This window comes from Protopterus annectens, chromosome 10.part0 (assembly GCF_019279795.1).
Source record: "Protopterus annectens isolate FY-2018-M chromosome 10.part0, PAN1.0, whole genome shotgun sequence".
NCBI lineage: Eukaryota > Metazoa > Chordata > Ceratodontiformes > Protopteridae > Protopterus > Protopterus annectens.
The window spans coordinates 505,456,641-505,528,729 of NC_056744.1; positions in this window are offsets into that span (position 1 = coordinate 505,456,641).

Below are 72,089 nucleotides of genomic sequence, written 5' to 3' on the forward strand. Positions count from 1 at the left end.
AGTTACGGCAGGAGGAGCATCTGGAGGTAACAACATCCAGAGCAAAATCATTTCATTTTTTCTAGAAATGAGAACAGAGAAGTAAGTTGGCTAGACATATTTTAGTTAGAGGAGACACTTTGTTGCAAGTTAGGATGACTGAGATAGGAGAAAGATGCTTATTGGACTGTTCACATGTTGTGCTCTCCTAGCTTCTCCCTGAAGTGCAGTCTTGTAGTGTGAGATGGAAATGGAAATCATGGTTCTAGCAAGAACATAATATTCAAGCTGAAGGTTGTACAATCATGAGGGAAATTTTGAATAATAATAATAAAAAGGATGTTGCAGAGAGCATATCCATCGGCACAGCGGTGAGATGCAATTAAAAGTGATCTCAAGGGCCATCTTTTGAGTAAGGAAGGTTATTGGAGAAGGTGGGAGAAGAAACAGATCAAAAATGAGAGTACAATCTGAGTAGTTTACAGAAATAAGAGGATGGGTAAAGGAGGAAAAGATCTAGCAGTGGCAGGCTGTTGCAGTTAGCAGTTTTGAAAGATAAAATAAAAGAGTATGAAGCCACACTTGTGGAGAAGAGATGGATACGTGAGCAAGATTTCTAGTGGGTCAAAGAAGAAAGAGATGGTAAACAGATATTATATAAGGTGAAGGTTTTTCAAAGTAATAGGATTATTACATCCATGCAAGATGATGATGATGATGATGCCATTTTATGATCGGGAACCTACCATGGAACTTTTGTGGGGATTTTTTAATGGGCTGTACAAGGCCAAGTTTACATTAGAGATCGCTGAAGCCATGGTCTTTAAATGCCTTAAATAGTTAGTCCCTATTTTATCTGATTCTGACAGAGCTGTCTTAGACAGGGATATTTCAGTGGTGGAAGATCTTAATGCCATAGGTAGCTTAAAAACTGAGAAATCCCCTGGCCACATTAGTTTGGTAGAGTTTTATATACAGAATAAAATTCTTCTTTGGTCAATGCTAGCTGAAGTTTTTAACAGGGGAATTAGGTAGGGTATACTTCCCGACTCCTTTTCTAAGGCATTAGGCTTGTTACAAAAGGAGGCCAAAGCAATCATCACCCAGATATTATACCCAGATTACAGGCCCATATTGTTAATCAACATGGTTGCTAAGATCCTTGCCACTGTATCAGATAAAAGAGAAAATGCCTGTCTACCTAAAGAAATATCTTCAAGTCAAAGAAGCTTTGTGAAGGGAAGGGCAGCAGAAGTTAACTGGTGGAAACGGAAGAGATGTTTAGCAAAGGTCGATAGTTGTGGGTGGGGTAAAGTAGGTATAATATTTTTTATATTAAAAAGCATTTGATTTGCTTGAGTGATCTTTCTGTTTTAAGTGTTAGAAAATGTGAGTGTAGGGAATAGGTTTTTATAATAGATTATGGCTTTATAGAGGAATGCAAGGGAGCAAATGGTAGTTAATGGAACCTTGCCCAAAGATATCATGATCACTAGAGGCTATCGATAGGGGTGCCAATTGTCTCCCATCCTTTTTACTTTGGCAACGAGAGTCTCGTCCGATGCATTGAACATTTATGGCAGATACATGATGAGAATGGAAATCCTTTTGTATGTTTGCAGAAGGCTGTATTCTCATCACAAGTAGATTAGACTTGCTCCTGTCCTGGATCATAGATACTTTTGAGCAGTTTAAATAAGTCTCTGTCCTAGAATACAGCTGGAGTAAGACACTGCAAGCTAGAGCATGGGTGGAGAAACATGGTGAATTGGCAGGGAGCACATTGTTAGGGACTGGGAAGGAACATAGTCAGCCACGTTACAAGGCATTTCTGACAGATTTGTGTGCGGGGATAAAGCCAGTAGGATTGCTCAGGCTAGATTCCAGTTAGCAAGAAAATTTGGAAGGTAATGTATGCTGGACTTTAAACTTTATGCCTTAGCATCAGTGGTCAGCATCCTTATTCAGAAGAGTGTGATGGAAACCTAATTTCAGAACCTGGAGAAGATGAAAATAACTGTATGTATGAGTTTATGTCTTGAGTTTATACATTAAGCAAGGACAGAGAAAAATAGCTCTTGTACTCACTTTCCTCACTTATCTAGAGGAAAATTGTTTTTTATTCAGGCATGTCCAAGGCTCAACTCCTAGTGTTCTCTCCCATCTATCTGATGAATCTGGGCATCTTGAGGCAATGTAGAAATTGCCTTATGTACACAGACAACCCTCTCCTCCTACAGCCCAACACTACAACCTGTGAGAGATGCACTTATCTAGCCAAACTGGAGGTAAAGCTCTCTCCAACCAAGACTGAACTTGACAGTCATGAGGAGAAGGTAAACATTTGCACCACACCACACTCATCACATCGTCTCACTAAATCTACACCACCAAAATCCACGCATAGTAACACAAAAGCATTTGCAGAGGCTCTCAATAATAATCTGTCTAAGCAACAGAGACCTCCAAAGCAGAAACACAAGCAAACTCCATCCCCCAACACAACCCAAATGACACATAGCCCACAGACTCAGTGTGCCACTCAACCACAGCCAATAAGGCAAAACAACGTACCCAACACACTAGTCATAGCTGACTCTATAGTCAGGTGCACTGATGTCCCACTCACCAGGCTAAACAAGGAGAAGGTTACTCTCAGCTACAGACTTCGTAATTGTCTATGTTGGTGTAAATGACCTGAGATGTACCTCCCTGGACTACATGAAAAGAGACATGGAAGAGCTCTCCGATCTTGTAGCCCAAGCAGGTATGACCCTAGCCCTGAGTAGCATTCTGCCATCACCCAGAATGATACTGCAGTACAAAGACAAAATTATTGATTTCAACAATTGGCTAAGCTTCAAGTGTCATTCTAAGGGGATCCTGTATCTGTCTGCTTGGGATGGCATGGTCGACAGACCACGGTGCTTTGCTACAGATGGCCTGCACCGGTCACCCCTGGGATTCCCGTTACTGGCTAAGGCTCTTGCTGCCCCTATAGTGCCTTTTTTAAGCAAGGTTCAAATATCAAATTCACCACCATAACAGAAACAGGCAAGCAAAAACTGTGGGTAAAGCTACTCAATGCTAGAAGTCTAAATCTCAAAATGCACTTACTCGAGGCACTCCTTAAAATGGAAAACATTGATATCTGTGCAGTGACTAAGACCTGGTTCAAGGCTCCAGAGAGCACCCCTGCACTACCAGGCTATAACTCATACCAAACTTTTTGGTCATGTAACCTGGACCGAAACACCAAAGGCAGAGGTGTGTCCATATTCATTAAGGATATCCACATCTCCAGGCTAGTCGCTCAGCATAATGCATCCGAGGTTATCCAAGTGCAGCTAACTCAGGGCAAAACTGCAATCCAAATTTTAGCTTGTTACAGATCCCCCATCATGCCCCAGGATTCCCACTCCTCTTTTCTTGATGTACTGGAAAATATTAGGGTTTAACCAAACACCCTAATAATGGGCGACTTCAACTACCCCACCATTAACTGGGAAAACTATTCGTGTACCAACTCCTTAGCTCAACGATTTCTGGAATTCATAAATTCCAATTCCCTGGATCAACTTATCCACACCCCCAGCAGGGGCAACAATATCCTAGACCTAGTCATTACCAACATGAGTGACCGGTGTTCCACACCTGAAGTCAACTCCTAGTTGGTCCGATCCGACCATAAGCTAATCACCCTTGATATCCACATCCCACCCCCACCCACCATTAAGGAAACCACAGTAAAAAAATTTCTCCAAAGCCAACTTCATGCTTCTTAAGACAGAAGTGGTGAACTTCATGACACCCATGCAGATGGAAAATACAGTTACAACTGCTGAATCCTACACAAATGCACTCTATAAGCACTTATACGAGTGCATGGATCGTGCTATCCCAAACAGAAACAAGACACTATCCTCCAAAAAAAGGAAGCCAATCTGGTGGTCCCCTGCCATAAAAAAAAAAAAAAACTGTACAACAGAAGGAAGAAACTGTTGCAAAAGAGAGTAAAATCCCATGAGTGGAGGAGCTCCCTGGTCAGCCTCAGTAAGAAGCTGAGATCCCTTATAAGATCCTCCAAAGCTAGCTACGAAAACAAAATCACCACTAATTCCAAGGACAACCACAAAGCATTCTATAGCTAAGTCAAGAATCTTGATGGCAACATGCAGCTCTGCTCTGAGTTACAGCACAAAGGCAAGAAAATTACAGAACCAATTGATATTGCCAACATCCTGGCAGATAGGTTCAGTCCTAACTTTACCCCCCTCTCGCCCCCTAAAGGGCCCATATCTATACAGGAAGAATGCAGAGTCCCTGTAAACACAACTACACAGGTAAAAGCTGCACTCTCAAAGGCCAAAAACACAGCATCCATGGGACTAGACAACATCCCAGGCTGCGTTTTATACGAACTTCAGAATGAACTGGCTCCCCACTTAAGCACCATGTTCAATAATAACCTTGCATCAAGCTTTGTCCCCATTGAATGGCACAGAGCAACAGTTATCTCACTCCACAAATGGAGAGCCATCACTGATCCCGGGAAATATCTACCTATTAGCCTGATGAGCCTGGTCTGCAAGGCCATGGAACGTATCATCATGGAACTCATAAACAAAGACATTGGTAACCTTCAAACTCTGGATCCCAACCAGTTCGGGTTTGTGAAAGGCAGATCATGCCTCCTGAACCTGATCAACTTCTTTGAGGCAGTCTTTAAAGCTGTAGATGATGGTAATGTGGCTCACACAGCCTATCCTGACCTCGCCAAGGCTTTCAACACCATCCCCCATTCTGGAATTATAGCTAAACTCACTAAACTAGTTATAAATCCCTACATCACAAGATGGGTTGCCAACTGGCACCATGACAGAACCCACAGTGTAAAAATTGCAGACTCCAAATCTGACCTCAAAGTAGTGACAAGTAGAGTACCACAGGGTTCCATCCTGGGACCTCTCCTGTTTGGTATCTACTTCACTGAAGTACAGGCTAACACATAAGGCCTCTGGCTAACGAAGTTTGCAGATGACTGCAAACTAGGAGCCATAGTTAAGTCCCCAAATGATGTGGACATTCTACAGAAGGACCTTGCTGAGACAGATGCCTGGTGTCAGAGCCATGGCCTCAAGCTCAATGCCAAAAGTGCAGTGTCATCCCCTTTGGTAAAAACTCTGTACCCATGAACTACCACATAGGCAGCAATCTACTTAACACCGAATGCGTGATAAGAGACCTTGGGACCCAGGTGGACAGTAGTCTCTCCTTTGATAGTCACATCATCACAATAGTCAAGAAGTCCTTCTACGTGGCACACCTCATCATAAAAGGGTTCTTACCCAGGAAAAAAGAGGTCATTGTTCTTCTCTACACGACTCTCATTAGTCCCATTATAGAGTACAACACCCCTTTTGGAATGTACCTCACAATACATCTACAGCAGCTGGAAAGGCCACAGAAGTACCTCACAAAGAGGATTACTGCCCTCAAACAAATGCCCTACACTGACCGCCTCAAAAAACTCCAGCTTTACTCCATAGCATATCGCCTACTCCGAAGTGATCTCTGCCTAACATATAAAGCTATGTCAAACCCAGAGCTATTGGACATGCTACACCTAAAAAATCCCACTCCCTCTGAGCTACATGCTCTAGGTACCTACACCTTGTCACCACAATAAACAGAACATGCTGGAGGGATAGATTTCTGTCCCAGAGACTTCCCATTCTCTGGAACAGGCTACCCATCTATGTCAAGCAAAGCTCTTCATTAGCACTCTTCAAGAAAAATCTTGGTGAGTGGATGAAAAATAGGAAATACAGCCCAGGGATCACTTCTGTGTCTCTCCTCAACAATAGCACAGAAGAATAACTTTCTTGGGTGGCGTAAGCCAGGGAACCTTGTTGGCTAGGCTTACGTAGGCCCTTGGGCCGATAGCCTAGTATCTACCTATGAACCTATGAACCTAAGAGTATGGCTTTCTTTTTAAGTGAGTATTATAGCACAGTCATAACATACAAATACAGATCTGTCCCATTTATTTAAGTGGAGAGTGAAAGGCATTAGCAGGGTTGAGGATCTATTTTTTTAAGGACCCAGATAGTTTCTATATATTTATGGACTGGCCCAGTTTTCCATCCAGATATAGCCTACTGACAGCTGCATGGTTTCGGTTTCAACAGCTGAAACAGGTGATCAGGCAATGGTACAGAGTTGTAAACATGGAAGAGAATGACAGTGGAGGAATTACACCAACGATGGCAGCCCATGGAGGTAAACAGAAGTCAAAGGCAAAAAGTGTCATGTCTCAGTTTATACAAAATATTGGACAAGCAGAGGGATTAAATGGCTTTGGCCAAATTATGCAAGAGATGAGAAGATATTGAGAGGGTACTCCTTACTGAGGAAGGCTGAGGGAATGCCATTAGCATGCACCACACCCTACAAACTGTACCCAGTGTATGAGATCATCACATGTGACAGCAGCAAAGGAGGGACAGGAACCTTGGCAAATACAGAAAATATTTACCCTTGCAGAGGGGTGGTATTTGAGATGTCATGTCCTAGAAGCTGGGAATATTCATATGTTTTGGACATGCTCTAACATTACCTCTTGTTGGGTGGCTAGAATACAGGAGTTGTAGAATATCTTTGGGAAGGAGATTCCAAAGACATGGTCATTTTGTTTGCTTGGCTTTGGTGGAGAGGACAGAGGATAGAAGATAGGTGAAGAAGTGATTCTGATGTTTCATGGAAGATGGGTCAACTGGCATGTGCGTGGCAAAGTCAAATAAGTTGAAGGAGGGAATATTTAGCAAGAAATATTGCCCAAACCTACTACAGATTATAAGTGCCCATGACACCAGAAAGAGAAAGCAAAAACTCAAAGTTAGGTGGAATAAGGTTAGACAGTATTATAAAATAGATGGATAGTGACAGAGGGTAGATAAAGGAGGCTCAGTCTCTTTGTTAAAAGCAACATCACCATTACAGAGGGAAGATGTTAAGGGGTTGGAGGGTGGGCAGGTTGGGGATTAAGTCTTATTGTTTTTAATTTTGTTGTTTTCTATTTGTTTTGCGAGAGCTGTTTCAATTTGATATAAGTTATTGTTTCTGTAGTGGCACAGTTATCCAAGAGTCTCCTTGTTTGTATTGTATATGGCAGATTATATGATCAGTTAATAAAATCTATAAACAATAAAAAAGTTGTACTGAGTATGAGCCAATTACAGGCATCTCACTTTGCATAACATTGAGGTAATCTGTTAGAGAAAAAAGGCAGAGATGCACGTTGACATCATAATCTGGCAGTTAATATAGAGGATTAAGGCTAAGAGCTGTTACATGGTTGATTTCTGTAGTCCATGATTTGAGTTCCTCAGCCACCATCTACCTATTGTGTGATTCTGAGCAAGTCACCTAACAAGACAATGTTCTTGGGCAATTCTGAAAGTGAAATGCATGCCTAGTAACTACCTATGAACCTATAACGAAATAAGATCAGCTAAGCACAATAGATATGTATTGAAAAGAAAAGGACATAAGATGGAACCCTATTGTATTCCAGAGTCCAGGGGTTAAGCTGCAGGAGATTTAACTCTTGAAACAACCCTGTGATAACATCTAGAAAGGGAAGAGTTGAAAAACTGCAAGATGGCTTCAGAAAGACAACAGTCACAGCTCAATAATTCAAGGGGAATCCCATGTTCATTAACATCAGAGGTTACTATGAAACTGAAGTGGACCAAAACTGAATAAAACCTTTGATCTTGTATCACAAGTATAACAACATAGTGAGGGACATCTCAATAGTCTGATATGTCAGGAAAAACAGACCTAACACTGGTTTAAAGGATAAAGCCTTTAGGCCCATGTCATAAGTAAGTCACAGAAGATCCCAGAGAGGGTCATGTGATTACTGTAATTAGTCTACAAACCAGACTGAAATTGATAGTATGAGATGGGTTTCTTAAGATAAACATCCGTGTGCAAATTAATAACCTTCTGAAAACCAGACCAAGGAATGGCAGGCTTGATGTAGAATTAAATGATGGAATGTCAGCATCCACTGTAAACTTTTTAAGAATTACATTCACTAAGACATCCAAGATGGAAAGTCATGTGATTGTTAAAAGAACTTGACAGTGTTACACGAAACCATACTGTAGACTAGAGGATAATAGTCAAGAACATAAGTTACATAGTGCATGGTACTTAAAACTAACAAAACAAATATGATGTAATAAGGGAGACTAAACCCTTTGCAAAACATCTCAGGAACATCAGACCGACTACTCTTCTCAAGTGGTCTTGTACTTCTGTCCAACAAATAGAAGCAAAAAGTACTATTACTAGGGTACTAAGGTGGGGCAAGGAGGGTGATTATTACCTGGCATGCAAACTGTCAAGTGGTGCAATCATAAGGTGCCAATGGTGCCTCAATGCAGAAATGGCATTCATTTATGAAGGTGTGAGAATATTGCATGTTCATAAATGAGTGCCAGATTTTCTTTTCTTGGGTTAATACAGCCCCAGTCAAGGGAACTGCTGCCAGTTGAACTGCCAGTTGAACTAGCTATTGCTCTGGAAACAAGCTTGTCCATGAAGAACAAAACAGTGACTCTGAAAATCTTAATTGCCCCCATAGTGGTAAGACAAGCTCTGTTATTCTGCCTGTCCTCACATCAAAAGTGCACAGTGGTAAAGTAACCACAGTAGACGTACACCAGGACATAAAAGCAGCATTCTTCTGGCAGATTTCCAGCCGCTATGGCTGAAGATGAGCATAAAGCATCAACTTATCTTCTGGGTCTAGAGTGTCAACAGCGGAAGTGTGAAACCTCCAGTTATGAGTCATACAACTGTGAAAAATGCATGCTTGGCAGAGAAGTACTGTGAAGCTCAACATTTACTATGATAGAATGAAAGCACTTTTACCAGTTAATTTAACCCTCCCTTGAATCCCTGATATGGGGTTGCACCTCCACATCCGAGATATATCCTAAATTTTAGATCATGCAAACATGTAGAAGGAGAAAGAGTTAATGTTATGTAATAATGTTTCCCATTTGTCATGCTTGCATGAGCTCCAAGTTAACAGAACAATGGTGAAATAGTGGTGTCCACTAACTGTGACTTGAAATCACTGTCAGCACTCAAGGACACTCAGTAAGTAGGACATGGCAATTTGTTATTCATTGAGTGAGTGATCTGGTGTTTTGCTTTCAGTGGGGGCATAAACATCAGTCAAGTTCATGGTGGTTTAAAGTCTGAATTCAGGAAACTCTAAGGGTAGCAATGAAAAGAAATAAAAATATACAAATGTAAGGGGCTTGAGCAAGAGAACAACAATATACAAAACACAACAAAAGTAGTTAATTTACAAAAGAAAAACAGTAAAGCACAGATAAAGGACTTATGTATAGGCATATTTCTATATTTAAGTCAAAGTCAAGACCAATATGGAAGCATTGTATTAGAGTCAAATTAATTAACCAATAGCACAGTGCACCAATAAAAAGTAATATAGAAGGAGAACATAGCATGTATTATTTTATGTACAGTCAAATTACCTGGTCAAAGACACTATACTATTCTAAAGTATATGAGAAGGACTTGAACAAGGTCACAGTGCAATGTTAATGCAAATGGGAAGGATCCATTTAGGGCTATAACGTTATATAAAACACAAAGAAAGAAGGTAGGCCATTGTCAGGGGCAGATCAGTGCACTAAATGTAGTGAAATGATATGGTTATAGACACAATGCTGTATAAAATACAAGAAAGAATGCAATCAAGGACACAACCATAAGTAAATAATGTGCTCTGTAAAACAGAAAAAGTGCTAAGACTGAGAGCATAGGCCATGCAGAGAGTAATGTACTGATATAGGGAAAAAAAAACAAAAACAAGATTCAGCAGGTAGACACAAGGGAAGTATCCTACTATTACATTAGGGAAGCAACCTTGGATAAACAGGTGTGCTCTGCAATACAGAAAGAGTACTGTACTAAAATATAAGGGTTAGACTAGAGGCATAGGCCAAGCATCGTGTTGTATATTAATCCACAACAAATAAAAAGGTTCAGAGGTAAACATGGAAAGTGTAGTACACTGCTACATATAAGAATAAACTGATTAAGGGTAAAAGCCATGGGTAATGCAGTGTACCAAAATACAAGAAAGAACAAAACCAAAGCAAATGCCAAAGTGACAGTAATGTGATGTAAGCAAGAGGGGACAAAAGTGAGGAGACCATCTGTATAGTATTTACTTAGAAAATATTTCATCAAATATGCTATACTGAAGAACAAGGAAGAGCCAAATCACTTTCACAAAATATAAACTGGTCATTTCCCAGTTGCCTAGCAAAACACTTAAATGCAAAAAAAAAAGCCACACTACTACATTAAAAGCAAAAATTATTTCTTGTTTGAAGCTGATGTATTGCAATAAAATCTACCAGAAAACTATTTGCCCTTGGATTTGGAATGCATTTCAGTACAGATGTAAAAATTATTGTGATCAAAAAACTGTAGCATACCATAAAGAAAATAACATTTTAATAACATTTTCAAGGCCATGTAGTAGGCTGTAGAATTCAAATAAATTATTCTGTCTAGCAGACAGAATTATACTGAAATTCAAGACCAACGTCATGCCTGATGACACAGATGTACACTGCAGTAAAATTGAAAGAAAACAAAACAGTTCAGGCCACAGCAAGAAATTAAATTAAAATTTTTAAAGAATATACAATGTTCAAGGCAAAAACTGCCTGATGTTGCATTGCTTGTTATGCTGAGCTATTTTTATTGCACAAGTAATCATATGTCTTGTTTTATTTGTCTCCATGCTGCCTCTACCTAAATGCGTATGTGCGCATACGAGTACACTTACCATGTACATGTTATGTAGGATGGTGCACTGTATAGACAGGTACAGCAGCTGCCTTTAACCATTTTTGTCTTTATCATTCTTTTTTCATCTATCATAGCTAATACGGACGAGCGTGCAGCACATAACATAATAAACCCTCATCCTTCTGCAGCCAGTATTACCTAGCCTGTAATACTTAGTTCTTTGGTGATATCACTACTAAACAGAAGCTATACATCATTTTTCTCCAGTTTCCTGGCTGTAGTACGTAGTACTCTGCGATATCACTACCAAATGGAAGCTATGCATTATTTTTTCTCCAGTTTCTTGGCTCGTGTATACATTTCTCTGATAACACAATTGCACATAGCTAAATACGGAGGGGAATGCAGAGATCAATGATATAGACCACCCTTACCTTTTACAGCCAGCATTACCTAGCGTGTAGTACTTACATTACTTGCAACATTGGTGCTCGCAAGAAACCGTGCTTAGTTACTAGATTTGTGTTCCATTCTTTACTTTATTGTGGATAATGCTGCTGATGAATTGCTCCTGTATTGCCAGTATACATTATGTCTTATTATTGCTTGAAGAAATGCTGCTGTTGTGAGATATATTGTAAAACATTAGCACTGCTATTATTGCTTGCAGAAATGCTGTTGTTGTAAGATATATTGTAAAACATTAGCACTGCTATTATTGCTTGTAGAAATGCTGTTGTTGTGAGATATATTGCAAAATGATATCACTGTCTAAGAAATAAGATATTGTATTTATTGAGCACATCCTAGAGAAATAGTTGCAATAGTGGGAACGGTTCTGTGGTGTAGTTCATACTGAATTGTGCTTCTCCTCTAACCCTTTTCACGTGTGCACTGACATTTCCCATTTTTATCTTTCCAGCCCTGCCACTACTCCACGGCCTTTCAGCCCTGAGTGTTAACCCTGGGATTTCAGAAACTTTGCTGACCTAACAGCTGAACCAGCTGCTCTTTACCTACAAAGAGCCTCTTCAAGCAGAAGATGTATATGATAGTTGTTTGGTTAACTTAACCTAATAGCTTTTCTTCCAAGATTCTAAACACTACACCTAATGATTACCAGCTTGCAGTAGGGGATGTCAGCATCCCATCTTAGTCTGACTTTGATACCTCCCTGGGTGTATTATACTTTTTCTATCCACCCTTTTCCCTTCCACCCCTCCCCTAGGTCGACTATTTTTTTGTCCCGTCTACATCTTCTCTCAGTCATTCTCTCACAGCCTTCTCTTACCCTCTACCTACCTCTTCCTGCCATACTCTTCCTTGTTCTTTGCCTGATGTCTACCTGCTTTGCACACACTGCATATTCTGTCATCCTCCTTTAGCCATCCACCCCTACTCTTCCCCACAGCTGCCTAGCTCTTTGCTCTGGGTCTCTTTCACCTTCACTTATTTCCTCCCTCTGTACTCTACTTACCTGTCTCTAGGTCGTAATTGTTGTCCCCAGACCATCGGTCTGTCTTTCTAGTTTCAAACATTTTTCTTCATGACTTCTTTTCTCTGCCACTAAAACTCTCTCATTTTTACACTAATCCTGTTTTTCCCCATACTTAGACTATATCCTTGATTTTTCTCTATGAGTGACTGTTTCTCACTGCACTGTTTCCCATTCTGAGTTGGCCTTGCTCTGTTCACCCTTGCTATGCTCGGGCTCACTCCACTCCCGTATCCTACCCCCATTCCCACACACCCCCACTTCAATTACATTTATTCGCACCTCATCTCTGCCCATCGTTGCATACCACCCAATCAGTAACCTCCCACTAAGCATCACTTAATCACTTCACTTACCACCACCTCTTATTACTGTTTTACTTCCCTCACTCACACACCTCCATATCTTTGCTCCCTTATCAAACCATATCAAACACAACCCATACTAGTAACACCTGCTAGCATATAATACTAGTAACTACTTTCCTAGCTGTTACTACTATCTAAAGTCTCACCACCCCAACCTCTCCAGAATGCCACTTAAATATGACCTGACACCCTTCCTCCTCTTACTACCCTTAACTCTCCTACTACATCTTACCTCCTTACAATATGTCACAATCCAATACATACCCTCATCTACAGCCTCCATACATATAGTAACACACAAAACCTTCTCAAACATTTCTCCTCACATATATCCTACAGACAACATACTCTGCCTTAAACAATAACTTCTGCCCACTAATGATAAAGCTATCACAAACTATACCCCCTTACTTAGCCACAATACTAACAAGGAAAAAGAAGCCTGCAATTATCCTGCTCAAATACTCCAAACTAATCTTAAGGGGAAATATCCATCCCAACCCTGGTCCATCTACCCCATCTCCCAACCCACACCACCTCTATAAGTCTCTAAACCTAACTACTATTAACCTGCAGAGCATTAGAAATAAAATCCCCAACTTCCACGCCTGGATAATACACAATAAACCCAGCGTAATTGCCACTACAGAAACATGGCTAAAGCCATATATCAAAAGCACAGAATTTCTCCCTCCAGGGTATGCCTGCCTACACAAGGACAGACTCCCAAAAAAGGTGGTGGAGTAACTCTAATCTACCCAAACACTTTCAATATTATCCCCTACAGCTCACAAATACCTAACTTTTCTACAGCTGAAGTCGTAATAACCTTCCTAAAAATCAATGACAACAAACCTATATGCATCATTGCCCTGTATATAGCCCCTGGTAATAATATCCTAGCCTGGAGTTCCAATAACATAACTACAGAAACAATAATTCTGTGTGATGTTAACATAAATTGGCTTAATTTCTCACACCACCACCCCCCCACCAATATCAACTTATATAAATGCAGCCAGCTCATAGATGACATTACCAGACCTAGCAAAAATATCAACCATGGTACAATATTAGATTGGATCATGGTCTCTGAACCCAATAAAATAGCCACTGCAGGAACCAACCCAAATAGCATCAGTGACCACTTGCCAGCACTCGTAATACACAGAATGACAAAATAATTTCACAAACATCAATACAAATATACTAGAGACATCTCATTTCTCTCCTTGTAACATTTAACTGCACCCTACAAAACATTAATTGGGAACCCCTTAAAACACTCCCTCTAGACAATGCAGTACAACATTTCACTTCTTCATTCCTTAATATTCTGAATACCCAAGCACCCCTCCTGTTAAAATGCATAAAATCCTTGCATTCCCCATGGCTCACTAGAGCCACTAAAATGAACATGGTCACCAGGGACAAAGCCTGGAAGCTTTTGCAAAAGCACAAAAAACCCTATGATCTCATAACCTACAGACACCTCTGCAACCAAGTAAAGCACCAAATCATTAGGGATAAGAAAGAATACTATCATACCTTACAAAATCAACATAAGCTTAACCCTAAACATTTCTGCAGCTCTATTAACAGACTTCTACACCCAGGATAAGAGACTAACCCCTGTCCAGACCCTGACAAAAACCCTTTAGAAATTGTCACACTTTTCAACACATATTTTATTGATGTTATAGCCAATCTCGCTACCACCTTCCCTCCAACTACATCTAACCAACCCAAGCCATCAGCCAATAATAGCTCCCCTGACCATTCTCCCAACTTCTCTCTAGCACCAATTCCCATAGCCATAGTAAAGAAAATGCTTCTGAAATTAAAACCTTGCACAAATGCCCCTGAAAACCTGCACCCAGAATTTCTACAAAAAGCTGCAGATTCCATTGCATACCCCATCAGAATACTTCTTAACAGATACATACAAGAGTCGTATGTTCCTTCCATCTGGAAAAAGGCATTTATTCTCCCACTCCATAAAGATGGAAACTTAGATATCTCCAACTTTCAGCCCATTGCCATTCTTTCTCCCATCTCAAAAATCCACAGCCAGCTCCTTAGCTACCTACGTGACAGCAACATACTATCTCCAACCCAACATGGCTTTAGACCAGGACACAGTACCACTATAGCTCTTAACTCCTTCTGCGACACTACCAGTTGGGCTCGTGACACCAGAAAACTTGCCTCTTCTTTATTTCTCGACCTGTCCAAAGCCTTTAATACTATCTCTCATCCACTCCTTCTTAGAAAACTATCCAACACAGGTATCTCTCCTTCTACTTTACACTGGTTTTCCAACTACCTATCCAACAGGCAACAAGCTACAAAATTGGCTAAACTCCTTCTCTCCTTTCCTTACCACTTCCACAGGTGTTCGCCAAGGGTCCATCTTAGGCCCTCTACTTTTCAGCATTTTCATTAATGACTTCCATTCTACTCTTGCTCAAGCAACAGTTATCCAATATGCAGATGACTCTACTATCATCTGTACTGCCAACTCCCCACACAAACTCCAACAACTCACCCAAGCAGCACTCAACACCACTGAATCATGGATGGCTAACAACCATTTAGCATTAAATCTGAAAAAAACTAAACTCATGCTATTTACCCCCAAGAAATCCTGCACCATAAGCAAAGACACTTTCACTGTCCTCTCCCATGACAACACTTCCATAAAGGTTGTCACACATACCAAGCTACTAGGTGTTACTATAGATGAATACCTAACTTTCGACATGCGCATCCACAACAACATTAAAAAAGCACACCAGAAATTGGGCATGCTATATCGACACAAAACATTCCTCAATTATTCTCTCAGACTAGCCTTTGCCTCCTCCTTTCTGCTCCCCTCTCTTCTCTATGGAGCTCATCTTTTCACCAATATTCAGGCCAGTCTTAAATCCAAACTACACTCATGATACAATAAAATAGCAAGATTTGTAACCAATAGTAAGCCCTTATCTCACCACTGTTCCTCTCTTAGACTTCAGAACTGGCTAGAACTACCTCACCATCTGACATATATTCAACTAACTACTGCCCATAAACTAATACACAACCTTTCCAGTTGCCCAGCCCTTTCTAACCTATTTACTCCATACCATCCTAGCAGGCCCTTCTGATTAGAAAACCAGATGCTCCTACAGGTAGATAAACCCAACCTCTCCGCTGGACAATGGCTCCACTCCATTTCCACTGCTAAACTGTGGAACTCTCTCCCTCCCTCCCTTAGATCAACTAGTAACTAGTAATACATGTATCTTTAAAAAATCTTTGAAACATCATCTCTCCTCCCACTAGCAATGCCCCTGTGCTAACACTTCACAACCCATAACCTGACTTCTGTCTCTTCCCTTCCTCTTCTCCCACCTTTCCTTCCTCTCCTCCCACCTCTCCTTCCTTCCCCCCCTCCACCTCCAGTACCTTCAACTTTACTATGCCCACATGAGGATGAAATAAACAGCCATGTGCTTGTTAGCAAATGACATAGCCTATAACTCTGGGGGTTGGAAAATATATATATACTTTTAAAGAATGAACTTTATGAAGAGTTCTACTTTTAATGTTGTGTATGCTTCATTAGCCTGAGGCAATTTTGTCCTGCCTACACCATCCAGAAAACAATATAGCAGGTGTTTTAACTTTGGCAGTGCTGTGTGGGGCATCAGAGGAGCAGCATGATTTTATCAAAAGTTAATTTGGTTTGGATCAGAGTGATCAGCTATTTTCACATAATGCATTCATTACTGCAAGACTGGCTGCTGTAGAATGTGGCCTTGTTCATTTTTTATATTTCAGTGAATGCTGCTGCAAATATTTTCAGTGTGTGTGTGTTTTGTGTGGAGGAGTTTTATTTATGTGGCTACACTGGGCTTGTGGGACACAGGCAGACACGAGAAAGACAGTTCCTTGATTACCTATTTTCTTTAGGCCGCAATATCAAGAACTTATCTTAGTATACCTATGTGTGTGTGCATGTAATTACACTTGCCACGCAAGTGTAAACTGTAAATTAATGCACTTTTCCCTTTTGAAAAGTAAAAATGTTACTAATAAGCAAAATTTATGTTCTGTGATTTAGGACACTCTGCTGTGAGAATTGATTGGCTACTGCAATTAGACAAGATGAAGTGGATGTTATGTTAGAAAGCATTTTGAATGTACCTTTTGATAGCTTCCATATTAAGCCAAATGAGAAGTAAAATAAATGTTTTCCATTAAGTATAAGAAGATTAATTATCATTTTCATACAGAAAGAAGACTGTCCTTAGCATCAGCCATAACACTTAGATGAAAAAAAAAAAAAAAGAAATAAACAGTAAACTAGCTGTCTTTGTTCAGTTTCATAAAATTAGAAAGGATTACACATTGTCAGCAAAGTTCACTAAATCAATTTCCCTGTGTAATAAGCATATGTTATTTGTAGGTCACTCTTTTATCAGAGACAGTAACATCTGCATATGTAATATCTCCTATAAGTTCTATGTAACTACATATTACATAAGCAATTTCTACATACATATCCTAAAAGCAGTCATACAGAGCACATTTCCCCTGAGATGACCCTATTTTAGGCCATGTCATTTCTAGCATCAATAGCAGTTCACCTACCAATGGAACTGCCATGCAGATTGCTAATACCTTCGATTTCAAAGCATTTATGTGTCAAAACTAACACAAAGATTTTATCTCAAATATATATATTTTTTATTTTCAATTAAAATAACATTTACATAATATTTTTAAATATCATTTCAAACAACTATACACAATATTTACAATAGCCTGACTTTCAATTATAAGCACTGTATGTTATTAAATATCGAACTAACAGATCAGTTATCAGAGATACGATATTAATTATTGCAGAGTGTCCAACAAAGATATAACTTTCTTCCAAGGATTATTTACCAATGGCATGGGATGGAGTCGTAGTTCTGTCATTTTTATTTCCATCAATGCAATTGTCTTCAGTAAAGTGTAGAATTCTTCCAAGGTTGGGGGTGTATTTGAATTCCACCTTCTGGTTACGCATTTCCTAGATATAGCAAGTATTGTCAATAACAAAAAATATTTGTCTTATTCAGGTAGGGACCTTCATTTACATTTAGAATTATCAATACTTTAGTTGAGGTAAAGGATTCATTAAATAAAGCTTGTAAAAATGATTGATTCCATTCCAATATGATTTAATTTTATTACATTCATAAAAAATATGAATCCAGTCTGCTTTGACTTTTCACACCTCCAGCAGAAAACATTTGTAGTAGTACTGATCTTTTTAATTCTATCTGGTGTTAAATTGTCTATGTAAGTATTTACAGTTAAATATTTTCCAGTACTGTGTGTTAGAGGTGTAATTAACTGATAGTGAGATGTTAGTTTTAATTTCTTCTGTTAACTGCAATGACCGACCTTTTGTTAAGAACTGCCATTATGATGGTATGGGAATTGTTTTATATGTTATTAACTCTTTATCTAGATTTGAAATGGAATTTTTTTTCCACAACTATTATATACAAATTCATAGAGAAAACTTATTAGAGTTGGAATATCTTTAAATGAGGAATTATTAATTAATCTGCATAAATCTTGAGTGTACATTAAAATGCTTTGTAAGGTTAACCAGTCCTGTGTTGGAATATTGTAAGCATTTTTTATCATATGTATATCTAAAACATTTAATTTATTTACCCATTGAAACCAGCATAAGAATCCATTTTGTTCCCAGGAGGTTATTGTTTCCCTATATATTTTGTGAGGAAAGTTCTTAGTGATGGTAAATGGGGTTACAAGGTCAAACCAAAGTTTTAGATCTATGCTTGCATTGATAAGTTTCCTAAAGGAATTGATGTAGTTATTAATCAGTGTTGTTTTAGAAGGGTTTGTTATATTATATTGTATACTTATGCATAGTATGTACCAGGGTTTGTCTGATTTGTCTACTATTACATTTTTTTTAACAGATTAAATTAATTTGTTAATATAGCCATTGTTAATTCTTTCCAGTTGGCAAAATAATTTGAGTTTATCCAGTCTATTGTAGTTTTAAGCACAGATGCTTTTATATATGTTTCTATTTCTGGGAAGTTCAATCCTCCTTGCTTCCAGGGTCTAATGTGATGAGTTAGAGCATCTCTGTTCTTTTTGGGATACAATAACAATTTTAAGAATGCATCTTTCAGGAATTAACTGTATTGCTAATGCTACATATAGTATTTTTGGCAATAGACCATTTTAGTTAATTGCAATCTGTCTTCAGAATTTAATATAAATTTGTTCCACTTTTCTATATATTTTTTATTATTTCAATAATGTTTTTATAATTTATTAATATTGTTTCATTTATATTTTTGCATAACACTATTCCTAAATGATTTAGTGTAAGTTCTTGTTTTCCTATGATGGATTTATCTGCAACTTGTAGTTCTTTTTTCTTATTTAAAAATAGAAATTTAGATTTTGGTCTATTAAAGTGTAGACTGGAAATCTTATAAAATATCTCCATTACTTCTTCTAGCTCTCTAATGACTCTCTGGAGTTTGATAGTGTTAATAAAATATCGAAAGCAAAAAGCATTATTTTAGATATGTACTGGTCATAGACCTCTATTCCGTTTATTCTTAGATTGTTGTGTATTATTTCTGCAAGCATTTCTATAGCCAAAGCAAATAAAATAGGAGAAAGGGACATCCTTGTTTAGTACATTTTGTTATATGGATAGATTCTGAGGTGAAAGGACCTAATTTAATGTAGGCTAAGTTATTAATATATATGTTTTTAGTAATAAGATGAAGGGAGGAAGAAATTCAAATAATCCTAAAGTTTTAAATATATATTCCCAGTTGAGGGAATCAAATGCTTTTTCTATGTCTAATCTGATTACAAGTGTTTCTCTAGCTTCTTTATTCACATAATCTATAAGAGTAAGTATCCTTTTAATATTATCATGTGTGTTTCTGTTATATAAAAATCAAATTTGATCATTATTAATTTTCTTTGAAAGTTGGATTTTCATTCTGTTAACTAGTATTGGCATGAATATTTTGTAATCATTATTCATTAATGATATAGGTATGTATGATGTGCAAAGGTCTGATGGTTTATTATCTTTTAGAATTAGTGTTTTGAGAGAATATTTCCATGAGGGTGGTATTTTTGCTTCTGACTGGACTTCTAGCATAGTTTTATAAAAAAGGGAGATTACTGTTGAAGGGAAGAGTTTGTAAATTTCCATAATTATACCATCTATCCCTGGAGCTTTGTTAGATTTACTTTATTTTATCTTGTCAACAATTTCTTTGTAGGATATAGGTTTTTATAGGTCTAGTTTTAAGTTTTCTGGATTTTTTTTTATATTGATAAGGTTTGTATCTAAGTTTATTTGGTTGGTATCCAAATCTTCTTTTTTGAAGTGTTCCATATGATGGAACTGAAATGCTTCAAGTATGTCTCCTATATCTGATACTTTTTTCCCTTTCTTTTCATGATATATACTACCAATGTTATTTGCTTTAGATTGTATTTTAATTCTTGTAGATAAGTTATGTAGATATCTGGGGGAGGTGGCTAATGAGTTTATGTTTCATTTTCCAAGGATAGACAAGTTTTGTGTGTTAGAATTTCATTATTTTTTTATTTAATTCCTCTATTTCTTTTTTGACTTCTGGACATTCTGATTTTTTTTTAGATTTTGCTGTCAAGAGTCTGGTTTGCAAGTCTAATGATTCAGATTCCCACTCTTTTTTTTTGTACCAGCTAAGGGTCTTACCAAATAAATAAGCTTTTAATGAGTCCCAAACCACGACTCTACTGATTTCTGTTGTATTATTAAATTCAAGAAATAATTGTAGTTCTGACACCATCCAGGGTCTGAATTCTTTAATTTTCATAATATATGATAGAATTCTAGTTGAGAGTATTAAAGGTTTAAACTCTATTTGGAGCTTCATTATCAGAGAGTCATGATCTGAGAAGGGGCATAGAACTATTGAGAAGTTGAGGATTTTTTTGTGTAAATCTTGAACTACCAATAATTTGTCTTTTCTGGTTTGTGTTCCAAATCTATGGTCTTTATGGGAAAATAATAAGGATTTATCATCTTTTACTTTAAAAGTGTCAATTAAATAAAATTAATCGATCCATTTTTTAAGGATTTTGAAATAGTTGCTATGCAAACAGACTTCTTGGTGGTTTCAAAAGCTTCTAAGGTACAATTAAAGTCTCCTCCCAGTATAAGATTTCCTATATAATTGTTGGAAATAAAATCTAGGTGTTTTTTAACCGTTCCTGCTCCAATTACTAGGAACCAATATAGATTAGCTAAGGCCCATATTCTGTTATTAAATGTAATTATAAGAAATGCTAGTAGACCTTCTTTGTCTTCATATTTATAAATAAATTTTGGAGTGGTTATGTTTTTCTTCCAGAGAATTGATACTCATTTTGTCTTTGTTCTATAGGAGAATTGAGCTAAGACTGTATAGTCCTTAGGGTTCCAGATAAAGCTATCATTAGTCTTAAAATGCATTTCCTGGAGAAATACTACTTGTGCCTTATTTAGATTTAAATATTTTAGTAAGTTTGATCTTTTATTTTATTTAATGATAAGAATGTTAAATCCATTTTAAGTTATTGTTGGAAGAAACATTTTGCTTCTTTTTTTTATTTTGATTTTAGTAGTTATACCATATTCTCTGATAACATTTGATGTTAGTTTTATGTGTATAAACTTGGGAGTATAATTTAATGTTCTTTCTTCTTTAAATATAAGTAGGATAAAATTCTGGTCAGGCTTTAAAAAATTATTTCTATAAAACATTAATTCTAAAGTATGAAATTCAAGTAGATATGAAGTTCCCATTAAACATGGAATGAAAGTCATTCCTAATCCAATAGATAAAGATAGATCTATTGGATTATCATTCATACCTTTAACCAACAATATCAACTGAGCGCCAAATGTTAAATTATTATCTGGAGAATTTTCCTAAAAGATATATGAAATTCTATATTATTCTTTGATTGTTCTATAGTATTTTATATATCAGGAAGGAATGTTAGTAGTGTAAACAATTATTATGTTGACTTAGAAAATATCCAATATTTAGTTACCCTTAAGAGATCCCAAACATGTCAGATATGTCATTTTGGATAAATTAAATGCAACAGAGGAGCATACAGTAAATAAGCCAACAACAAATAGATTATTACTAAAATAATTTGACTAAAAGGACACTGCAGGAGACAATGAGTGATTACCAATGAAATATGAATTTACTGTAGGTGTACTGTCTTCCTTTACTTTCCCACTCTACAGCTCACCAACTTCAACTTACACTTATGAAAAGACATGGCGTATCAGTGGTATCCTGACTCTGAGTAGAGATGCCCTACATTCTAGTGGCAGTGCTTTTACATATTTATAGATTTACAAAGCAGAGTCTAAGAATGAACTATGATCACCCTGACAATTCCCATCCTGCATAGGCCACCTCCTGCTTCCAGAATGGGTAATTACATCAGGTCTAGAATGAATGTGAAGGTACCTATATGGTAATCAAGACTTACCATAGGTAAGTATTAATCAAATAGTATTTAGAGCATCTTAGAGAGTTCTCGGGGCAGTTAGAATACTCTTAAGCCTCTCATCCCTTGACCAAAAACAAAGATTTCCCTTCCCTTTCATTCCCTTGTTTTAAATCAGTACTAATGAAAGAAATTCAGCAAACGTAGGTAAACAGAAATAACATTCAGTAGTCCGTCTTATACATGACTCGCAATCCATTAAACAAGTCAGTGACTAACATCACTTTAGTAAACATTATAAAGACAAATTATAAATAATTTCCTAGCTCTTTAAATTTTCTGATAAAGCAAAAAGTTAACAATAAGCGATTTTAACTAAAAGTATAAAGCATTTCAAATTTTCCTTGCATGTATACATTTCTACTTATATTGTAGTGTCAATAGCTATCTTTGAAATCTGTACAATATGTCACTTCTTCAAATCATTCCTTTTTCATTTCAGGTTTTGTTTTGTCAAAATGGCAACAATATTTCAAGGGCACAATTAATATTTAGACTGATGTTTCAAATAAATAACTTGTCAGTTGCCAATTGAGTTAGTTTAGAATGTATGGTTAGTGCAAATATAGCATGTTGCAAAAATAATATGTATTTTTTCGTGTGCTCTAGGGACTATCATATGCAAGTGACATATATAATGTAGCATATATAGAGCAGATAGCGTATGGATTCAGGTTGTTAAAGTAAATATGCTTATTAATCAGGCAGTTTCATTTAAATTCACAAGTAATTTTGAGTCATTTCAGTTGAGTTTCCAGGAATGTGTAGTCCAATGTGAGTAATTGAGTCCACTTTTTCTCATAAACATGTCACAATTCACTAAACTAAGCAGAGTCTAACATCTGCCTAATAATCATTATAAAGACAAAGAATAGTAAGTTCCTAGCTCTTCAAACTTTCTAATATCGCAAAATGTTGACAGTCAGCTATTTTAACTGGAAGACTCAAATATAATACTTCCTTGTGAATATACATATTTTACTTTTACTGTAGTGTCAAGAACTGTCTTTGAAATCTATGCATTACTTCACTTCTTTCAAGTCATTCATTTTACAGTTCAGATTATATTTTGTCAAATGTCAATAGCATTTCAAGGGCACATTTAATATTTAAACTGATATTTTAAATGAATAGCTATCAGTTACCAAGTGAGTTTATACAGTGTGAGGTAACTGCAAAGATAATGTTGCAAAAATATGTATCTTTTCATATGCTCTAGAGACTGACAATTTCAAGTAACATATAAAATATAACCTTTACAGTACAGACAGTTTGTGAAATCAGCATGTCAAAGTGAGTATTATACCATGACCCCCCATTATTAATCCAAAACGTGCACGCTGATTGGCCAGCGTGCCCGTTGTAAATCGAGTTATACTAATGGCAAAAGGTCCGGTCGCCCTGACTTTTTTCCATTAGTATAACTCTCTTTTTAAAACACTGTCTCGCTATGTTAAATGGGTTTAACATAGCGAGACAGCTTTAAAATAAGCAACGGAAATCTCCGTTGCTTATTTTAAAGCTGTCTCGCTATGCTAAACCCATTTAACATAGCGAGACAGGTTTTAAAAAAAGCAACGGAGAAAGCAAGATCTCCATTGCTTTTTTTTAGTGTTTCACTATGTTAAATGAGTTTAACATAGCGAGACTGTTTTAAAATAAGCAACGGACATCTCCGTTGCTTATTTTAAAGTTGTCTCGCTATGTTAAACCCATTTAACATAGCGAAAAAAAAGCAACGGAGATCTTGCTTTCTCCGCTTTGCTTACAACTCTGATGTACTGCGCAGGCGCGGTACATCAGAACTGCGGATGCCAGACATCTGCGGAAGGGCAGCAAACAGGCATTATACTATGCCATTATTTAAGAAAAGTAATAGTTTCTTTTCTTAAATAATGTCATATAATAGCAATAACCACTTCTGGGTGTGGGTAATGCTGTATTTACCCGCGGTTGGCTTTGTTTGGTCCTCGGGCTTCCTCAGGACCAAACCACGCCAACCATGGGTAAATCAGCATTACCCACCAGGCGTGTTATTGCTATAATACTTTAATCAAGCAGCTACATTTCAGTGCACATGTAGTTTGGGAACATTTCAGTTGTGTTTCCAGGAATATGTAATCCTGTGAGGATAAATCATAAATATTATAGCAATAACCCCTGGGTGTGGGTAATGCTAATTTACCCGCGGTTGGCGTGGTTTGGTCCCGGCGGCCCAGGGACCAAACAAAGCCAACCGTGGGTAAATTTAGCATTACCCACACCCAGAAGTGAGTTATTGCTATTATACCATGACATTATTTAAGAAAAGAAACTATTACTTTTCTTAAATAATGGCATAGTATAATGCCTGTTTACTGCCCTTCGCGATGTCTTGGCATCGCGGCGATTCTGATGTACTGCGCCTGTACATCAGAGTTGTGGGTAAGCAACGGAGAAAGCAAGATCTCCGTTGCTTTTAGTGTCTCGCTATGTTAAATGAGTTTAACATAGCGAGACAGTTTTAAAATAAGCAACGGACATCTCCGTTGCTTATTTTAAAACTGTCTCGCTATGTTAAACTCATTTAACATAGCGAGACACTAAAAAGCAACTGAGATCTTGCTTTCTCCGTTGCTTTAAACACTGCCTCGCTATGTTAAATGGGTTTAACATAGCGAGACAGCTTTAAAATAAGCAACGGAGATCTCCGTTGCTTATTTTAAAGCTCGCTATGTTAAACCCATTTAACATAGCGCAGACAGTGTTAAAAAGTTATACTAATGGAAAAAGTCCGGGCGACCGGACCTTTTTCCATTAGTATAACTCGATTTACAACGGGCACGCTGGCCAATCAGCGTGCACGTTTTGGGGGGATCATGGTATAATTACAAATAATCCTATTATGTATTTATTTTACCTTATTTAGGTTGTTTTTCATTTTAATAACTAAACAACACTACTTTTTCTTATTGTTTGTTATCTGTGAGGCTAAATGCACTTCACAGATTCACAGTGTCCTTAGAAAATGTAGCAACTGTTTACTGTTGCTATGGCAAAGCAAATAGAATGTGAAGAAAGCTTCACTTCTCTTAACCAACAGTACATTTTCCCTCCTTTTTTTATGTATTTGTTAATACTAAAAGGAAATAATTCAAAGGACATATGTACATGAATGGAACATTTCAGAGTTAATCACGAACATGTACCCAATCCCAATAAGCATAACAGTGATTATCATTAATCTAATAAATATTGTAATAACAATTAATTAAGTTCACTATTTCAATTAGTCTACCTTAAAACTATATTATTTTAGACTATTATTTATCTATGTATAGATAGTGAGTTATTAAATACATACAGACTATATTAGTATAGTAAATAGGAGAGAATAGATGTAGTTAAAATAAATAATGAGAAAAGAGAGAAGAGAGAAAGAAAAGAGAAATTTAAGGGAAAATACACATTTACTATGTATGTTGATTTACAGTATAAATATTTTATGTATTATATAACCCTCCTATTGTGAAAGAAAAGTACCCTGTTTTACATACCTGAGGTAATGTGAAAACTCTCATATGTCATCTATTTTCAAAAATATAAAGATTCCAGTAGTTAGTTACCTTTGTTTTAAAATTCCAAGCAGTAAAATTGGTCCTTTAAAGTTATGTTAAAACAATTCATATTATAGTAGATGCTTTGAGAGATTTGGCTGTAACAGTATCAGTCTTTTGCTTCTTCTTTTTGACATCTGTCCAGACATTTGTTTCTTTTGTTCTCTTGAGAGAAGGTGGCATCCAATCCATATCTTCTGGTAAAGTAATCACATTATTAGTTTTAATAAATGAAGCGGCTTCCTCTAAGTCAATAAAAGTCCTCATCTCGTTGGCATACAGTATTCTTATCTTAGCTGGATATGCAAGTTGTGCCTTGATGTTATTTTGTTTCAGAAACTTTATCATTAGCCATACTTTTTTCCTTTGTTCCATTATTCTGGATGAGTAGTCATTATCAAATCGTATCAGGCTCTGTTTATATTTTAGATGTGCCTTCCTCCAAGCAGACCTTAAAATCAGTTTCTTGTCCAAGTATGAAAGAAATTTGATAATTATTGACCTAGGAGGAAAATTTGAGTTAGTGGCAGGTTTCCCAAGAGCTTTGTGTGCCCTTTCAATGCCAAAGCAAAGTCCTTCTTTTAAATTTAAAAAGTCAGGGATCCAGCTTGATAAAAAGGAAATAATATCCTCACCGTCTGTGTTTGCAGGTAATCCGAAAATCCTGATGTTATTTCTCCTCTCCCTATTTTCCAAATCATCTACTTTATTAACCAGCCAAGTGTTTTGTTTAAGAAGCAGTTCTTTCTGTGTTTCCTCTTCCTTATGTCTGCTCTCTAGGTCATTTAGGGAAACCTCTATTCCTGTTATCCTTGTCTGGTGTTGTTGTAGCATTTCCTTGAGGGTGTCAACCTGTTTTTGACTGCTTGTTTTAAGATTTTCCAGGTTCTCTTTAAAATCATCCATCTCCAAAGACAACTCCTGCAGGGTAGATGGCATCTGTTGTAGTTCCTTCTTTAAGGCAGCATACTAGTGAGAATTCTTTGAGCTGCTCATTTTAACAAGTGAATATATCTCCCAGCTTTTTGACAGGAAATTATTTGTAAAACTTCACCAAAGTTTCTAATTATGTAAATTAGTCCTTTATCTATAAGATTTTATACTTTGAAGAAAAAAAAAAGAATATTTTTTCCTGTCTTATTTAACTAGTTATATGGAGCTCTAAAATACCGCTGCTTTCAGTTAGCCATTCAGGCTCCACCCCCCAACACAAAGATTTTAGATGAGCTACTGGGTACATCTATTAATTTTCCTAAAGATCTACTGTCTTCCTTTCTTAGAATGGCAACACTTGCAGTTGGAAAATCATTAAATCAAGCTATTAACCTGTGCCTTACTTTGAAGATCATAACTCCATTGCTTAAATATGGCAGAAAAAATTGTTACCATACAAGAACTTTGACCCACACAAGCTAGATTTTAGACCCCACTTCTAGCCTATGTCCTCAAGTAAAAATTGTAGAGAATGTTGTGTATAAACAATTACATGAACACTACTCCAAGCACAGAATTCTTGTCTATTCATAGTATGGTTTCAAAAATGGATATAGCATACAAAATTAGTTTGTAGTAGACCAGACAGAATGTGTCTTGATACAGAATATGTTGAAATATGTTAAAATATTTGAAGACCTATGCAGACCATTGAAAATACTGGTTTACACTCCTCAAATAAAAAAGGGATGGTTTTGGAAATGCTATGCCCTAGAGAACTGATTCTGCAATTATGACAAAGACAGAACTTTAATAGCATCTTTAGTTGGGTCTAATTCAAAATCGAGTGGTATCACTTTTGATGTTCAGTCTCATGCTCCTCTTATTGTTGGTTAATTAACTGCCACTTGACTGGCCCAGGCTTCACATAACCTTTATGCAAATGGCCTTCCTTTGGTAAATGAGGCAAAATGCATTGAACAGGTTGATAATGGTATAAAAAAGTATTACAACAAAGTCTGCACTTGGATGATGACTAAGCAACCCATTGAACTCTCTGTGTCTGCAGCAAGGCTAACTGGCATGGCCCATTAACTGATGAAGACTAAGCACCTTCTTATTAAAGAGGGCACACTAATAAGCTAGAGTGCCCAGTTTTAAATATGCAGGCACTTGGCTTCATCCACATTTTTCATGCAAACATCTTATGGACATAGTATTAAATTCATCTCTAAAGCAGCTTAATATTCATTATCATCTTTGAAGATCTTTAACTGAATGTGCAAAACTGACTATAGTGTCTTCTTTTATCCAGACATGAATATGGACTGCCATTGCTAGCATTTCATTCGCGTTTATATCACGTTATCAAAAGAGGAAAATAGCGAACACTATTTCATCGGCCCCAAAACATCTAAACATGAAAATATTGAACATTCAGAACAGCAAATTTTTTCCCATGGAAAAAATTTGCTGCTCCGAAACACATACACACAACACAAGCACATCAAACAAACAGCAACCACATGCATACACTTAACTTCCTACATCTAATGCTACACTAAACTAAACATACACTACTATCTACCCACTTACCTTAACCCAAACCCTGTCGCTAAGGTCCATCACTATCGCACACTCAGCTAACCCGCACCCTAACCCTAACTCACTTAAACCGCCCCTAACCCTAAAGTCTGTCACTATCGCACACATGCCTGACCCACACCCTAACCCAAACTCACTTAACCCGCCCATAACCCTAACATACAATCGCACACTTACCTGAACCAAACCCGTAACTTTCCACCACAGCACTAAGAATAGCGAACCCACAGAAACGGCCAACCAAATTCTTTCCTGAGGAAAGAATTCACTGCTCTGCAGCTTTGCTATTCTTAGCATTTGCTGAATAGTGTTTGATATCAGAACATTCGAAGTTTTAATACTTCGATGTTCTGATATGGACCCTTTCATTCTACAAGCAATGCGAATCTGATAAATCTAAACATTGATGAAGGCTGTAGCTCTATATCATTATAAGGTGCTAGAGAACACAGAGTACTTCTTACAATTAAATAAACTCATTTTTACTTTGTTGAATATGAATAATTGCCTTTCTTTAGAATAAAACTTGATAATATCATCCCAGCACTACCAGCTAAAATCCACTAGCCAACATGCCCTTTCTTTTAAGCAGCCAGCAATTAGACTGTAGCAGCAGAACAGGGAAGTCATAGTGTTCTAGCTAGTTGGGGTAGGTTATCTGTAGAATCGAAAATAATATGGTAACCTTCAACAAAGGTCAAAGACTTCCTAATGAACCCTTAAAGATGTCATTCAAGGATAATAAATGATTAAAGCAATACTCTCACAAATCATTGTAATGTCTTTGAATGCAATATTGCCTGTTACTCAATTTTCTACTAAAGTTTTGACTGGTTATCCAACCATACTGTTTGAACATATAACCTATTATGTGGATAAATACATTGTTCTGACAGTACATTAGAACAGAAGCCAGAAGTCTATTAATACCAGGTGTGACAAAGTAGTGCATGGGAGTCCGAGTGTCTGAGGGCACTTCAGAAAATGGAAGAGAGGAGAATGGCAATGGAAACATACTCATCTTTTCTCAGGGGTTGGTATGCATTTTATAGGTTCAGAGCTAAGTAGTAGGCTATATGCCCTTGTGAACCATTTTAAGCCTATGAAATTTTTCTTTTGGTGCTTTAATTAACCTACCACATGTAGTATTAGATTGGGCTTACACATCCCATGGTTAGCAATTATGTATTACCTCTAGTGAGAATAACTATGCTCTAGTGAGAATAACTAGCTATAGTATAGTGGGCATTCCTAGGATACATTTTCTATTACCATCAAGATATTCAAGTTGCACTTTAATGTAGTCAGTGATTAGCTTTGTTTGTGTGGTTGGGGAGTCTGTTCCAGAGAAGCAGCATTTTCAGTGAGATATACCTGTCCCACCAAACTGTTCTGCTGATGTTGCAGATGAGGTTTAGATCTCTGGACCAAATATTTCTAATGGCATTTGACTGGATGATGGGCAGTCGGTCCATCAGTATTGTGTTAGACAATTTATTGTATGCCAGTCACAGGTGATCTCTTAGCAGGCTGTAGGATACTGACTATAGTGATAGAGCTTTGAGGAGGTCCATGTAGGACATATTGTTTAGACCTTACATAATTTAAGTAGGTTATCTCTGTGGGCATTCCAGTTGTTGCACATGTCTGGATGGATACATGCCAAATGGAACATTATATTAGATGACTGGCCTAATGAGGGCTGAGTAAAAGGGAGCAATGACATTCCTGTATCTTGACACTATTCCTTTTATAAGCGTTGAAGTATAGAAGGAATTTCTTAGAGCAGTGGGCACATGTTGGGCAAAAGTTAGGTCACTGTCCAAATAAGTTCCCAAATACCAAAGAACTCGGTCAACTCTCAGGGTTATATTGTCAATGTGGTAGTTCCCCATGGTAGATTCCATGAAGGATATGATGATGTGTTTTTTGGAATTTAGTTTCAATCCATAATTAAAACACCAGTTATTTCTTTGGGATAAACCTTCCTGCAGGATGGCCAAATTATTTAGAGTTTCAATCACTGCTTCCAGCTTACAGTCATCTGTAAATTTAGTCCTGCAGTGCCCTTTGATATTGGCTTTTATTTCAGAGAAGGAGATACCAAACAGAAGAGGTCAACTATCAAACTATCGGGTGATCTGGGTGACTGTTCTTTTTGTGGGGGTAGGTTCCCTTATTTTGATCTCCTGCATCTTACCTTTAAGCTAGTTGGCAATTCCATTGGGTGATGAAGGGGTTATTCCCAATTTATTTAGCTTTAGTACAATGCCAGAGTGGGAGAGTGTACTAATAATATTGGATCCTCTTTGTATGACACCAAAATTGTAGTCAATTATAGAAGTCAATTATTTCTGTTAATATTGTGGAATCATCCATGGAGAGGGCAGAATGCTGGTCAATGTTAGGCTCACAACTGCCTGGGACACAATAGTTTGAGTACTCCATCATATCTCTCTTCATATAGTTCAGGGAGGTTCATTCATACCTTTCAACCTGTTAGCTCAAGAAATCTGTACAAGGCGTAAAAAATGGGGGGCCCAAAAGTAGAGACATATTTTAATTATTTCTCTTATAAATTTTGAAAGTTGCTGGAATAACAAGGTTTATATTGACATGCATTTTGTGAATGATATGAAGTCTGAAACTTAAATATGTGTCATTATTTACAGGAATAACAAGGTTCATATTAGTATGCATTTTGGGAAGGATATTAAGTCTGAAACTTAAATGTGTGGCATTATTTACTGATGTTAATCCTCAGTGATTTGCAAGAAAATCACAAATTTTATGAGCAATAGACCAAACATATGAGACAAAAATCTGGAAATTTTGCAAAAACCTAGACAGCTGAGAGGTATTGGCTCTTCTCAAGTCATTAACTCCACATACACTATGACAGAATCACACTGGTACTTGTTGCTCAAGGACTTGAGTATGTGTGTGATCTGATAGATCCTTGCAGCAGACAAGCAACTATCAACTTATTCCTTGCTAATTCCAGTAAGAGGTAGATCTGTATGTCTTAAAATGGAGTCATCTACAACAAGAATGTTTGACTGGGTCAACACCTGCCTTATGGGCTCATCATCCGGGTCTATATCATATGTTTGAAGTTTGAAAACTTTGAATGTTAAATAATCTAATTTAAATGTTCGAAGTTTCAAACATTGAACATATGATTAAAAAAACAAACAAAAAAAACTAACTGTTGTAGGCAGGGAAGCAAGCCCCACTCCACCCCCACACCCCCTGCTCTTTAAATATACCAACTCTGAGACCGCACTACAGTGCAGTAAGTGAAATCTTCCCTTTACTGCATTATAGTGCAGTCTCAGAGTTGGTATATTTAAAGAGCGGGGGTGTGGGGGCACAGCCCCCCATGTAGAGGTGCATGGAGGCGTGACCCCTGCCTACAACAGTTAGTTAAGTTCCCTTTCTTTTTTTTTTTTAATCATATGTTCGATGTTTGAAACTTCGGACATTTAAATTTGATTATTTAACGTTCAAAGTTTTCAAATTTCGAACATATGATATAGACCCTCAGCATCCATGACTTTGGGTCTCCTTGTGCTGTGTGAGCTGGTAGGCTGAACTTACTGAATGTGCCTGCATTGCATTTTGGAGGTCTTTGAAGTTTAGTCAAGTTAATCTTTAGAACTTCAGCATATGATGGATTACGTGTATTGTAATGGCCTTGGTGAGGTGTGTTATGTGGTGTACATTTGATGATTTTATTGTCTGAGTTTAGTTTGTGTGATATTTTTACCTTCAGTATATATATATATATATATATATATATATATATATATATATATATATATATATACATATATATGTATATGTTTCTATATGCATCCCTATCAGATTACCAAAGTTTCAAAACTTCGAAAGGCATATGGTTGGGACCTTATGATTGCAGTTTTGAAACTGTAAACATTTTGAATGGAGATCACGGTACAGTATTTGTTTGTCTTTTTGGCTTTTCCCAGTTAGGGGTCGACACAGTGGAACTCCAGTCCGCTAATGATTGGCAGTCGATTTTTTATGGTGCCAAGTCGCCAGCCCAATGCCCAACCTTCAGCAAAGGCACGCCCATTCATGCATGTCTTTCGGAGGCCACCTGACCACAGGGAGGACATGCAGACTCCACACAGAAGGCACTCCAGCTGAGAATTGAACAGGAGAACCTCTTGCTGTGAGTTAACAATGCTACTGCTGTACCACCGTGGATATACGTACAGTGTGGAATGGGAAATTTACCCTTTTCTGCAATGTATTGCAATTTTGGAACTGGTATATTTAATTTGCTGGGGGTGTGGGGCTGAAGGGTGCTTGCCCCCCTGCAAAAATATTAAAAATAGATTTTTGTTTTATTTTTATTTATTTTTTTTTGTTTTAATGTTCGAAGTTCCAAAACTTCAATCATATGGTCTCGGCCATATGAATTTCAAAGTTTTGGAACTTCGATAGTCTATCATAGATCCGCACACACACACACACACATATATATAAATATATATTTATATATATATATATATATATATATATATATATATATATATATATATATATATATATATATATATATCTCAGACACAGACATTGTGCTTTGTTGTTTCAGAAGTAGGTGATCATCAGACAGCATGAAACAATTCTTAAGCTGTCTCAAAATATCCATCTCAATCAGGGTGGCTATAGAAGTTGTGGGGAAGTGCCAGTCTAATGTTTTTATGGGAATGACTCAGCAGGCCAGGGATGACTATAACTGCTTGGACTTTTGTTTATTTAGGATACTGTTTGGGTGGACCTACTACTAGGATATGAGGAAGTGCATAGTTATTTGGTCAGGAGAGTACTTCAGCACACAGTGTGTTTAGTTGCACTTGCTGCAGATTATTTGAGCCTCACACCTTGACTTCTAAAGTTGCATAGATTTTGCAGGTCTCTTGTAGGGCAAAGAAGCTCTCTTTTTTAATTTCTCCAAGTCTTTTGGGTTATTAATACCATGAGAGAATGGACTCCATTCCTAAGTCAAAGTACGATTAAAGTTCATGAAATTAGTATTGTTTCAATCTTTGATGTCAGCCAAATGTGGTCTTCGGAGCACCCACAATGTGCCCAGTAATGACTCCTTCTGCAATTCATATGGAGTTACATTGGTAGGAATACATGCATTTGGTCGCGAGACCAAATGCCTAATGGCTGTTATTCCGAACTGTAATGTCAAAGCTCATAGGCGCAAATGCTCGTAATGTCACACACAATGTCGAATTTGAAATTCCCGATCGCACAACCGCTGCAACAAGCTCTACCATGGGTCGAGAGGAGGGAATATTAGCCTGGCCGGCGTTCTGTAATTCCGGGTTTGGCATCTGAAAATTCGAAATATTGTGATCTTAAGATTCTGCTTTCAACATGTATGCATTCAGACATCGGTTGTTCACTCATATGCATGTAAACTGGATTGGTAACATATCTAAATATGATTGTAGATTCTTATTTATAAGACTCATTCCTCCTACTACTATTGGAACTGTCTGGGTATCTTTCTTCCACATTGCTCACGATTCTGCCTGCAGATCCTGATATTTTATGACTTAGTGTCTCTCTGTAGACAAGACACTGTAGTCACTGGGTGTGGTGATTTTAAAGATTAATGCTATTCTTGTCTTCTTTTCATGAACCACTATATTCAGTTTTCTAGCATTTAGCTTTTGAACTGTTGGTAATATGTGGTCCCATATGATATAAACTTCATCATTTTCTTTGATGCTTTGTGGATCATGTTTCCAGTGTTTTTCAGCCACTTCAATGCCATAATGTTTGCACAATCCCCAGTGCAACAATCTTGCCACATTATTATGCCTTTCAGTATACAGTCCTTCTGCCATTAGTATGTCGCAATCACAAGGTGTGCAACTAATTCCAATTCAGTTTTACAAAATCTACATTTGTCTGTTTCTCCCACATGTTCAATGGACTTTGTAAACCAAAGTGTATGTAGTCCACTATCTTGGGCAGCCAATATTAAACATTCATCTCTTGGTTTAAATTTGCCTCTCCTTAACCATTCCTGCATTCGTTCCTGCTCTTGTGTAGACAACCCACTGTAGACCAAGTCCAAGGGCAGTGGTAACCACAATGCACATTTGTTTCCTTGGCATTTTAATGAGAAGCACATTTCTCACATTGCAGGGATTTCCACACATCTCAGAGTCTTAAATAAAAGCTGGGAAAAGCTCTATGCTGGTTATAGCAGACTAGATAAGAACTTAATCAGATGAAGCCAGTAGTGAAGCTCTGTGACTTCAGAACCTGTAGGAAGTCACAGTTCTCTTAGTCCTATGAGTCTGACTAAGCTACGGGTCAATGACTTCCAGTTAGTAAGAATTTCAGAAAGTAGCTTTTACAGTGGGGGCAGGAAAAAATTAAGTGTACAAACACAAGAACTGGAAAAACAGTAACAGTGTAACAAACAGTAAGGCACAGCAATCCGACTTTAAGTAGGTAAATGATAAGCGGAATAGAAGACTCTATCAGCAAAACTGGAAAGTAAACAGCTGTAGAAGCACAAAAGCACAAATCCTGCATCAAAAGTTACATTATTGCTACTACTGCAATCGAACTGGACTAATAGAGAATTACCAGTAACACTGTTTATGAAAAAAATTCAGAAATAAATGACTAAATGAGGCTTAGATCCTGCAGTAGTTCACAAATTTCCCATAACTGCAAATGAAACTACAAAACTAAGGTCCCAGAACAAGTTTATAAAATGCAAACAGATACGTTTTTGGCTAAAACAAAGAAAATGCAGAACAGTACAAAAACAGTATTACTACACAGATCGCTATAAGTATAACAGAAAATATTTAAGCAGAATTAAAACAAAAGCTTCTATTCTCATTACCTTCACTGGCAGAATCCCTTATAGGTAACATGAAGTGAGATAGTAGGTAAACAACACAGTGCAAATTGTGAAAAAAATTGAGGAGGCAGGTGCAGGACATTGGAAATGGTTAGCATGTAAAAGAAAGATCATTACACCTGACAGTTAATTGCAGTTTCAACATGAACGATCAAAGTATATTAAGTTTATGTGTGTGTGTGTGTTTTGTGTGTGTGTGTGTGTGTGTGTGTGTGTGTGTGTGTGCATGTGCGTGTGAGAATATGTGCATGTGCGCATGCGCGTGCATGTGTGTGTGTGTGTGTGTGTGTGTGTGTGTGTGTGTGTGTGTGTGTGTGTGTGTGTGTGTGTGTGTGTGTGTGTGTATGCCTGAGTATAATGACTGCATACATCATCACCCCTGTAGTATAAAAAAATGACCTTCAAAGCACAGGTGAATATGTCCAGTTATTTTCACACTGACAAATGTGCTGAATATTATATAGCACATTTTGCATTCTTAATAATCAAAGCCAATTCAACAGGCAACTAAATAAACAAATGTGAATAAATAAATAAAAGTGGTTTTCAACTATCAACATGAAAATGAGGTCAGAGATTTATGAATGCACAAACTATACATATGTGTAAATGTGTGTGCCTATATCTGCATCGATATTATCTATAATATATAGAATTGTTTACCTATCAGTCTATCATCTATATAACAGAATGTCTTTTAATAAGAAATCAATATTATTGAATGCATTTTGATTTATAAAATATCACAGAAGACAATAATATCTAGAGAGTATTTAATGTCAAAATAAATATGTTTAATATAGATGTAATATTATATGTTTATATTATTATATATTATTTGTTAATTTTATTAATTATTTGGGTCACTTGAACAGGGGAATGTCACTGGTGTTTTAGTGATTGCCCAGGAGCAATGCACATTAGTTGAGGAATTGCCCCTTCTTTAATGTTGTGTGACCATTGAGCTAATTTCTAAAACTAGATGTGTGGGTTGTTGGAAGACTTCCTCCTTTGCAAACATACTTACTTAGGTTCATAGGTAGGTACTAGGCTATCTGCCTGAAGGCATCTACAAGCCTAGTCAGAATTGTGTTGGCTTTCACCGCCCCCTTAGAGCCATTGAAGTGATCCCCTGGGTAAACTTTCTATTTTCCATCCACTAGTCAAGGTTTCTCTTGAAGAGTGTTAGTGAGGAGCTCTGCCTAATGTAGATTGGAATCTTGTCCCAGAGCATGGGAAGTCTCCGGGACAGGAATCTATCCCTTCAGCACATCCTATTTATTGTTTTGGTGAGGTTTAGATCCCTAGAGCATGTGGCTTGAGGGGATATGATTTTCTTTAGTGGAGCATGTCCATCAATTCTGGGTTGGACATGGCCTTGTATGTCAGGCATAGATCACCTCTGAGTAGGCAGTATGCAACTGAGTACAGCTGGAGTTTCTTTAGTCGAGTTGCATAGGGCATCTGTTTGAAGCCAGTGATCCTCTTGCTGAGGTACTTCTGTGGTCTTTTCAGTTGTTGCAGGTGTCTTATAAGGTACATCCCAAATGGGGTGTTGTACTCTATGATGGGTCTGATGAGTGATGCATAGAGGGGCACAATGACCTCTTTTGATCTGGATGCAAACCCTTTTGTGATTAGGTTGGCCACATAAAAGGATTTTCTAACCACTTTGGCAATGTGATTATCAAAGAAGAGATCACTATCTACTTGGGTCCCCAGATCCCTTATTACATCTTCTGTATTTAGGGGGCTACCACCTATGTGATAGTTTGTGGGTACTTTGTTTTTTCTGTGTAAAAAATGTAATATTTTTATTTTAGACAGCTGTGCATTTCATTGCTCTTGTGTTTTGATAATTTGGCTTAGATATTTTTGATTATGGAAACTTGTACTTCAGATTTAAAAACATGAATTTATGTATTACATATAGCTAGACAGATACTGTTATATAATGGATGCGGTGCAGTGGTGCAGTGGTTAACATTGTTGCCTCATAGTAAGAGGTTCTCCAGTTTGATTCTTGGCTGGCATGTCATCGGTGCAGATAATGCATGTCCTCTCTGCATTCATGTGGGTTTCTTCCGGGTGCTCTGGTTTCCTTCCACGTTACAAAGACATGCACCTGGAGTGTTTCTCCCAGGGCCTCCACTCAAAAATTAGCATGTTCCAAGTCTGACTTTTCCTGGTAAACAAATGATAAATAAATAAATAATAAAATAAAAATATATGGTTATAGGACAAGTAACCAAATGTGCATTAATAGTAAAGTCTGAATATAATGCAAACCTAACACTATACAGTATGGAGGGAGAGCACTGATGATGCTGGCATTGAGGATGGATAATGCCTTTCCTGGGAGGGGGTGGTATCCTGGCTGACTTTTTCTGCTACTGTGGAGGTGTAAATCTAAGGTCTCACAAACTCTGAAAGCAGGTTAAGGCCAAGGTCTTGCAAACTCTGAAAGCAGGGTAAGGCCAAGCTCTTACATACTCCGAAAGCAGTGTAAAGCCAAGGTCTCACAAACTCTGAAAGCAGGGTAAGCCCAAGCTCTTACATACTCTGAAAGCAGTGTAAAGCCAAGGTCTCACAAACTCTGAAAGCAGGGTAAGGCCAAGGTCTTATGAACTCTGAAAGCAGGGTAAGGCCAAGTTTTCATGAACTCTGAAAGCAGGAGCCAGTCTGGCAGGGGTTTGTACTGCAACTGCCTAAACTGGTGATGGTAGTTCCCATCCATATATGTGAAGCAGCTCATATGTGTGGACAATGTGTAGGGCTAGGCAAGCCCTATGGTGATACACATGTGTATGTTACAATCTGGAAGAAGTGAGAGATGGAGCTAAAAGATAGGGCCCTCACCATGTTGGGTCTGTAGGATGATTGCTCACCACCTGGGAACAAATGAGACTGTGTATAACTGGAGTGGTTTGATTGTCAGCAAACAGAAGGGGAAAAGAGAGAAGAAGCACATAGATACTAATTATTTTTTAAATTGCCCACCCCCACTGCACCCTAACATGAGGACTGTATCCCCATCACCCCTTTGGCTTTGTATATACTAACTATGAGATTGCACAACTCTGAGGAAGAAACAAAATTTTCAAACCCATAGTGTTATATGATACTGTCAGACAGTGCTACAGAAATTTCACAGATTTTAATCATTATATTTTTGACAAACAATTACATCAGTCAGAAGGATGGTATTGTTCTATCCATATCTCTCTCTCTCTCTCTTTATATATATATATATATATATATATATATATATATATATATATATGTGTGTGTGTGTGTGCGTGTGTGCGCGCGCGCGAGCGTGTGTGTGTGTGTGTGTGTGTGTGTGTGTGTGTGTGTGTGTGTGTATGAGTGAAGAAATTAGATGCTGTCATTTGTGCTAGCATATATAGCTGAGTTTTTGTACATAATTTCAAATTAACCTGTGTATTATACGCCAGTATGACTAGCTATGATATTGTTAATCAGTTCTTACATGCTGATTTATAATATGTTTATACATAATGTTTTAATGACTTCAACAGTGTTCCGTTAAATTTCTAACTGCACATATTTGTGAAGAAGATTCTAACTGCAGACTGTCTCAGAATCAGCTGATCTGCAAATGATGTCATCAGAATGTTTATTCTGTGTTATTGTCAGTGGCAGAATGACAGGAAGGAACTTTAGTAAACAGCTTTAGATTGATTTTCAAAATATGAAATGAAAATTAGAACTAGAACAGTTATGACAATTAGGCTAGGCTATAAAAGAGCCTGCTGAAGGCAGTTAAAGACAGTTACAGTTATAGTTGTTGCCAGTTTACAGCCACTTATAGTTGCCAGTTGTAGTTGTCAGTTGTTCACAGTTATACTGTGCAGTGGATAACCAAAAGGACTGACCAAGGACGGCAAGCCTGCCTTTGCTCTGTTGTAATAATTTAGTTTAGATCAGGGCCAGTGTTCTTTAGTTAGATATAAATGTATTACTAATCAGAGTTTTTCTAAATATTGGATTTCTATCATGCAGTATTGATTTCATGTTCCTGATGATAGAGTTCTGTTTGTTTATTGGAACTTACTGTTTTATATTTATTTAATCATTTTGCTCATTATAAAATATTTTTATTAACTTACATTGTGGCTGGTCAGTCAGTGTTTTATTTAGTGATTTGAGAATGCTTATACCTGCTTTGATAACTTCACGGGCCACTCTGAAAGCCTGGCTGCTTTAGGTCATTTGCTTTTATTAGTTTTAATATCTAATTTTCATAATTAGACACCCATTTAAAAGGGCATGTAGGCTCTCTGATTGGTGGCAGCATGTTACCATATTGTTTCGGGGATGGGGCACAACTGGAAATCTGTGTCAGACTTTCCCAGAAGTATTTGGATGTGTGAAAGTTAATTTATTTAATTGTGAGTGTATCAGAGGTTTTAAACTAGGACACCATTGCTTTGAAGTGAGTTACATTAGGGGTGGACAGAAATATACAGTCCAGTCCCAGGTTATAGAGCATATTCCCATTGTGCTTGTAGGGGAAAACTGTGAAATGTTACTCCTGTTTAAGTGATGATCTCCTAGTGGAGTCAGTAGTGAGGATTGAAGATCCTTAGTTACAGACTCAGGAGAGTAGGAGACGTCACATTATTGTTGATGCCCTGTGGGATACTGTCACGATGTAACACTATTGGGTGTCAGTGGTGTGGGATTTTTTATTGGCCTTCAGTAGCCTGTGAGCAGTTGTCATTGAGGTGTGCACTCTCGACAGCCACAAAGTAAACATACAGAATCTCATTTCACCCCAGTTTTATTTATTTTTTGTTAGCTAGGGATAGCAGGCAAAGATGTCAGCAGAAGACAATAGTAAGCTGAGAAAGAACCAGTTGGCCAAGGAGTGTGTAGCCAGAGGACTGGTGCATGCCAACCTGACTAAGGAGCCAATGATTTCAGCCTTAGTTGTAGCTTCAGCTCAAACCAGCCATTCATAGGATATCTCATCTGGTATTGGGGATGGGAAGCCTGCCGAGACAGGACAGTCCACCTTTTCTTTAGAGGATCTGAAAATCTATCTGGAGTTAGAGAGACTGCACTTCGAGGCTAAATGACTGGAGGCCGAGGAGAGAATGTGACGTCTGGAGGTGAGGAGAAGCAGTGTCAATATGAACTGGGCGTCAAATGTCTTGAACAAGAATCAGCAGAGAGACTGCACCTGGAAGCCCAAAGATGTGAGGCTGAGGAAAGGGAGAAGTAGCATCAGTATGAGCTGAAGGCTGAGGGGAAACACTGTCAATATGAGCTGGAAGTCAAATGACTGGAGACTGAAGTGAAACTGTGCCTGGAGGCCCAACTACTGGAGGTCAAATATTTAGAAGCCGAGAAAACAAGAGACAGGACTGGCATGAATGGAGCTTCTTACCTTTTTAGAGGGTCATGTAGGTAATGGGAGAGGGAATAACCAGACCTCAGAAGCTGTAAAGGTCAGTGTCACTCATCCAGTCAGGATAAAATAGACTCATTTTTGTGGGTTCGGTTCAAGCAGCTTTATTATGTACAAACAGATCATGATTGAGGCTTAATAACTTTAACTTAGATAAACTTATAAACAAACTAACTATTACATTCATACATGCTCACTCTCTGGCTGTACTCTCAAAATGGCACTGAAGCTAGCACATGCTTGCTATTTATATGCACGTGCTGACCTTGAAATGCTTCTTAAAGGTACAACACATACACACTATTTTACATCCTTTCCCTTTGAGAAATAAGTCATGCAATATTGACGACATTAATTGATATGCAATCAATACAAATAATTTTTTGTCATGCAATTATACAGATCTAAATACCTATAAACAATTATGTCCTGGTTGCTCTGTATTTCACACTAGGTCTGGAAATATGACCAAATCGTGCGACATAGAAATTAAAATTAGATCTATCAGCTGTGACTGTATCTGCTGAATGTTCAACTTTAGGGACGTCAGAAATGTCATCAGGAATGGAAGTAGAAGTTAAGACATGATCTGCAACAGGAACATTGTCTGGATTGCTCTTAGATCTAGAGTATGTATCACAGGAACAATGCTATGATATCAATTCTGCTACAGGAAGAAGATATTTGTGATTTTTCCTGTACTCCACACCCTCAGATTCTATGAAGTAGGATCTCAGCTTGGTACATATACCTGTTACTTGACCAATCTGGTTGAAACCTTTCACCATTTGTATCCTCACTGTCTCTCCTTTCAATAGATGAAGAAATCTGCTCAATTTATCTAGCTGTACTTCTGGAAATAATGCTTTCTGAATAACTGGGCTCTAATTATTCTGTTGTTCTTAGCTTTAGGCCTCAACAAACTGGAACTAATATGCAATGTTGTCCTGGTTTGCCTAGACAGACATCTCTGAGCAGTTGAGCAAAGTAAATCCTCTTGGGATATGTCTCTGAAATTAAGTAAATTTAAAAAGACATTATTATCATGCTTTGACCTTTCAAGTAATTGCTTTGCACTCTGTAATGCATGTTCAGCTAGTCCATTTGAATGTGGATATTCTGGAGTACAAGTAATATGTACAAAGTCCCATTCTTTGGCAAGTTTCTGAAACAACTGACTAGTAAATTGGGTACCATTGTCAGAAATAATTTTGTGTGGACTACCATGGACTGAGAATTGACATTTCAACTTGGTGATAACAGCAGTGGACGTTAGATTACATGGTAAACTAATCTCAAACCAGTTTGAATAAGAGTATACCAACACTAAGTAATAATGATTGTTCCACTTGAATATCAGTGGCTACTGTTGACAAAGGTAGTTTAGGAACTTGACTTTGGTGAAGTGGTTCTTTTTGCAAATGCAGTTTAGTAACATTGCATACTGAACAAGAAGAAAGTATTTTATCAATGCATTTTACTAAAGAAATACTAGTTCTCTCACCCTTCTTTTGGTAGATTCAGAACCTGGGTTACCACAATGCAAAATCTGGATATATTCATGTTATAAAAAATCAGGAACAACAATTCTAGGACCTTTGAAAATAATGTAATTTTCCATCAACATCTCATCACTGTAAGGACAATAATTTTCCACTTCATCTGGTACACTAGATTGCTTTGATGGCCATCCAACATTAATGTAGTTGAACTTTTGCAAAACAGGATCAGTCTTTGCATGATCTCTCAGCTCATCCAGTCACATTGTAAAAAATAACACACTTCCATGACATCAAAGTAAAAATTCTCTGCATGAAGCTGTTCCGTTGTATTTCTGGGAGATCTGGATAAGATGTCAGCCAGATAAAGAAGTCTGCCTTTTGTATAAACCATTTTGAAGTTGTACTTTTGCAATTTGAGCATCTCTCTTTGTAATCTTGCTGGAGCTGAATGCATAGGCTTCTTCAGAATAGTAACTAGAGACTGGTAATCAGTTTCCATCTGAATAGCTCAAACACAGATATAATCATACAACTTTGAACATGCAAATACTATTGCCAAAATTTGTTTCTCAATTTGAGCATATTGCATTTCAGTTTGGGTAAGAGTTTGAGATGCATAAGCTACTGGTTTGCCTTCTTGAAGAGCAACTGCACCAAGACCAAATTTTGAAGCATCACAGGAAAGAGTTACTGGCTTATTGACATCATAGTATCTTAATACAGGAGGGTGGCAATGTTCTGCTTAACATCTTCAAATGCTGTCTGGCACTTTTCCATCCAAGACCATATAACACTTTTGCACATCAGCACTCTCAATGGTGCTTTCAGCTCACTGAATTCTGGTATAAACTTGCCTAAATAGTTGACCATACCAAGAAAACATTATAGAGCCTGACAATTATCTGGTGCTGGCATCTCAAGAATGGCTATTTGCTTGGATAGGTCTGGTCGCAAGCTAGTGCTAGTGAAAAAATGATGTACATATGCATCTTCTGGTAGTCTGAATTTGCACATCAGATGATTGAGTTTTAAGTTGACTTCACATGTTCTATCTAGAACTTTCTTAAGGTTTCTGTCATGCTCTTCTTCACCATTGCCTCCAACCAATAAATCATCGACTATTATGGCACAAGAATAACCTGAAAAAATTTGCTCCATTGCATACTGAAAGACTTCACTTGCAGAATTTATTCTAAATGGCATTCCAAGGATTCTATATCTGCCAAATTGGGTAAAGAAAGTAGTCAGTAATGGGGATTTGCAATTAAGCATCACTTGCTAAAATGAACTTTTTGCATCCAAGACAGAAAAAAACAGTGACATTTTATATTATGGCTGCGACTTCTTTGACTGTACTCATTGGATGATGCAGTCTGTTTAATGCTTTGTTTAAATCTCTTGGGTCAATACATAGTCTGATTTCATCTGAGCCTTTTTTGTTGGCATCCAACATGGAAAATACCACTCAGTTGGTTCTGTAACTGAACAAATTACACCTGCTGCCCCATTTTATCCAACTGGGCTATAACTTTATTCTGCTTAGCTATTGGAACTTTTCTTGCTGGTCTGACCACTTGACTGACCTCTGGGTCTAACTTCATAAAATACCCAACTGGAAGTTTGCCCAAATTGTCATCAAATCATCAGCATACACTGAGAAAATAGCTTCAGTAAATTTGGAACTAGGATACATACTTATATGCTGAGCTTCTTTAGTAATTGAAATAAAATTAATTCTCAAACTGTTGCTGAGACCCACCAATGACTGCACAGGTCTTCAGAACACATAGAATAACAAGCTGTAACAGTGCCTAGCCAAATAGTATGAAAGCACTACTGAGCCTTCAGTTTGAATGTATTCACCTCCATAAGCAACAGGTTTCGACAACTAGCCACATTGAGTTATTCATTACAGATGTAGTACCAGTTTGCTTTATAGTTCATGTAGAACACAGCTAGGGATATTATTGGGTCCCAAGGAAGCTGTATTCTTGACCTTGGACAATGCAACTTTAATCTGTGCTGCAGTAATGCTAGGTACCTGGCATTTTGCGAGTATTGTGATTGATCCTTTAGGGGAAGAGAGAGGGGTGAAGTTGGGACTGAATCTGTCGTGTTGGCCAGTATGTTGGCAATATCTGTTGGGTGAGTATAGGAGGTACCATTGTGCAGTATCTCAGAGCAAATCTGGGTATTGCCATGAAGGTTCTTGATATAACTGTAAAAGCCTCTGTGATTGATTTTAGTGCCTGCTGTAATTCTACCTTCATAGCTGGCTTTAAAGAATTTGATGAGGGATCTCAACTTTTTTTGAGGCTTATAAGGAAGTTTTTTCCAGTCTTTGGACTTCACCTTTTTCTGCAACAGTTTCTTCCTTTTGTTGCAGAGTTTATTAATGGCAGGGGACCACCAGATTGACATCTGTTTTTTGGAAGAGAGTGTCTTGGTTCTGTTAGATATGGCCAGTTTCATGCATTTGTGTACATGTTTGTACAGTGCATTGGTGTATGAGTCAGCAGTCATGCAGCTATTTTCCACTGGCATGGGATCCCATGAAGTTAGCCACTTCTGCTTTTAGGAGTTCAAAGCAAGCATTGGAGAAGTTTTTCAAGGTGGCTACCTTTGTGGGAGGTGTGGGTGAGATTTATTTCCATGGTGATTAGTTTATGGTTGGATCTGACCAGGGAGTGATTGACCACTGGTGTAGAGCAAGAGTCACCCATGTTAGTAATAACCAGGTCAAGGATGTTGCTTCCTGTAGTGGAGGTCAGAATGAGCTGGTCCAGGGCATTGGAATTGATGAATTCCAGGAAGTATCGGGCCAGTGTATTGGTGCTTGAGTAGTTTTCCCAGTTGATGGAGGGTTAGTTGAAGTCTCCTAGTGAGGCAGTGTTGGGTTAGACCTTGATATACACCAGGGTGCTTAGGAACATGGAGTGAGAGTCTGGGGACATGGTTGGGGACCTATAGCAGGCTATGACCTGGCTCGATGACTTACTCAATGTTTTACTTCAATGTTACTTGAATCATCGCATTTCATCACACTGTGATGAATTTTGTGACTTTTTAAGGGACTTGCAAGTGAGTTAATGTGATACCGTAAGCGAGATCAGTTCAGTAAATGCTGTATGCGCATGCACATCCTGATGCCTCTTCATTTAGCCATCTTTGCTACTTGTGTATTTAACTACAAATGTTTAACACAGCTATCATTTCTTAAAACCGCATCTCTCATGTCTTACATTTTACTGAAAAATAATCCTAAATTAAATAAACAAATAAATGAATGAATAAGAACACAAAAATTATTTTTCTGGCAGTTAGTACAGGGGGCTAATACTCAGTGATATTAAAGAAATGTTCCTGATAGTCAGGGGTACAGGATTTTCACCTCTGTGTTCTTACTGTGGGACTCTGAGCAAGGTACTTGACCAGAGAGTGTTCCTGGGGTACTCTGAAAAGGGACATTTGTGTCCAATTAGCTTAGCCAGTTAATAAATGTATTTAAAAAAATGTAATTAAACAAATAAACAAACGGGGAGCTCAAGCAAGGTGACTTCTATACTGTACTGTTGCTTTCTCAGAAAAATTCAAAAGATGGAGAACAGAACCCTGCTTTCTGCCATTGCAAGACCTGGATCAACACATTTTTAGTCAATAATGGCTATGAGAAATCCTTGGGTGACTCCCTAGCTGGCTGTCATATTTATCTTTGAGGATTATTTTCTGTAAATGTTTGTTATTTTTGCTTGCTAGAATTCAAGAAAAAAAATTCTGGTACTTACGTATTATCGCAACCATGCTTTCTTGGTAGCCTGTTATTATCGCAATCATGCTTTCTCTTTAGCCTGTTATTTGTATTTTTGCAACCACGCATTTTTAGCAGCATGTTATTTCTATAACGGAACTAAGCAAGATTGTGTAAGATATATTCTCGGTACCACAGTATTTGTTTAACTGAGATTGGAGTTATTTATTATTTTGCATAGGATTTTATCGGTCTAACTTGGTTTGAATGTTAATGGTACTCTAGGAGAGATTTGGCTTGAATGAGCGATGTGATTTAATAAAGACAAGGCTGTTCCATGCTGCATGGATTTTAATTTTGATCAGGGAGTGTAGACTGTGGTGAAAAAGGAAGAACTCAATATCATGATTAACATGCCCTAGGATTCACAAAGCCATATTTTCCATGCAGGAACAGTGTAGTCATTCCTGCATGGAATATGGCCGCTGAGCGATCCAGGAATGTGCCGTTTTGAAGTGCACGAGTGTGCCTCCACTGTTCCTGCACAGAAACCCATGCAGGATGCTAATTACGTCATTTGCTAGTGAAAACCATGCAAATGAGGTGAATTAGTGATCCAGAAAGCAGGCAGGTAACCGTGCAGGTAGAGTGTTGTTGTTGTTGTTGTGTCTTTCGGCTTTTCCCGGTTAGGGGTTGCCACAGCAGAACTCCAGCCTGCTAATGATTGGCAGCAGATTTTTATCTGCCAAGTTGCCGGCCCTGACACACAACCTTCAATGAAGGTACGCCCATTCACGCATGTCTCCACACAGAAGATGCTCTAGCTGAGAATCGAACAGGACAACATCTTACTGTGAGGTGCCAATGCTACCGCAGCACCACCACCGCAGTAATCGTGCAAGTAGAGTGTAAGGTGCAGAAATATATTCGGCTACTAGCCAAATACATTTCTGCAAAAATTAAAACGGAGCCATGACAACTCTAATAAAAGCATGTACCTTAATCTGTAGGCATGCCAATGGCCAAATATATGGACATTGACATGGAAAATTGTTTAATTTCTATAAAAATTATTTCTTTTTTGGCCGATTTCAGCTGTTTAAGCATAGGACAGCACTGCACAAATGGGGTAGTGGGGGAAGAAAATATGAAAAGTCAATTTTAAGGGAAACCTACATTTTGCCATTATACTCTGTGGCAAGCAGAATCAAAACAATGGCAGGGAACAATGGTTGCTAAGGGGGAAGGCTCTTGTGCAGTGCAGTAACTACAGATTAAGGCAGTGGGTTATTTTAATGAAGGGACTTATATTGAATCACAAAATTCTTCTATGTATCCCACTGCACCTAACCATGTAGGTGCTGTAACACAATTGTGTATGCAGGAGGGGCAACTAACATGAAAAGGGTGTGTATCATGCTTGCTGTAAGCACATTGGAGCTCCATTGCCTGGGTTTGCGCTTAGATAAGCACAGCTAACCAAGGGTGTGTGTCCCAGATAGCTTAGCTTTGCTTAGCTAAGTACAAAAACAGTAAGCATGTTTACATCCAGGGGAAGGCTTTTTCTTCTTAGCATTGTTTACACTAGCTAAACGGGTTTGCACAATGCATCCTTGGGCTTAAGTAGGAAGAATACAGGGGAAAAAAAGGAAATAGCAGAACAAGGGAAATGCAGTACAGATCAGTAATATGGAATTCTGCAACTCACAATGGGCCATTGAAAGCACTCAATAATACAGCTGTCAGGTGGCTGCATAGCTGAAAATGGGAGGAGATGTAACCAAAAAAAAAAAAAAAGAAAGAAAGGGCAACAGAACAATAAAGGAGAACTGAAGTAGAAATGACTAATATGGGACTCTTACAACTCAGAGTGAGCCATTGAAAGCAATCAATAATACAGCTGGCAGGTGGCTGCATAGCTGAAAATGGGAGGAGATATAAAAAAAAAAAAGAAAGAAAAGGCAACAGCACAATAAAGGAGAAATGAAGTAGAAATCAGTAAAATGGGACTCTTGCAACTCACAATGGGCCATGCTAAGCACACAATAATACACCTGGCAGGTGACTGCATAGCTAAAAATGGGAGTAGATGTACAAAAAAGAAATAAAGGGCAACAGCACAATAAAGGAAAAATGAAGTAGAAATCACTAATATGGGACTCCTGCAACTCACTCTGTGCCATTGAAAGCATCCAATAATACAGCTAGCAGGTGGCTGCATAGCTGAAAATGGGAGGAGATGTACAAAAAAGAAATAAAAGGCAACAGCACAATAAAGGAGAAATGAAGTAGAAGTCACTAAAATGGGACTCTTGCAACTCACAATGGGCCATGCTAAGCACACAATAATGCAGCTGGCAGGTGACTGCATAGCTGAAAATGGGTGGAGATGTAAGTAAAAAATAATTAAAAAAAGGGCAACAGCAGAATAAAGGCAATCATGCACAAATTACCACTAATGCCTCTAACACTCACAGTGACCAAATCAAAGCCATGAGTAAAATAGCTGACAGCTGGAAATTATTATAGTCACCCAATCATACATGAGACATCTGCAGCACAACAGTATAAAGTATGTAAACACATTGCAGTCTGTTTTTTCCCACAAACTCTACACCATTGGTTTATACATGCAAGGGAATTTTAAATGGAAAAATGTTAGGGGCTGCCATTGCTTTGATCCATCAGATGTGCTAGAGGCTGATGGCAGAGAGGAGGCTAATGCTGATAACCACCACAGACCAAGGAGGAGAAGAAGAGTGTTCAGACCCAGGGCAACTTACCAGGTGTTACATGATCTGGAGATAGAGCGCTACAGGGTGGACAGAGACATGCTTCAGCAAATCAACAAGTTGTGCCAGCATCAACTCAGAGCTAGAACCAACAGAGGGGAACCCATCCCTGTGGGTACCAAGGTATGTGTAGCCTTAAGAATTTTAGCTACAGGTACTTTACAAAGACATATTGGTGATATCATAGGGGTCTCATAGGCATCTGCATCCAGGGTACTCCACTAGTTCCTGGATGCCATGCTAGCACATGCTGGTGAGCAAATTTACTTCCCCAAAACCCATGAGGAGAGGACCAGCAATATGCATCTCTTTCATTATGTAGCAGAATACCTGGAGGTACTGGGTGCCATAGACTGCACGCACATCCAAATTAAAGCTCCACCTGGTGAACAGGGTAGGGTCCAATTAAATCGCAATGGATTCCCCTCCATCAACTGTCAGGTCGCCTGCAATGCCCAGGGCATTATCATGAATGCATATGCTGGCAGCCCTGGAAGCTATCACGACTCCCACATCTGGCATTCGTCACAGATGTACCAGGCATTTGCCAGTGGAGGCATCCCATATGGCCATCTGGTGGGGGATGCTGGCTATGCACTGGAGCCGTGGATGATGGCACCCTTCGGAAATGCACACACACCTACACAAGAACGTCATAATGAGGCACACGCACAAAACAGGATTATTACAGAGCATGTGTTTGGGACTCTCAAGTCACAGTTCCACTGCCTTGACATATCTGGCAGACCCTTGCAGTACTCTCCAGCCACATGTGCACACATGTTCATAGTACATGCCATGCTACACAATACGATTCTGTGGAAACAGCTGAAGCAGGAACAGTACAGGGAAGGGCCACACAGCCCACCACCATTGCCAAGGTCCTCACAGGCACAGAGGGACTCACAACAGGAGGCCCCTGAGCCTGCCTCAATAGGCAGATGGAGGCATGCCCAGTATGCTCAGGCCTTAGCAAAGAGGTAATGTATAGCACACACACTGACACTGTAGGGATCCCAGGGACTGACATCTCTCTCTGACTCACACACACAGTAAAATGGATGATACACACATCACATTATCTGTAACTTGCCATGTATAGGCAGTGTACTGTGTGCATCCAACATAGGCGGCCCTCAAGCACCATCCTCAAAATTTCCACAAGCACAAGGTAAGTCAATCTTTTTAACAATAAATTAATGGAATAGTATGTTCAGCTAGCATATCTATGGTAATGATGCATGCATGCAAGGGAATGGGGTGGCCTACTGGGATAGCAGCACACAACTGACAGCTATGTGGGACACCAGGAAATGTCTGGTCAAACATGGCCTACACACACTATACAGTAGTACACAAGGTGGCAAATCCCACTGCAGTACATGTGTGGGGACAACTAACCTGGGGGGACATAGGTCACAGGCATGGATGTCAGGGTGTGGGGCCCATAACCATCCCACACACCCACATAGCAAGTCAGCTGTAGAAAACCACAGAGAAATGTCTGGTAAAGGCACACAAATGGCAGCAATGTTGAATTAACCTCCTACAGACTCATACAGTGATAGCACAGCAAGACCTGCAGTTACAGTAAGGTTATGAAGGGTAAGAAGTCTGAAACTCAAATGGATGCCAGTACAATCTGACCTGCGCTCTTTACTGATATACATCTCGTCCCCATGACATGGCACAATAGTAAGGTAAATGGAACCAAAATGTGAAGCAAATAGCACAGTCTGTGCAAATGTGTACAGTTGACAGGTGTGCCCCCCCATATACCCACACAAATGCAGTAGCATGTATGTTTGCAGGAAAATAGTAGCATAGCACACCTTGGCAGGGCTGTACCAATACACATGAAAACATGTTCCCTGCCCACAATATGCAGGAGTCAATGAGCTATGTGTATGTGTGGTTAATACTGTCTGGATCTAACCAGTACTTTCTCCTGGCAGTTGTCTCATACTGCCCTAGGTACAGTGCTGCCTTTGACAGGGCCATGTGCAGATAACTGCAGTGTCAGCTGTTATGCATGTCAGTGACACTCACTGCTCTGCCACTGACATACCTGGAAGTCACAGTGCTATGTGGAATATAGTACACATATTAGTGACATCTTGAAGGATGTGTAGCAGAGATGCCAAATCTTTTGTGAATATAAGTGCTTTGTGGTACTTTTGTCAGTGGTCATTCTCAATAATCCTTTTTTCTTATGTTTGCTTTTACAAATAATGAGCATGTCTGCACAGTTGAATGCACTCTGTACCCACACCCATAATTCCCAACCTCTGACAGCAAGATGTCTGGACAAGGGCAGAAATAAAAGTAGATCAAAGGCACAATGATAGGCATGTGTTGTAAATATAGCCCTTACATACTGAGAAGGTTGGTAGGGTGAGGGGTTTGCAGTAGCAGGAATTGTCTGAAGGTTATGTATTCTGAAACAGTAATGTATTTACTAATTTGTAACATCACACTTCATTTTATGTAACTAACTTCTCATAAAAACACAAGTTTACTTAGAAAGGATGAAACCTCTAGCCAGAAACCTGGACAACCTGCTAAAAAATGTACAGGTCAGAGATATGCACACACAAGGATATGACATCTCAGGTTAGAAAGATACCACATACGCAGGAGAACCCCAGCCAGTATATCACCAGGTTGCTGGACTGTTTACACAGCTGTGTGTCATTACTACACTGGCTGTAGCCACACCTCACAAGTGGTCTTGTTGGGCATGGATTTACATAGCTGCCCTCATTATATTGGCCTATGCATCATACAACTAGTATTCCTCTGGTAAAGCACTGTGATGATCTGAGGATGTCTGGCACTAGGTAATGTCACAATACATTGCAGTTTCAGACTACAGATATGTCAGAAAATGTCTGCTAAACAAAGCAAGTTTTCTAAGGAAAGTCCTGTGTACTCCTGAGAGGTATGGCTGTAGTACACAAAACCTGGGGTGGAGTACACCTATCTCTGGAATGGAGTCCCACCCTAACTATAGAAGGTCACACTGGGCATGCTCCTACACTTAGAAAATCATAGGACATGGAACCCACATCAGAATATATGACTGTATTGTTTATATATGTCAGTGCATACAGGCAGCTATGTACACCTCAACTATCCCCACACACACATCAGACTGGATTGCCCTTAGCTAGCTGTAGGTGGCCCATATGTGATATATCTGCATCTGTTGTGTGGGATACACAAACATATATATGGGAAACAGATAACATATATCAAGCATACACACATAGGTGTGGGGAACTGAGAGACAGACAGTGATTCGGAGAGAGAGAGACACACAGGGGGACACAGACAGAGTGAGTCATGCACGCGGATACCCTGAATGGTATACAGTAATGTCCTGCTGTGGACAGCAACATACCAGTTGCAAACAGTTGCACGTGCCAGCATAAAAGGTGAGCCCCACTGTGTAACAGTACTGAAGTTGAGTTTATAATATCACATCACCTTTGTGTGTGTGTGTGTGTGTGTGTGTGTGTGTGTGTGTGTGTGTGTGTGTGTGTGTCCATAGGTCCAAGTATTAGGAAACTCTTCCCACTCAGTGCACTTCACATTGCCCTACTTCGCAAGATCTGCTGCTTTCATTCACCTTAGAAGTACCAATGGACACCAGTCGCCCCTATAAGCTCTGTAGCACATGTGATAACTGGGTAACACTATAGTACAAATAACTAGATATGTAGGGATTCTCATCTCAATACTGACAACTGTGTGTGTGACAGTTGAGTATGCGAGAGTGAGGGAGTGTTTGTTTGTAGGTGAAACAGTTTTAGGCCATTCCCACCCACAACACTTCCCAGTGCCTCACTTTATCAGTCCTGCCAATGTCATTCCCCTTATCAGCACCTTTGGCCAGTTGTCAGCCCAGTAAGCTCTGTTGTGTGTGTGATAACTGTGTAACACTATAGTACAAATAACTAGCTAGACAGGGGTTATAGTCTCAGATCTGCCAGGAGTGTGGGTGCATGTTTGTAAGAAGTATTTTGATAAGTCTCCCACCCACTGCCCTACTTTATCACTCCTACTGGTATCATTCCCCTTATCAGCACCTTTGGCCAAGTGTCAGCCCAGTAAGCTCTGTAGCATGTGTGATAACTTTGTATCACTATAGTACAAATCACTAGTTACACAGGGGTTGTAATCTCAGATCTGACAAATGAGTGTGTTTGTAAGAAGAAGTATTTTGATAAGTCTCCCACCCACTGCTCTACTTTATCACTCCTGCTGATGTCATTCCCCTTATCAGCACCTTTGACCAGTTGTCAGCCGAGTAAGCTCTGCAGTGTGTGTGATAACTGTGTAAGACTATAGTACAAATACCTAGATAGGCAGAGGTTCTACTTTCAAATCTGGCAAATATGTGTGTGAATGTATAAGTGTGTGTGTGAAAGTGTGTATGTTTGTAGAAAGACGTATTTTGATAAGTTTTCCACACACTGACATACTTTATCAGTCCTGCTGATGTCATTCCCCTTACCAAGACCTTTGGCCAATTGTCAGCCTGTAAGCTCTGTAAAGCATGAGATAACTGTGTAACACTATAACACAAATAACTAGATAGGCAAGGGTTCTACTCTCAGATCTGGCAAATATGTGTGTGGGTGTATAAGTGTGTGTGTAAGTGTATATGTTTGTAGGAAGAAGTATTTTGATAAGTTGCCCACCCACTGGCCTACTTTATCAGTCATGCTGATGTCACTCCCCTTAAAGGTTCATAGGTGTGTACTAGTCTAATGGTCCTGGAGCTGTTACAAGCCTAGCCCATAGAAGTGCCCTGCCATTGTGCCACCCAGCATTAGTTCCCAGTGTCTCCATCAAATAAAGACACTGGAGTGATCCCTGGGGTGAATTTTCTATTACCTATCGATTCATCAAGATCTCTCTGGAACAGGGTCATCTAGGTGCTTTGCTTGACATGTATGGGAAGTCTATTCCAGGGCATGTGCAGTCTCTGGGTGATGAACCTGTCCCTCCAGCATGTTGTGTTGACTGTGATAATGAGGTTGAGGTCTCTGCAATGTGTGGTGCAGAGAGATTGAGATGTCTTTAGATGTAGCATTTGTAAAAGAGCTGGGTCAGACATGGCTTTGCAAGTCAAGCAGACATCACCTCTAAGTAGGTGATATGAGACAGAGAATAGCTAGAATTTTTTGAGTCTGTGTAGGAAATATGTTTAATGCCTTGGATCCTTGTTGTGAGGTACTTCTGTGGCCCATCCAGCTGTTGCAGGTGTCTAGTGAGGTACATGCAAAATAGGCCATTATACTTGATGATCGGTCTAATGAGGGAAGAGTACACAGAGATGATGACCTCTTTCTTCCTGGATGCAAAACCCTTGGTAATGATATGTGACACATATAAGGATTTCCTGACCACAGTGGTAATGTGGTGGTTAAAGGAGAGGTTGCTGTCAACCTGTGTCTCCATATCTCTTATAATGCCTACATTGTTAAGTGGGATCCCATTGATGTGGTACTTAGTGGTAAATGAGATTTTACCAAAGGGGCTGATGATGCATTTTGTGGTGTTAAGCTTCAGGCCATGGTTTCCACAACAGTCAGTGGTGTCAGTGAGGCATTTCTGTAGGATGTCTGCATCACCTGTTAATGAAGGCTCCCAGCTTGCAGTTGTCTGTGAACTTGGTCAGGCAGAGTTCCTTTGAGTTGGCCTGGACTTCTGAGAAGTATATGCTAAACAGGAGAGTACCCAGGAGTCAACCTTGTGGGACTCCTCTCATAACTGGCTGGCAGTCTGACTTGGAGCTCGCTACTTTCACACTGTGTGCTCTATCTGTGAGCCAATTTGCAACCTCCCCTTGTAATATAGAAGTTGATGCCTAGTTTTGTGGGTTCATCAATAATTCCTGACATGGAATTGTGTCAAGTGCCTTGGCCAGATTCATGTAGGTTGTATGCAGTGCCTTACTATCATACACAGCCCTGGAGACTGACTCAAAGAAGTCAAACAGGTTGAGCAGTCATGATCTCCCTTTCACAAATCCAAACTGTGTGGGATCCAGAGTTAGATTACCTATATGTGTGTCGATCAGGTCCCTGATGATGAGCTCCATAGCTGTACATATCAGACTCATCAGGCTAATAAGCTGATAATTCCCAGGTTCTGTAGTTTTCACACCTTTATGGAGAGGGATGACTGTAGCAGTGCACCATTTGGGAGGGACAAAGCCTGAGGTGAGGCTGTGACTGAACAGGGCACACAGATGTAGTGCCAGGTATCTTTGTAGTTTATGTAGAACACAGCCAAGGATAAATATGGGTCCCATGACAACTCTATTCTTGCCCGTTATCAATGCAGGTGTAACTTGGGTGGCAGTAATCCTATGTGCCTGGCATTCTTCTGGCATTCTGACTGTTCCCCTGAGGGAGAGAGAGGTAAAGCTGACACTGAATGTATTGGCAAGAATGTTGGCAGTATCTGTTGGCTCAGTATAGGAAGTAGCTTTGTGCAGTAACTCAGAGCACTTCTGGGTATTGCCATAGAGGTTCTTGATATAGCTATCAAAGGATTTGTAATTGTTGTCAGTGTCTGCTGCAATTCTACCATCATAGCTTGATTTAGATGATTTCATGAGGGATCTCAAGTTGTTGTTAAGGCTAATAAGGGAGTTTTACCTCTCTTAGGACTTCACCTTTTTCTGTAACAGTTTCTTCCTTCTGTTGTACATTGTACAGGTTATTAATGACAGGGGACCATCAGCTTTGGCACCGGTATTTGGAGGAGAGTGTCATGGTTCTTTTAGGTATGGCTAGTTTCATGCATTGATGTATGTTTATACAGTGCATTTGTGTATGATTCGGCAGTCATGCAGGTATTTTCCATTGGCATAGGTGCTGTGCAGATAGCCACCTCTGTTTTTAGGAGTCCAAAGTCAGCTTTGGAGAAGTTTCTGAAAGTGGTTACCTTTGCAGGGGATGTGGGTGAGATGTTTACTTCCATTGCGATTACTTTATGGTTGGATCTGACCAGGTAGGGATTAACTACTGTTGTCAAGCAACAGTCCCATATGCTAGTAATCAACACAGGTCAAGGATGTTGCTTCCTCTACTGGGTGTTAGAATAAGCTGGTCCAGGGCATTGGAAGTGATGAGTTCCAGAAAGCATTGGGCTAGTATACTGGTGCTTGAGTATCTTTCCCAGTTGATGGAGGGGTAGTTGAACTTTCCTAGTACGAGAGTGTTGGTTTGGACCTTGATAGATTCCAGGGTGTTGAGGAATGTGGATTGAGAGTCTAGGGACATGGATGGGGACCTATAGCAGGCTATGACCTGGATTGCACTATTACTCAATGTCAGTTGTACCTGAAGTATCGTAGATGCATTATGCTGGGATACTACTCTGGAGGTGTGCATACCCATTATTAATATGGAGACACCACCACCTTTGGAGCTGTGGTCCATGTTTTGAGGCTGACAGGTGTGGAATGAATTATAGCCTAGTAGTGCAGGGGTGCTGTCTGCTTCTGTAAACCAGGTCTCCGTTACAGCACAACTGTCAATGTTCTCCATTTTGAGGAGTGCTTTGAATGGCTGCATCTCAAGATGTAGATGTCTAGTGTTGAGCAGCATGACCCTCAGATTGCATATATGTATAAGCTGTTATGGTGGTAATTTGATTTAGAGCACAGCCTAAAAAGGCACTATAGTGGTGGCAAGACATTTAGCCAGTACCTGGAAACCCAGGGGTGACTGATGTAGGCCATCTCTGGCAAGCCATAGCAGTCTGTCAGTCATGTCATCCCAAGCAGACAAATGCTGGATCCCCATGAGAGTGACACCAGACATTTAAGCCAATTGTTGAAGTCAATCATTTGTTGTTTGTACTCCAGTATCATTCTAGGTGATAGTAGTTTACTGCTCAGGACTACTGTCATACCTGCCTGGCCCACATAATCTGAGAGCTCCACCATGTTTCTTTTCATGTAGTCCAGGAAGGTGCATCTCAGGTCATTCACACACATGGACAATGACAGAGTGATACTTGTAGTTGTTGTGGGGTGACCTGACTGGGTGTGTTATGCACTGAATTCTGTCACTTGATAGACAGCTGACTGTTACCTCCTCCATGTTCAACCTAGGGACATCGGTGTGCCTCACTATTCAGTCACCTATGATTACTGTATTAGGCAAGGTGGTTAGCCTTAGGGGCTTAGGTTGTGGGGCACACTGTGTAGGTGAGATATATGTCATGTGGTTTATGCTTTGTTGTGGTGGTCGAGTGGGTGTCTGTCTTGGTGGTCCCTGCTGTTTGGGTAAATGTCTATAGAGTGCCTCTGTGAAGGTGGGTGTGTGTTTTATGTTTGTATGTCAGAGCTGTGATAGTGGGTGTTCTGGAGGTTTATGTTTTCCATGTGGTATCTTGCAGGTGTTGACCCTTCTCCTCTTGACCAGCTAGTCCAGTCTTCGCTAGAGAGTGCATATCTTCCAATTTGGTGATATAGTGGTATCTCTCCCAAGTCTGAGTGTTGGGAGTTTACAGAAGAGGGTTGTCTGTGTACATGAGGCAGTTGCAATAGTGCCTCAGAATGCCCAAGTGCACAAGGTTAATGGTCAAAAGCACAGAGAACTGCAATGTAATCATGCCAGGTGGGGTGGTCATAACTAATAAGTACTGGAGCAAATTCCATGAGGAATGACTACTGCTGATAGCTCTCAGGTGTGGTAGAATAACTGATAGAAAAAAAACTGTTGAAGTGCAAAGCTATTAGGCTATTTGAAGTGCAGGAGAGAAAGAACTAGCAAGATCTAAGGGAAAAACTGAAGGCAAAAGTTCTGGCAATGTAATAGTTTACCTCAGCTGTGCAGTTATCAGCACCTTTAGCCCAGTAATCTCTGTAGCATGTGCAATAACTGAGTAACACTGTAGTACAAAGGAAAATATAGGCAGGGGTTCTAATCTCAATGCTGGCAAGTTTGTGTTGGAATCATATACTGTGTGGGTGATGCCATTTTGAGATGTGTACCACCCTGTAAACTTCCAATAACCCTACTTTACTAGGCTTGCTGATGTCATTCACCTTAGTAGTACATTGGGATTAGGTGAAATCATGTAAGCTTCATGATGCATCTGATAACTGAGTAACACTATAGTAGAAATAAATAGGTAGGGGTTCTAATTTCCATACTGGCAACTGTTTGTGTGAGAATCATATACGGTATGTGTTATACCATTTTGAGTTGTGCACCACCCTGTAAACTTCCCATCACCCTACTTTACTAGGCCTGCTGGTGTCATTCACCTTAGAAGTATGTTAGGACTAAGGGAAGTCATGTCAGCTCTGTGGCATGTCTGATAACTGTGTAACACTATAGTAGTAATAACTAGATAAGTAGAGGTTTTAAACTCAATCCTAATAACTGTGTGTGTGTGTGTGTGTGTGTGTGGGGGGGTGTCTTGGGGTGATGATCATATCCTGTTTGACTGATACCATTTTGATGTGTGCACCATCGACACCTGTTTACCTGTTTACCACCTCCCAATGGCATTACTTCATATAGTGTGGTAATGACATCTGCCTCACATGCAGCATGTTAAACCTTTGTGCAGGCCATACCAGTCTTCTGTACAGATGTCTATGGAATATCCATATGTTTGCAACCTATATGTAGTCTGTGTCCCTTAACAATGCCCACACATGTGATAAGGTAGCCAAATCAGCCACAGTGAGTGTAGTGACACACATGCCAGCAACAAGTATCATAACTGATTGAAACATCATGCTGATACAATGTCTGCTACACTATCACTTGTCCAGCCTTGTATGAGCAGTACATGACTCCACATCCTATTTCTGGTGGTTATCTCACCATCCATGAAGGCATTCAGAACATTACATGTTGTAAGAGGTAGTGTGTTATGTCCCATGCATATAATCTATGTGGGGCATGTCATGTGTATGTAGAAGTACAGTACATCAAGGTGGAAATGTAGTTTTACTAATCTATTGTCAACTGTGTTTGTGTTACTGTGTGCACATTCCCTGTGTCAGTCCTTACTGTGTGTATGCATAGGATATACCATTTTGTCTCCCTGTTCCACCCATTGAACTCAGGAATACATACTACAAATCTGTCATACACAATATCATGCATGTTCTCATCAACTGCATCAGAATTGAGTGTATGGGAAAGAAATGGCAGGGCCAACAGGTGTTGACAGGTGAATCTGTTGCAGTTAATGTAATAGCTATGCTTGTGAGGGACCTGCTGACAGTACTGCAGTAACCTGTTCTGTATGCATGAGCCTGTGGTACTACACACCACTGAGCTGACATGTCTGAAGGCTACCTGTCTTTGACAAGGGGTATGTATGCAAGGTGACACTGTCTGTCAACAGTGTCCCTCACACACTGTTGCATGCCTACACACCTGGTACATGTACATATAAAGCTGTACATTGCCTATGACATGGTTGGTGTTTTCCCACTCTGCCATACTCTCTCTTGGAGATATCTGCAGGGCCACAGCCTGCAGACACACAGACATCTGGAACATAAACAGAATACAGCATGTCAGAATACATTAAGTCAGTGGTACTAACAGCAATAATGCAGCCTGGCTAATAAGGTACATACACCTGTATGTCTACCCATAACAAATGCAAGCAGAGAGCACCTTACATATTATTACATAGCTATACTGTACTATATTCACCTTTTGCATCAGACCCATATTATCATGTCCCTGAATCGATGGTATGGATGACAGGGATGTGTGTGTTTGGAGGGGTTTCCAATAGATGGGCTGTGCAGAGACCGCACATTACCCAAATGGTGACATGCATGACACATGGCCCTCAACATCATGCATTGCAGCCAGTTTTACTATATGTAACTAACAATATAGAGCTCAGGGATATGTGAGTAGCGTTAGTAGGTGATGGCCCTTCACTAGCACAGACTGCACCCATGTACACATCATTGCTGTTCACCTGTATAGCACAGTGGCAAGTACTACAGAACATACCATACAACTGTACAGATCCTCGCAGGATTTGTAGATGTCTGGCTCATATATTTGCTCTGTTTCTCATAACCCCTGTGTTTGTCTGATACATAACTGGGATGATTTAAGGAGTGATGTCACTGATTAATGACATACATTTGAGTTTCAGACCTCCAAACCAGCAGTAAATGTATGGTCATGCAATTCCTGTTACACCACCAACCTTCTAAGATTACAGTGGATATGATAAATGTACACAACCCTGTTAACATGTCATGTTCTTGTAATATATAAGATGAGACTGCAATAATGCATTCAAATGTGTTATCAACCTTTCATGTGACATATGACCTGTGCAATCCAATCAATAAACAAACAAAGTTGTTACATGTAAAATATAATGACTGAAATACGTACAATATGGTGGTTGGATAAGTATGCACACCCTTAAAATGATACTTTGTTGAAGCACCTTGTAAGTGACTTACAGCATTCACTCTTCCTGGGAAAGTGTCTATCAGCATGGCACATCTTGACTTGACATTATTTGCCACTCTTCCTTGCAAAGGTCACACAACTCTCTCAGATTGCAAGGACGGCTCATGTGCACAGCCCTTGTCAGGTCACACTGGGGTTTTTCTATCTGGTGTACATCTAGGTTCTAGCTGAGCCATTCCATAACCATGAGTGTGTTCAGGTGGAGCCATTCTTAGGTAGCTTTGGATGTTTTCTTCGGGTCTTTGTCATGTTGAAGGCTGACAACCCTCCCCATCCTCAGCGTTCTTGCAGATGCCTGATGGATTTGGGCTATACATGGGTGTTATTTGGAACTGGTCAGAATTCCCACCACTGTGGTACAGGATCCATTCTGGCTTTGGAACAGCATCCCCACAGCAGGCTACTGCCACCAGCATGATTCACCATGGGAATGTTGGTCTTCAGGTTAAGAGAGGTATTGCTTGTGCACCACACATACCTTTTGGTATTATGGCTGTGAGGTCAATCCATAGTCTCATTACAGCATAACACATTTTCATACATGCCTTTCAGAGACCTGATGTGCTGTCTTGTAAATTGTATCCACCCCTGGATATTTTTTGGTGTGGGAAAATGCTTCCATCTTTTGACCCTACCCCATAGGCCAGACGTATGCAGAATATGGGAGTGTTCTCACATGTAGTACACAACACCAGTACTTGCAAGAGATTCCTGCAACTCCCTCAATGTTGCTGTATGTCTCCTGGCAGCCTCCCTGAACAGGTTTTAACATGTCTTGTCATCATTTTGGAGGGAACTCATGTTCTTTTCAACAGCACTTTTGTTCCATATTCAATATACCTTTTGAAGACTGTCATCACTGTGTTCCATGGTGTATGCAATGCTGTGGCAATGTTGTTGTAGTACTCTACTCCTGACTTATACCTTTCAAATATGAGATCCTTTTCCTGCTTTGTAAGCTGTCTATAAGCCATGGCTGTTGCTGTTGCAGGCAACTGAGCAAATGTCATGAATATCCTACTTGGACAGCAGACTGTTATTTGATGTTACTCAGAGTGTCTTTACTTGATGGCAGGTGTGTACCCAAGCAGACTGAATGCTGTCAGTAAATCACAAGCTTCTGCAATAAAATATTATTTGAAGGTTGTGCACACGTATGCATCCAGCTTATAGTAAGATTCGTATTCTCCATATTTGGTGCCCAACAGATTGATTGGTTTTACAAGTGAATTGTTCATGTTATAGGTCACATTACAGGTTAGAAAAGGTGTGGACTGAAATATTGTGCTCTCAATTTGTATATATCATAAACACCTGGCATCATAACAGCAGTGTGCACACTGTTTATATCCACTGCATAAGAGTAATATTTCCCACATGTCCCTAGCTTAGGCTGTTTGTCCCCCCATTTTGTTGGTCTCTGTCCAGAAGTCTTTCATTGACAGGTTGTGAGGTATGCTAAAGGAACGTTACATTATCTTCAGATAGGCCCTTGTGGTGACCACTGTGATGCAATGCAGTTAACCCCACCACAAGTGAACATGCATATAAAGCAATATGGCTATGAATGACAGTTGTGTGCATGGTAAATTGCATGCCCTTCACATGCCTAGGATATTGGCAAACCACAACAGAACAATTCCATACTCACCAGCTTCATGCTGCCGTCCCACATTCAGACCAGAAGGACCTAGGTAGTTGTGGGAGAGAAGTATTGTCAGCAGACACACACGTGGCAATGGTACAGGATGGATGCAGCATGTCTGCACATTTACATTACAAGCCACAACACTACACAATTTTCTGTCCTTCACCATAGATGTGCATTTCTGTGCATTGAAAACCACATCCACAACTGCAATCTGACCTGACACATGCGCATAGATACTCTACAAATACAAGTATGTCTGCTTCTCTAGTCTAGTAATCTCCACTGTGGCCTTACCTGCACTCTACTCGTCCATTGTCTGGGTGCCACCCACCTCCAGCATGGGGGGGGGTCTGTACCCTGATGTACTGGGATTGGTGCCTCAAGGTTGTCAAGGATCTACTTGGTAGGTGTCAATGAGGGCTGCATGGCTGGTGCCCCACCTGTGGCTGTGTGGTCCCTGGAAACAGCAGCAGCCCTTAGCCAGGCATGATGTATGAGGTCATTTGCATGAATGTGAAATTTTTTTATATATGCATGTGTGTTCTTAGTTGTTTTAGTAGTTTTGTACTTTGTATTGCTTTAAATTGTTCACATGATGGTTGGGCTGCATGTCATGTGATTTTATGACTCCTATTTAAAATGTATTTTAATTGAATCTGTATTAAGCATTGAGAAAGGGTTTATTTCCTGAAAGCTTTGTGTGTTGATATAAAGGGTTTTTTTCTGCTCAGCGTTGGTGGTTTTTATTGGATTTACATTTACAGCGACTGGTATATATTTTTGACTTTTTTTGCTGTCTGCTGGGCAAAGTTTTGAGAGTCTTGGCAGCCCATATGGAAACCATTTTAGGTTTGAAAACGCTACTGGCAAGTGATGTTAATCTCTTGCTACAATTTGTATCTACATCATGTCTAAGTACTGAACTAATTTTATCTACACCTGAGATGGATTCAGTGGAATTTGACAAGAAAATACAACTCCTTGAAAGGAAGGTGGGTGCATATAAACGCTTGCAATGGCAGCGTTTTAGTTTTATGGCATACTTGGACAGAGGTATAGTTCCACGAGGGCTTAGAGTATTGAAAATGCCCTCATATAGAAATGTGTATCCTGACTTACTGAAACAGTGGCAACAGTTGAATTTGAGACTGAGCCTTGATTACATGAAATTAATGAATGAATTTTTCGCTCCCATTGAAGCAGAAATGAGAGAAGAAATTGTTGGTATGGAGACAGAGTTAACTTTAGTGCCATCCTTTAAGAATCTGTTACCAAAATATCAGCAAATGATTGATAGACTGCACTCACTTGACGATCGTTTGGAAGCAGTTAAAAAACGGAAGTTACTTAGAGACATGGGAGATTTTCAAAAAGGCCATGTCTTCTCTTGGCCCAAAAATGACATTATGGTAAAGAATGGGTTTAATGACACTAACAATTCAGTAATGAAAAAACCCAATTTAGATAGTCTAGACGACTTTCCTGAAATTAATTCTCAGCCTAGTTCACGTGATAAGACTCTAACTTTGCCAGTTGGTGGTTTGGTTGTCACCATGCCTTCTTCTAGTGCACTTACATCACAAACAGAAGAGAAAAATGGCGATGTGATTATACCAGCGAGTGAAACTAGTGTTGGCGCGACTAAGACGAATGAAAGTATGAGGGGTTTACATCAATCCACACTCACCTTCTTCCAGAAACTATTTCAGTTAAATGAAGCTGAAAAAGTACAAGAGCGTTCTGTTTCGAGAGGGAGAACCACTACGAGACAAACACTATATTCAGCAAAACGGAAAAATTGTAGTCCAGTAAAACAAATGAAATTAGTCCGAAGATAGAGGCAAGTTGTTTAAATCTTTCATCTCCAGTACTTGAGACTATACATTTTAAACTTCTACAGAAAGGACTTGGGTTTATACCCACTGCGAGTGACAATATTGTGTCAGCATTGGTAGATTTAAAACTGTTCCTTAGGAATGTGAGTTGAAAACTGTTATTTAAAAATCCTGCTTCTTCACAGTTGAGTTGCAAAAGACATAGTACTTTTATTCCTATGAATTTACCTGTCATTACTGCATTTTATGACTTGTGTGAAAGAGAACTAAGATGTTTATATTCTGAAGTTCCTAGGAATAATTATAATTTATCTTATAGTGAATTTGTAGCCCTGAAAGAATTACAAAATAATTCTAGTATAGTAATTAAGCAGGCAGACAAGGGGGGGCGTAACTGTAATTATGGATAAAGTTAAATATTTTTCTTCAGTGGCTAGATTATTGTTGGATACTACAGCGTTTAAAGTCATATCACACATGGAGGTTAAAAAAATATATTAGTAATATTAATATGTATATTTATGATTTACAATTATCTGGAGATATAGACTTGGATTTATTCCATTATTTTACAGTAACATGCCCTATTATACCTCAGTTATACGGTATACCGAAAATTCATAAATCTCGGATTGATCCACCTATGCGCCCAATAGTTTCGGGGAATGGGTGGATAACAGAACCCATCTCTGTGTATTTGCAGAAGCAATTACATCCATTTTTATCTGGTTGTGAAACTGTGTTGAAGGATACAACTGACTTCATTTTGAATCTTAAGTGTTGGTATATGAATTTGGATAAATCAAGTGTTAATGAAAACAATTTATTATTTGTTACATTAGACATTACTTCATTGTTTACTGTCATTCCCAATGACCATGGTATTAATTCAATCCGTGAATTCTTGGTTTCTTTGCCATCATTTACAGCTAGACGTATTGAGAATATTTGTTCCTTATTGGATGTAGTATTGTCAAATAATGTTTTTTTGTTTAATAAGCAGTTATATTTACAACTTTCTGGTGTCCCTATGGGTACACCAGTAGCGAACACTTATGCAAATCTGGTACTATACCAGTGGGAAAAACTCTATGTCTTTGATGGTAGTAAGTTTTTAAATTCTAATGTATGTTTAATGAAAGTATAAGGGGTTTACATCAATCCACACTCACCTTCTTCCAGAAACCATTTCAGTTAAATGAAGCTGAAAAAGTACAAGAGCGCTCTGTTTCGAGAGGGAGAACCACTACGAGACAAACACTGTATTCAGCAAAACGGAAAAATAGTAGTCCAGTAAAACAAATGAAATTAGTCCGAAGACAAATATAATCATAGAAGCCATACTACAGAACCATACCATAATGTTGGGCAGAAACCAGTAAATTTGTGGACGACTGTTTTTTGATTTGGAAGGGGTCATTTTCTGAATTGTATGAATATTTAAATAATACAACTAGTTTTTTGAAATTTAAAATGGAATATTCTAGTAGTCTGATAAACTTTTTAGATGTTAGTATAACTTTTACTGATGGTGTAATAAACACAAGTGTATATAAAAAAGAGGTTGATGCAGGGAGATATTTACATGGTTCTAGCATGCATGCTCCACATGTATTTAAAAGTATTGTCATGGCACAATTTACTAGAATCAGTAAACTTAATACAGATTATGTGTGTTTTTTGAAACAGCTAGATGAGGCATATTATGAATTTTTAGATAGGGGGTATAACCCTAATATCTTGACTGAAATCAAGACCAAGATAATAAAGAATAGGTTAACCTCTTGTAAACCGATATTTTTGTCTACTGATAATTATATGCATAATAACCAACAAGATAACATCAAGGAAGAGAAACTTAGATATATAACGTCTTACAATACCAAAACAATATTTGTTAGAAATATTATTAGTAAATATTGGACTGTTTTGATGGCATCCAATGAAGTAAGAACCATTTTGGATGATAGACCTAATTTTGCATATAAAAACATGAAAACAATAAAGAGCATGCTATGCTATAAAGATTTTAGAAATGAGCATGATGGTCGATGTACCTTTAGAAAAAATGGTACATTTAGATGCGGAAATTGTACTTGTTGTGGTGATATCTTCCATAATACTTCTGATGTTAGTACATTTATGCATCCTGTTACACATAGAATATATACTTTTGATGTATCGGCAACATGCAATACCAATAATGTGGTATATTTGGCAACTTGCACTGCTTGTTCTTCATTTTATATTGGAAAAACTACTAGGAAATTAAAGGAACGAATAATAGAGCATAAGTCTGAGATTAGAAGGGCATGTGAAAACAATGCGTTATTTAAACATATTGATGAATATGGTTGTAGTCATAAGTTTAATTTAGAGTGATTGATGTTATTTTTTCATCAATTAGGGGAGGTGATATGGGAAACTTACTAGAAGTCAAAGAGTTTGAATGGATTGTCAGACTTTCAGCAGACAGCATACCAGGTTTAAATTCTGCTGTTTCTTTAAAACCCATATTAGTTCACATACAGCACACAAAGATAAAATAATGTGTGTATACATAGTTTTTAATATTAACATGTGAATTTTTTATATATGTATGTGTGTTCTTAGTTGTTTTAGTAGTTTTGTACTTTGTATTGCTTTAAATTGTTCACATAATGGTTGGGCTGCATGTCATGTGATTTTATGACTCCTATTTAAAATGCATTTTAATTGAACCTGTATTAAGCATTGAGAAAGGGTTTATTTCCTGAAAGCTTTGTGTGTTGATATAAAGGTTTTTTTTCTGCTCAGCGTTGGTGGTTTTTATTGGATTTACATTTACAGCGACTGGTATATATTTTTGTCATTTGCATGATGCCAGACCTGCTTGTATGTACGTATATGCAGTCCAACATCATTTACCCTGTGGACAAGGTCATCCCACAGGCTGGTCCTCTCCCACAGATGTTACTGGTTTCTGCCCAACATTATGGTATGGTTCTGTAGTATGGCTTCTATGATTATATTTGTCTCAGCCACTGAGAAAGTTGACCTTTGCTGATGCGACATTGCACCTGCAAGACATAAAGAGGGAAACACATCACAGGACCTCATACATTTGGCAACAGTATGTACAGAACATGCACATCTACATCAAATAACAGTAGCCACCACTCACAATTACACCATACCCCTGTAATCTATCAGCACTGTATCAGCTTGCATTGCACTCCTGGACCCGATGTGTCATATTTCCCCCAATGAGGGCAGTTAATTGCATAATCCTCTATTCCTCATACATGTTTATGTAGAGGGATGGCATTGGTCATCTTCCATCTGGATGGGGTGTGGATGGTGCCGAGGCTTGGTGTGACTACAGTATGTAATGGAGCTGGGAACACATGCCTGAATTCATGTAGGATGTGGACAGGGATGTTATCAGGTCCCATGGATACTTACATTTGTTGCCTTTCAGTAGGCAATATGTACCTGCTCATTGGTAATGAGGGGAGGGGTGTGGATGCTGTGCATATCCACCTTTAGAGATGCTGAGCCGGGGAGTGATGTTTGCCCTAAACCTATCTGCAGCATGTTGGCTATAGCTATGTTGTATGTGTATGTGGTCTGACTGACCACCATTACAGGGTGGGTTGGTTTGTTACCTCTGTGATTGCAGTCATATATGAAGATGGCCTTGTAATTGGCCTTGGTGGATGTTTCCAATTTGTACTCATAGTTAGCCTTACAGTACTCCACCTGTAACCTTATATGCTTGATCAGATAAAGGAGGACTTGATACCAAGTTAGTGCATGCTCGTAATTTGCCCAGTACAGCCAATATAGTAACCAAGTTTATGGTGCGTGAATTGCTGCTGTCCAGCAAAGGGGATTACTCTACTTTGGTGGAGGCAGGTTTTACAAGTCAGGCATTGCTGAGTCCATACAGCTATGGTGGTGTTCATATAGCTGTTTGTATTAGGCATGGACACGCAGTCATAACACAGTAGGACAAGTCTCCAATTGCAGGCAGATAATCATGCTTATTGTAGTAGCCATGGCTGTATCAGGGCAATGCAACAACCAGTAGCTGTAGAAATGTCACTCTGCTGGATGCACAGTAACTAAGATTACACACGTGTACAACATGTACAGCTTATTTAATGGACATTTTGCATCCCATGTCTGTTGTTATGAGGTGACCAGATACACCTACTCATACTGTCATGTACACAGGTAATACCTGATATAAATTTCTGTTCTATGTCAATACGGCACACTGTATTCACACTCTTGCTGCCCAGTCATCCCACTCAACCTGTTAGAGTAGGAAAACTGTAGGACGCCACACATATATGGGGCAATGGGACAAAATTAGTGACACTGTCTTAATATTGCTATAACACACTTGAGTCATTCGAGAACACAGTTGCCTTTGGATTGACAGACATACCCTGGAGAATGTCCAACACTCATATGGCAGGAAGAGAAGAGAAAGGCTAGGAGTGTGGTAATGAGGGTAAGAACTTTTAATGTTGGCAGTATGACTGGTATAGGAACAGAGATAGCTGACATGATGGCCAGAGGAAGGTTGATATAGTGTGTGTGCAAGAAACCAGATGGAAGCGGAGTACGACTAGGTGCATTGGAGCCAGGTCACAAATGTGCTATCAGGGTGTGGATGGGAGGGGAAAGGGGTAGGGGTTATCCTGAAGGAACAGTATGCCAAGAGTTTTTTGGAGGATGACGAGTGTCTGATAGAGTGTTGTTAATTAGTCTAGAATTGATGGTGTAATGATGAATGTTGTTAGTGCATATGCTACACAAGTTGGTTGTGCAATGGATGAGAAAGAGATATGTGAAGTCAGTTGGCTGACATGGTGATGACTGTACCCAAGGTTGAGAGAATGGTGATTGCAGCAGATTTCAATGGCCATGTTGGTATACGGAACAGAGGGGATGAGAAAGGGATGCGTATGTATGGTGTTAAGCAAAGGAATGCAGACGGTGAGATGGTAGTGGATTTTACAAAAAGGATGGACATGGCTGTGGTGAATATATACTATAACAAGAGGGAGGAGCATAGGGTGACATACAAGAGTGGAGGGAGGTGCACACAAGTGAAATATCTCCAATGTAGGAGGGCCAGTTTTAAGGAGATTGGAGACTATAAAGTGGTGACAGGGGAAAGTGTAGTTAGGCAACAGAGACTGTTGGTCTTTAAGATGATGTTGATGATCAAGAAGAGGAGGAGTGTGAGGGCAGCATCAAGGATCAAATGGTGGGAACTGGAAAAGGGTGATTGTGAGGTGGAGTTCAGGGAAGAGTTAAGACATTCACTGGGTGGCAGTGACGATTTACCAAATATCTGGGTAAGTACAGCAGAGCTAGTAAGGGAGATGGATAGAAAGGTGCTTGGTGTGACATGTGACTGGAGGAAGGAGCACAAGGACACCGGGTGGTGGACTGAGAAAGTACAGGACAGTATACAGAGAAAGAGGATGGGAATGAAGGAGTGGGATTGTCAGAGAGATGAGGAAAGTAGGCAGGCATATAAGGAGATGAGGTGCATGGCAAAGAGAGAGGTGGCAAAGGCTAAGGATGAGGCATATGAAGACTTATATGACAGGTTGGACACTAAGGAGGGATGAAAGAACTTGTACCATTTGGTTAGACAGAGGGACTGAGCTAGGAAAGATGTGCAGCAGATAAGAGTGATAAAGGATAATGAGGGAAATGTACTCACAAGCGAAGAGAGTCTATCGACCAGATTGAGAGTGTACTTTGAGTGGCTCATGAATGAAGAGAATGAGAGAGAGAGAGATGATTGGATTATGTGGGTATGGCAAATCAGGAAGTGCAACGACATACCAAGGAGGAAGTAAGGATAGCTATGAAGAGGATGAATACTGGAAAGCCTGTTGGTCCATATGACATACCTGTGGTAGCATGGAGGTGTTTAGGGGAAATGGCAGTGGTGTTTTTAACCATATTGTTTAGTGATATCTTGGAAAGTGAGAGGTTGCATGTGGAGTGGAGAGAAGTTGTTTGTGTACCCGTTTAAGAATAATGTTGATGTGCAGAGCTGTAGTAACTACAGAGGGATAACATTAATAAGTCACAGCATAAAATCATGGGACAGAGTAGAGGAAGCTAGGTGAAGTAGGGAGGTGATGAGTATTGGTCAGCAGTATGTTGTCATGCCAGGTAAGAGCACTACAGATGTGATGTTTGCTTCTGAGAGTGTTGCTCCAGTAGTACAGAGAAGGTCAGGAGTTCATTTGTGTCTTTCTGGACATAGAGAAAGCATATTACAGGGTGCCTAGACAGGTGTTGTGATATTGTATGAGGAAGTCATGAGTGGCAGAGATATATGTAGGTGGTACAGGATATGTACAAAGGTGGTGTGACAGTTGTGCGGTCTGTGGTGGGAGTGATGGATGCATTTAAGGTGGAGGTGGGATGACATCAGGGATCAGCTGTGAGCCCTTTCTTATTTGCAATGGTGATGGACAGGTTGACAGACAAGATCATACAGGAGGCCCCATTGACTATGATGTTTGCACATAACATTGTGATCTATACTGAGAGTAGGGTACAGATTTAGGAGACCCTGTAGAGGTGGAAATATACTCTAGACAGGAGAGGAATGAAGGTCAGCAGGACTAAGACAGAATATCTGTGTGTGAATGAGAGGGAGGGTAGTGGAATGTTGAGGATGCAGGGAGTAGGGTTGGCAAAGATGGATGAGTTTAAATGATTGGTATCAGCATTTCAGAGTAATGACAACTGTGGAGGACAGGTAAAAAAGAGAGTACAGGCAAGATGTAGAGGGTGGAGAAGAGTGTCAGTACTGATTTTTGACAGACGAGTACCAGTAAAAGTGAAAGGGAAGGTCTACAAGAGGGTAGTGAGACCAGCTATGTTATATGGGTTGGAGACAGTGTCATTGACAAAAAGGCAGGAGTCATTGCTGGATGTGGGAGAGTTACAAATGTTAGTATTCTCACTGATTGTGATGAGGGTGTACAGGATTAGTAATGTGTGTATGACAGGGTCAACCCATATTGGGCAGTTTTGAGACAAAGCCAGAGAGGTAAGATTACATTGGTTTGGACGTGTGCTGCAGAGGGATGCTGAGTATATTGGGAAAAGGATGGTAAGGATGAAGCTGCCAGATAAGAGGAAAAGAGGAAGGCCTCAGATAAGGTTTCTGGATGTGGTGAGAGAAGACATGCAGGTGGTTGGTGTGACAGAGCAAGATGCAGAGGACAGGCAGAAATGTCAACAGATGATCCACTGTGGTGACCCCTAATGAGAACAGCCAGAAGAAAAAGAAGATGTAATGTCAGTCTTCACAGATTTGCCAATGATTTGCCAGACATAACACAACTGTATGAGTAAATGACTACAAATATGAGGCACACATACGGTCAGTGTGCATTACACTGGACTGTTTAATGGTATGAGCTCAGTATATCACATGTAGTTCAATACAAACATGTGCAACAGTACTTTACTATGCAAATACCATGTATAGGTCTCTCACATTTCTGAGACAACCAAGTATATAGTTGTATTCACAAGTAAGACATGGATATGTACAACATCCCAGTAGCTGGCCTAGCATTGTCGCAGTCAGTATTGTTCAATACACACTGCAGTAGTAGTCATATGTGAGCCATCCTTTTCTGGGGTGACTCAAGGGCCTGACCTATGATCTATGTCACTGCAGACAGATCCAGATGCTATGGCCATAGGTTCTGATCAGCAATATATCAGTACAGCAAGTCTTGTTGAGACATATATGTTAAAGTTCATATTTCTCATTCTTACATACCCCCTACTGCAGTCCATTACATGCTTACTTGTTTAACATACCAGTTTGTTTTATTCAAGTGTAGGTGGTTATGTCCTGCTTGTTTTTTCTTTTTCTTTTTTCTGTTTCTCTCTCTCTCTCTCTCTCAAGGATGTAGGGTGTACATCTGTTTTGCACAGGCAGCAGCTTGACTTTTGTAGGTAATGCTCATGAGCATTTGATCGCCTTTGCAGCAATTGGTGTCCCACACTTTCTAATTGCATGGAGGACAGCTGTGTTATTATTCATATAGCCAATGGCATGGCAACACACTCCTATCATTGAGTACGTCATGTGAGCATTAGCCCTTTTCCTTGTCAATGAGGAGGAATTCATTGAGGTGTGTGAACAACAGCATCACAGAGGGTATTTGGAAATACCTCTTA